This window comes from Passer montanus, unplaced genomic scaffold, assembly GCF_014805655.1.
Source record: "Passer montanus isolate IOZ18808 unplaced genomic scaffold, ASM1480565v1 scaffold16, whole genome shotgun sequence".
Taxonomy (NCBI): Eukaryota; Metazoa; Chordata; class Aves; order Passeriformes; family Passeridae; genus Passer; species Passer montanus.
This window is the reverse complement of record NW_024363160.1, coordinates 9,971,863-10,043,951: the sequence shown is the minus strand read 5'-3', so window position 1 is coordinate 10,043,951 and position 72,089 is coordinate 9,971,863.

Here is a 72,089-nt window from a genome sequence, read left to right as displayed (position 1 = left end):
CATCCTACCAAAGATAGTCTGCTTCCTTCATCCACCAGCATTTTTCCACAGGAAAAAAAAAAAAAAAACAAAAAAAACCCACCAAACAACAACAACAAAAAAAACCAAACAAAAAGACAAAAAAAACCCAAAAAACAAGCTAATGAATAAAGCTGCCATAGCTCAGTCCAGGAAGAAAGATTTTATTCCATCAGATAAAAGGAATGTCTACTATAGTCTGTTTCTCAGGGCCTGCCAACTAACTTTAGATAACAGAGGAATTTTTTATGTGCTACACTACTTTCTCACTAATCTTATTTTAAGAAAAGTAACATAATGAGCATTTATTTGGGGCACTCAGTATATTTTTCTTAAAGCCAGACAAAAAAGGAAATCTGGTACTTGTTTTATTTCTACTTTAGCACTTTATCTGACAGCTTGACATAAGAGCAGACATAAAAGCATATCTCTGTACAAGATATTAATCTTAAATGATCACAAAACAATTTTCTCCAGATTATCTAACACAGTATAATTGGCAAGGGTGGATCCTGTGTATAAAAATAGTTTGGAGATTTTTTTTTTTCTGGAATCTATTTTAAATGCTTTTATTAGTTAGTTATGTGGGCTTTTTCTATTTTTTTTTCCAAGTTGCTTTATAAATCTTTGGAAACTCTGAATTCTCAAGTGCTGTCTCCTGACAATGAATTCTGGAACAGTGACCAACAAAAAGCCGTGCAGCTTGAATGGCACTTGGGCAAACTACTTTCCCAGAAAAATAGAAAGTGCTTGATAAGTGTGTCTCACAGTCTTGTAGCTGGATATTTAGGCAGGCTTTTGAAAAGTAGTGAGTTCACAGTAGCCCAGTGGGTTGCCATGATGGCTCTGCAGGTGTCACACAGTGACCCTTTACCATGAGTTGGATCAGATTACAGGCTGTGTACACTGGCATCAAATGAGAGCAGTCAGACATATGTAAAATATGGGAACAGCCTTTATGAACTCAGTACAACAACTGATGCTTTTTAATTTGGGATCACAACATTCCAAACCTGGTGATGCAAGTACAGTTATCCTGATGCCCTTCTTAATATGTACCAGAAGAAAAGTATCAGGAATAGATATTAAACTACTGGAAGGCCAAGGCAAATGCTAAAGTGTGGGGAATTCATTAAAAAACAACTTTGACATTTTGACAACCGGATAAAGTTAATTGATTGTATTTTTCTGGTTTTGAAATCTCTTAAGTTTTGCATGTTCCAAATGTTGCATAGGTTTCTGAAACCCCAGAGCAAAATTATAAGATGTGATAATCAGGTTCCCTTTTCATCATGTGTTAAGGTCTTTTTCTCAGCAGATCTCAACTAGAGTTACAGATTTCTTTATTTTTTTCTGGAATTGCTACTGTGGTATCTTTCTGTAGTTCTGTATTTTAATACCAAATTTTGTAGTGTTTGTTCTTTTTTATTAACAGATTTATTGAGGGAATATGATGTCTGCAACATCAGGGGTTTTTTTCTGTTGACATCCCAAGTGCTCCTAATGCATCACCTCTTTCTGGTTCCTTGCCCCTGTGCCAGACACCTTGCCCAGTGGCTGCCTGGGCAAGGAGCAGGCTCTCCTGCTCTGTAGCGTGGTCACAGCCACCTTGCTCCTTGCCACCTGCCTTGCCAGCTCACAGCAGCACCACACCTGCCTCTGCAGGAAGGGTTCTGGGAAGGTGTACACAAGTGAGAGGAGTCAGAGAGGCTGGGAGTGCATTAAAGGAAGGGCATATAGACAAATTAATGAGGAGTTGCTATGAGATGCTGTTATGGGGTAAGAAGCTGCACCAGGGAACTGGCTATTTGAAGTGCAAATCTCTAAGCTTTTGTTGTCTCGTCTCTTAGACACCCTAATGACTCCTGCAGTGCTCCAGCCACGGTTCAGGAGCCCTGTGCCTTCCTGCAGGGATTGCCCTTCCTCTGCTTGAGGCTTTGCAGGAGCCTGCTGCAGGCTGGGAGCCCACAGGAGGGTCTGTGGGAGCTGTGCCAAGCACTGTGGAAAACGGGGGCACGGAAAAGTGGTGCAGAGCACTCCGACCTGATCCAGAGCTTCCTGCAGTCAATGGCACTCCCTCCCCTCCTGTGCTTGGCCACACAGCTCTGGGGTGATCCCAATGGGTTACTTGTGTGGAAACAACTCCACCTTGCCCATGTCAGAACTTTCTTTACCTTTTTTCCTTCTGTTGTTACTACATATTAGAGGGAAGGAGTCCAAGAGCCACAAATAGCCTGTCTGGATCTGTACAGCCCAGGACAGTACTGCCTGAATGGCAGTCCCCTCCCTGAGCACAGGCAAGGGAAATGCATGGGTGTTAGCTGCAATTTGGTTTCTCATACAGCAGATGGAGTTTTTTATTTATAATAGCACAGCATTCTGTCAGAGAAAGGAGAGATGGCAAAACCCCAGCCAAAACACTGGAGCCAAGCACCCATGGACATGGGAAAGTTGCCTTCTGGATCCAAGTGTTGGAGGGCTCTGGCAGGCCCACCTACCTCAGGAACAGAGGTGAGTAATTAATATTTGACTCGAGCTAGCTGATCAATCCTAGATAAATTGCTTGAAGGTTAATCACAAGATTCTGAGTCACTTTTATTTTTACTTTTACTTGAATTCTTGTGGGATTTCTGCCACCTGTGAAAGGAATATAAGGATTTTGATGTGCAAAGGAACTACATGGGGGGAATCTCACTGCCACCATGAAGTGTTTGGTGATGGGAATGGTGGTGATTAGGTATCAAAAGGACTCAGCAAGTCTGTGTACAAAAATGTCTGTTCTTGGACAGATTTATAGGGGAAAAATCAAGAACTGAATAATTGTCTTATGCATTCCAGCATGTGAATCAATAATAATGCTGCTAATTGGGCCCCGGCAGATTTATTCAGATGCAAACCTCTCAGTTTATGATTTAGATCTGTCTCATTTCCCTGCAGCTTTCATTCATACCACTATTATCTGAGGTTGCATGAAGCAATGCTGTTAGCTAATAGACAGCTGTTCACCAGTGGCTGAATGTCAACATGCATAAAAAGAAAAATATTATTGCATCCTTCACTCAGTGTAGAAGTGTGGATTCTCTGAAATCACTCCAGCTGCAGTGGAGTTACAAGAGCCAGGTATCTAATCTAGAAAATACACTGGCATAATCTAGATGCAAAGTGCTGCTCAAAGATAATTCATTATCAATACATTGCAGTGCTCCTGGCCAATTGCTTAGTGCTAGATATCTCTAAAAGTAAATTATTACCATAGAATATATAGTAACCACTTCAGTTTATGTTTGCAAATTACAATGAGAGCCTGAAATTCCACTCTAGCTAGAACTTACTTTTTTGTCCTGGGAATTTTTCTTCAGTTGAAGATTACTTCTGTTCTGTTTTAAGCCTTACAATTTCCATAAATCTTACAGATTATTTTTTTATTGGCAGTTGTCAATTACTAGCAAAATCCTGAAATTGGGTACTCGGTTGCAAATATAGTAAATGCAATGATGCCCTAAACCCCACACAGATGAAGGACACTGGGCCTAAGAGTATTATTCTTACTAAGATCTCTTTTTTACTTTTCCTCAGTAATATTTGTTGATCTATCTGTCCTCAGATACCAATAATTTTTCATGTTAAATGGGATTTCATTAAAACCTCCACTGAATGGGTAGTAGATCTGCAAGGTAAAGCACTTGTATGTAGTGCCAAAGGTAAGTTTGCCTGTGTAATTGACAGGTGAAGGACAGTGGGCCTAAGAGTATTATTCTTACTAAGAGCTCTTTTTTTTAACTTTTCCTCAGTAATATTTGCTGATCTATCTGTCCTCAGGTACTAATAATTTTTCATGTTAAATAGGATTTCATCAAAACCTCCACTGAATGGGTAGTAGATCTACAAGGTAAAGCACTTGTATGTAGTGCCAAAGGTAAGTTTGCCTGTGTAATCAAAGATTTACACTTTGCATTTTTGAGGCTGCACCACAGTCTTTCAAATAGTGGCATAATGGCATAATCACACTCTGGCTTTCTCTCAAATCACTCAGTCTTACCAAGAAGGACAAAACTGGTCATGCTCTAAGCTCAAAGTGGTCATTTGCTCAAAGCAATCATTTTTACCCCCTTAGCTTTGAGTCCAGTTACACAGCTCTCAAATTCACAGGTCAAGGAAAATCAGGGAAAAGTGGGGGAAACAGTGAGGGAGATGAATGGGGAGTACAGTTTTATTTATTTAAATATTTATTTATAACATATATAACATATGTATAATATATAATACATTTATATTATATATTTTATTTATTTATTTATCCCATGCTAAGCACAATATGTCCCTGTGAAGTTTCAACCAGGATGAGCCCTCTGCCATGTGTGCTGATGGTGAGGCAGAAGTGCTGATGTACCCATTTCACTCAGCCCACACTGCAGTGTCCTGCCTGAACTGTTGCCCTGGAGAAGCATCCCTTGGGATTTTCGTACAGAAAACAGTGACAATCCACTATTTGTGAACAGGCCACCATTTCTTGTCCTCACAATTGTGACCTGTGCATTGCTGGTGTGCCCAGCCCCTGTACAGAGTGGAGAGAGAAGGGGGCATGTGAGCTTTCTTTGGGAAAGTGCTGCTGCTGGGGCTGTGTGTGCTCCCTTCCTGACATCCCTCATACATTGCTGTCCCTTTTCAGGCTGCACAGGAAGAGTTTGAGGGCTGTCAGTGCAGCATGGGACACAATTTGGGGATCCCATAATTATAGTGTCATGTAGGTGTATGTAATGGTATCTGAAGCCTGCAGTGGTAAAGTAACACCACCCTGCACCTCATAATTGCTGATCCCTACTGGCAATTGCTCTCTCTTTAGAGTGAAGGGATGATAACCCTCACCACAGATGGCTGCAAGTTTAAACCATTCATTTATTCTCCTCTCTGGAGGTATTTGAATCTGACCTCAGATACTCTGACCCTAATGTTCTACATTCTGATTCTGAGTGTTAAGAAGTGTAGGATCCAGACAGACTGTTCAGGTTTAGCAGTTATTTGAATTCAGCAAATTGTATAATCTGAGCAAAACACTTTTGTAGTATTATGTTCTTAAATATAATAATTAATAAATAAATCTATAATAATTAATAAATTAACCTAATAATCTACATTTCCTGCCCTTCATTAACTGCACATGTGATTTTGTTTCTGCTTTGTTTTACTATGTCACATAATTAAATATAACATCTATTTTTCCCAAGCCACTGAGCACATCTGCTGCCAGCACATATTTAGTGGTTGTGTTGTAATGGATTCCCAGTCTGGTGTGCTGTAGTAGACCAAGGCCTGGCTGGTACAACATCACTAAGTGCTTTAGAGAAATCAGACAGGATTGCTTATGCCTGTAAATGTAGAATAACCAGGATGCATTTGCAAGGAGACAATATGTTTTGGTTTTGTTTGCAGGTTGCTGCTTTGCATGTTAGCTCATTCTGTAGAGCATCTAGAAATTGAGAGTTCATCTGGGAGAGCTGCTCACCCAGTCCCTGCATGCTGGGGCAGGATCAGTTATCAATACTGGGAACAGACTGAAGTGAAAGAATATTTTTCTGAGACAAGCAAAATGCAAAATAAAGTAGATTAATTAGAGCAGCTCTGCTTCAAAGGTTCCCTTTTCTTTAATATATTGATCATAGTGTTCAAAGATCTGCATGATGCCTCCTCCCCCCAAAAATGTTCCTAATTGAATATTAGACTATATTCTGATCAGACCTCATGTAAATTGCAAAAGCTGAACTAATTTGTCAGCATTAAGTGAATGTCAGAATTAAAGGCAGCTTCAGTGCTCAGTTAGTGTGCAAGTCTGTGATTTCAACCTTCTTTTTTTCAAAGTGAAGAATAAAGTTGCAGAGATTCACAAGTGTGGTGCATGGTCCATGAAGGAATATGGAGATTTATTCACCACTTACTTCTGCAAAATTGAGTCATTCCTACCCAAGTCAACCCTTCAGAAAGGCTTTGAGATGTTGAGTTCAGGCAGTGAGGAGAGTGGGAAAGGAGCTTGAGGAGCTTAGCACATGTGAGTTAACAAAGAACAATCCCTCAGGTTGTTTGCAGAAGTGGCAGAAGTCTGCTTTGGCAAGCCTCCTCCCCCCTTCTCAGCAGGTTTTTTGGTTTGTTGCCTCCATAAGACAGTCTAGGAAGCTCCTCATCCTGTAGGAGTTGGGAGGTAGACAGTAATTCCACTGGTTAAAATGGGCCAGGTGATGTGATCCAGGGCAGGTGATTTGGCCTGCACGTGCTGCTTTGGGCTCCTCAGCACACAGGGAGAAGGGGCACTATTCATCTGACACTGAGAGAAAATCTTCCTGCAGGTATTGTGGATGTTGAAACGAAGGGCTAGGCAAAATAAAGAATTTTTTTAAAGTCGTTAATTCTTACCCTAACAACTTATTAGCCAAAGCAACCTTATTTTAGCAACTCTGTAGCCAAAACTAGGGGGTTTTATATTCCTACCTTCCACTTACTGATAGCTTTGGTAGGAGAAAGAGGGTTCAAAAGCAGCTGTGTGTGTTTCCCCCCCACCAATGTCTTTTTTCTCACCATGCCTGAGGGTTGCTGTGGCTTCTTGTGCACAGATTTCAGCTGGTGGGCAGTTCCCATTAGCTGGGGTGGCTTCAGCAGCTGGCTCTGAGCTCTTCTGGCCCTCAGGCTCTGTCATGTACTGCTTTTGTCCTGACAAAAAGAAGTGTACATATTGTAGACATATCATAAGCACAATTTTTTTCTGAACCTGAGTCAATAATTTTAGTCAAAAAATGAAAAAAAGGGGAATATACCAAAGAGAAGAAGCATTCATTTAGACATTTTAATAATGAAAAATATCAGTCTATTTATCTTGACATATTCTAGATAAAAAGTTTCTCATTTTCATTTCAAGAGAGCACTGTTTTCATTTAAAATTGATCTGACTCTAAAAGCAACGGTAACAAGAGAACAATAGAACTGAAACATTGATTTTTCTTTTGCCTGAGAAAAACCTTGAAGGCTGACCTAAAAAATGTTTGTCTGGAATTGGGGTTTGCTGTTCTTTTTAGTATGTGGCAATTTAAAAAAGAAAACAAGATACACTGCTGTATTTTTCCTTCATTCAGTAGTGGTCTCTATCTTCCTTCCCACTCCCACCCACAAATCCTGTTGGGGTAGCACATTTCCTTGACCAGATCTTGGTGTAACTGACACACTGTCAAGAAATGAGACAGCCCTTAAGTGATATTTATTCATTATCTGTGCTTTCATTAAATCCTCACAAAGGGCTCAGTCTCTAATAATCTATTTTCCCAACCAATTTCTCGTGCAGTGGCACACAGCACAGTTACATCTGTGGCTAGAAGTGAAAAGCAGAAGTCTACACTTGTGTAATAAATAGCCCATAGATGTAGTTATAAATATCATTAAAAATCTATTTCTTTTCAGAGGCTAGCAAGGTTTTTCCCATTAGGAGGAATGCTGGAGAAGGCAGGTAGTATGTATTCCAGTGAAAACTACCTGTACTTGCCATGTGAAGTATCAGAGTACATAACTCAGATCTGATACTGACCTTTTCATCATGTTACAAAGCAAGGCTTACTTCATCAGCTAAGCATGACCTGAATATATCTCCATTTTATTTCTCTCTGTGTTCCCTTAGGTGAAACTTTCATATAGCTGTAGCTTTAGTGACCATCTAGAGAGTTCAGTTCTCACTGTTCCTTGTGGAAATTTCTTCTTCTTGTCATGGATTACCTTAATAAGGCAGCCTGTACTCTTTGAGCAGCTATTGCTAATCACATGAAACTGAAGAACATTTGAGATTGCATTTCAGTAGTTACAATAATGAGACTACCATAATCACTAAAATCATATCCAGAAACTGCTTTTCTACCTCTGTTGTCCAGAGAAAGAAACCAGCCAGTGTGAATGAGGGAGTGAGACATGACTGTTTGAAGGGAAGATCTTCAGAGCTGTAAATTCCCTTAATAGATCAGAAATATTTATGTCTGTTTGGCTTATTTCAGCAGGGTAACTGTACTGCATTGTGAAATGGACCACAAGCATCTCAGCCTAAGGGTGTTGGCGGGGGCCTTGGGTGACTTGTGCTCTCATCTAAACAAATGCCCTGAAGTCCATAACTGTGGAGACATCCTTTGCCTCACTGATTCAATCTGGTTTCCATGAGCATCTATTTGATGACTTTTGTCTTCTTCCCTTTTTAAGCACTATTCTTCTTCTGAGCTGTCTCCTTTCACTTGTTAGTATTTATCACTTTGTGCTTATGGTGCACAACTTTATTTCTGTCCATGGTGACTTTGGCGAGGAAGGGCTTTTATCTGTAGTTACATAAGTCTCACAGAGAGCATGAACAAGTTTGGGCCAGGAGCTCTATTTGTGAAGGAGAGATGAGACATTATCTGAACACCACCAAATGAATTAATATGAATGTCTAGCATGGTCTGTGGAAAAAAAAATATTCCAGGTGATTATCTTTAACACAAGCTTGCTTTGGAGTCACTCATGCAGTTAAGCAATTTGGAAAATACTATCTAGTTAGCACAGTAGTGCACAGATGCGTGAATTTTCAGAAGTCCACTGCTTCATTAATTACTCACTTAGCAATGAAGCTGTAAACAATGTGAATGTTAACATTCCTCTATTGGCCTCAGCTAAAAAAAACCCTGATCAGCTGTTATATGACTCCTGGATCCCTCTAATTGTTAAAAAAAATTAAAAAAAGGGAATTGGAAAACTTGTCTCTTAGAGGTTCTACCAGACTCCAGTAATGCTTTTTTGTATTCACCCAAGCTGAATTTTGATTATTGTCCAGCTTATTTCCTTTGAACTGCCAGCGCAGGCTTTTTGTCTTTTCAAACATTTAATCTCTGTTTTGCTGATGCCAGAGTTCAGCTTATTTTACCCTGTGTTTGAAATACTGTTTTCTTCAGAAGCTGCAGGTCATGGACTTATCTACAGATTCTCACAGACACTTAAGGTCAATGCCTGCCTCTTTTTCACCAGTATGCTGTTGTCATCTCTCTATTGCAAAGCTCTGTGTACGTGTTCAGTCAAACTGTGCTGTTAAATTTCCATCTCAGTGGACTGAAAGGTTATTTAGTACATTTATATAATGTCCCTGACCATCCTAGGTCTAATAAAGACTGATGCTTAAGCTTGGCATCATACACTGCCCTCTGCCACTACTTTCAAGTGATTAATCAGCCAAGGCATAAAGATCTGCCAAAGCATAAACCTTTGTAGATCCTGTGTCTTTAGGTGACTGGCAACTTGTTTGATGTTATTTACATAGTGTCAGGGTTCATGTAGCTGACATAGCCCAGAGGTATAAGCAAATCAAGAACTGTAGTGAGAAGAAAGAATGTTGTATTTCACCAATGTAGCTAAAAATGCAAGTCCCCTTTTAAAAACAGGACCAGGGTTTGCACATTCAGCAGTCTGTGTGTATGGAGGAGGGTTATTCCAGTTGCATAGATTACCTGTTTCTTCTCCATAAGTTTTCAGTGTGGGGAGAACAACATCCTTTGTGCCCCCAGAATTGCCAGTGAACCTGCCTGCATTATGTTTCTGAACCTTTCATTTCTGAAGAAATTAATCTCCTTATTTCCAGTGCTGAATTTCACATCTTTATCCAAATTTTCTGAGAACTCTGCTAAAAAATGCTAAAAGAAACTTTAAATTTTAAATAAGTGCTGTGAACTACTGCAGCTCTTGGGGTGGAAGATCAGTGCTCCACCACCCACAGAGGATGACCCAGCTGTGCAACCCCCCAACACAGACCCTGGAAACACCCCTGGGAGATGAGGGAAAGGAAACCAGCCATACCTGCACCTGCCCACCTCCTTTTCCCACCTTTGTTTATGCCTGTAAAGTGTGTTTCACCCCAAGTCCTTGTCAGCACAGCAGTGGCACAAATCTATGAGGTTTGTTCACTACCTAACTCCAGTCCTTACTAAAGCCTTAAGGTAGAAGAAAGAAGGAAGTTTTGTTTTCAATGAGGGTGGCAAAATACTGGCACAGATTGCCCAGAGAGGTGGTGGACGCTGCATCCGTGAAAACATCCAAGGCCAGGTTGGGTGGGGCTCTGAGCAACCTGATCGAGTTAAAAATGGTCCTGCTGCTTGCAGGAGGGTTGGACTAGACAGCCTTTAAAAGTCCTTTCTGACCCAAACTATTCTATGATTCTTTGATTATAAAAGTAAAATGTCATGTAAAAATGTTAAAATTGGGACCAGACTCCCATACTAAAAGTGATTTCAGCATTTATTATAATAAAAAGAAAGGTTTAAAACATGGGGGTCCATGGCCGAGCAGGAGCAATCCTGTCGAGGATGCTGCAGCACCGGTGCTGGGTCTTCCTCAGCAGCGATGTCCCCGATGTGGCAGGTGGAGTGGCACAGCTTCCCTGGGTCAGATGCCCCTTTTTATCCTTTTTTTTGTCCCTTTGGATTTTTATTTTTTTTTTGCATTAAGGTTTTAGGCGCTTGATTGGCCCGTTACAGTTCTGTCCAGGTTGTCTCGTTTTGCTTGGGGAGTGATGCACTTAGGTGTCTTATGGTACGTTGAGTACCGTATTTCTTGTAACTACGTTTTTAACCCCTTTCACAATATAGCAACCAAACTAACAGTGCATGCTTAACAATTATCAATTTTACAACAGTTTCTAACTTATTTTTAACCAAAAAAATGTAGGGGGTGAGCACAGGAGACGCCTCCCGCCCGAGCGGGGGTGCGGCGCTGGCGCGGTCCGGCCGCTCCCGCCGGGAGGAGCCCGAGGGATGCTCGGCCCGAGGCTCCGGGCGGTGCCGGCGGTGCTCATCCCGGGGGCACCGGCGTCACAGACAGCTCAAACACGCCTTTTAGACAGCGTATTGCACAAGCAGCCCCGCGCCGCTGAAAAGGTGTGTCCGTGCTTGGTGGAGTAGTAAAATGCGTGCTGTGGTTTGTTAAACATGGCAGTATTAAAACAAAGTCTAATGCAGCATAATAAATATCAAATATAATGCCACAGCAGTTGCATTTTTTGCTTGAAAAAGTTTAAAACCGCTCCATGTGTCTACCTGATTCTTCCTAGCGCTGTTCTTTTAAACAACCATCAGCACAGCATTGTGTAAATGATGGCAGCAGTTCTCCTCCAGTGCATCCGTTTATCCAGCTGACTTTCTTGGCCTTTACTTAGGGTAAAGTCTTTAAAGAAACAGTTATTGCTAGAATTGCGGTGTTCATTTTGTTGTGTGCAGGAAGAGTTTTTGTTAAAGTCCACATGAAACCCATTTTCCTCAGAGCTTTGACTTCAAGTGGATTTTTGTTTGGTGTTCAGGCTGCAATTTCAGAGGGAAAAAGGTTTTTCCTTTTTTCATGTCTGCTACTTTGCTAGACTTAGACCAACTGATTCCAGCAGGGAATGAACATTTCTCCCTAGGCACCCAATAACGTAGTTTACAGTTCAGGCTGCTGCAGGGTTCATTTGTTCAGTGCTGAAATGTCTTGATTTTGAAATGTACCAGTTTGAAAACAGACACCCTGGTCTGGCTTTTGACAAGCAGACTTCTAGGTCTTGCTGCTCTTTTAAAGAAGGTGAATACCAGAAAGGAAGATGGTTGTTTCTTCCTGTGACCACTCTGTATCATCCTGTTTCATGGTCAGTTGCAAGCTCTGGTGGTCCATACACAGTCGCCCTGAAGATGCAGAACTGGGGTGCAGGTTTTTAATGATTCCCAAAACATAATCTTGCAGGCTTATTCTACAATCACTTTATACAAAACTTTTGAAAGCATTAGAAAGAAAATAACCTAGACCTTCATTCTGGTGACTGTGACATTGATTGGGACGTGCACTGAAAAATATACGTCTAAAGCAACCCGAGCTCAGAATCAGACCTGTCAGTTTGCACTGTGGAGGAGGGAGTTGTCTCGTCCGGGATGCTCACTCATGAAAGCATCTGGTCATCTGTGTAATGTAGTAATCACTTCACACAATGGGATTATAAACAATGTTTGTGAATACGGTCTGTTTGTGTGATTTTGAGTCACTGGTTTGATGCTCAAGCCCTAAGCTGAAGCACTCACAGATATAAGTGCATGGCAAATGTTATATTAAGCTGTAATTGTTGTCATCAGATGCTGCCTTCACTTAAATTGCAGGAGGGCATGTGAATTTTTTTTTCACTTCCTGGTCCACCTGACTTTTTGTACCCATACAGAAGCAATCAAACAGAAAAACTAAAACAGGATGCCTATACACTTTACAAAATGACTCAAATAAACTCTGCCAGCCACACTGCAGATTGTAAGGCAGAAGTGCCTTCAGCAAGGCATAAGTGAGCTCTTCATTATTTAACATTTCTAACATGCTATGAAGCCTTTCAAGCCGAGTAGAGCATTCAAAAATGGACCTTCTGGAGCAGCCCCAAGACTCGCATCTGGAAGTTTCCCACCTGATTATGCTAAGTTTGCAGTCATGTAGATCACTTGCAAATCAAGCCTTTTACCCTGTAAAGACAACGGCAGAGTCGCATGCAACAATCAATAAAAATTTGCAAAAAAATCTTCTTCACATCGTGTTTTTAGAGATCTTTGAAAATTCATTTTCAATGTTTACTTGCACAATTTTATTTTCCTAGGGCTGAATTACTGTCAGGAAAAAGAAAAGAGCTTTTTTAATTCATTGCCCAAAAGAAAGACACTCCAAACTGTGTCATCTTGGGTTTATGGCTGGAAGGAGAAAAGGAAGAGAGGTGCAAGACTGACACTAGCCTCCACATAGATTGTGCTATTCAGTCACATGAAGCTAAAACCAGGGCTAGAGATGCTCCCTGTTTGCCCAGTAAAAGAGGGAAGACAGGGGTCTGGAAAACTCCCACCCAGTGCTTGGGTATACTGGGTACAGCACCCACACAGCCTCGTGCCACACACCCTGATCACAGGACCCTTGAAGACTGAGGAGGCAGAAGAGTTGGGGCAATAATTCTTAGTATATGTGAATTTCTGTCAGTACTCATGGGAGGCCCTTGAGCCAAGAGAGGAGACATCAATAAAAAGGAGTGGTTGAAGAGGAAGCAAAGCCATTTGCTCTTTTAGACAAGTTGATAAAAGAAAATCAAAGCTAGGAATAGAAAAGGCAGGATTGAGATGCTCCTGGCAGCGCAGAGTTCAGGTAAGCTTGTGGTGGCAAGCAAGGCTCAAACCACATCATTTCACACAGCAGGCAGCACGCTTCAATATTACTGTTACTGACTGCACTGGCAGACAAAATATCTAATGCACATGAATAAACCTCTTAAACTGATGGGGAAAATCCTGTTCCATGCATTAAAGAAAACTCATTACTCATTTTACAGTTGTAACAGCACCTAGAGGTGCTGAGGAGCACGCAGGTTTGGATTCCTGGGGTCAGGTATTGAGTCTGTTTTTCTGTAGTGCTCTGCATTACAGCTCTGGGTTGGCCTAAAACCACCTACTAAAGAGGCTTCTGACCTGCAGTGCTTTAGAAAAAAACTGCCTGTGTAGTGGAAACTTGGCTCAATCCACCTTGCAATTCTGATTGTCATCCTCAGCCAAATGTGGCATCAAGGGAAGGTCCAAGATGCTAACAGAGGTTATCAGTTCCCCTTTGGTTTTCTCCTTTGGCAATAATGCTCAAACTATTTATGAAAACAAATATCTATCATCTTGTAATTTAGGAACTGACTTTGAATCTCAGTTTTCCTCTTGTGCATGAATATTTGAATTCATCTTGGAAACTGGTTCAATGACGTCGTTCAGCTGGCACTGATGGCTTCTGAAGTTCTTTGTGAGGCTTGACAAAAACAGCATCAAGAAGATTAAATCAGTCTTGGAAGTGTAAATGACTGTAACATGATGACCTTAATGTTGGAGATAACTTTTGTGTGTGCATGTATATACATACATATGTAATATTCATACATACACATCACATATGTACAGTAGAGACTAATTTTCAAGGCCATAGTACATCTCTTGACACTATTCTTCTACATACAAGTTTTGCTGATTCGTTCCACAAGAAAAAAATTCTCCCATACATGAGCTTAGAATTCTTATTGAATGTAAAATGCTGAATTAAAATTGACATTTCTGTGCCACCTGCAGTGCAAAGATTTCTGGCAGGAGCTGTTAACCAATTTAATGCCATACAGATTTATCCACAGGAAGGAAAAAAAAATTGAAGCTTTATATCATAAAATTCAATGCTGCATTTAGAGGAGAGGAAAAGTTAGTTACTTGCCCCAGGGGGTCTTTTAAATGCTCTCCTGGAGAAAAAAAAAAAAAAAAAGCCCATCTTTTCTTCAGACCCTGGTCAATTTATTTGTTTAAGAGCACTTTGTAGGATTTTTTTTTTCCCTGTGCCTTTTTCAGTTTGGAGCACTATCCAGGGAAGCCTGTTCCTCTGTCTGTGGCAGTGGGTGCCAGAGCCTCTCTGGCTCTGGGAATGCTTGATGCTGAGAGAAGGACTGGAAAAGCAGTGTGAATGGTTTTGGATGGACACTGCTGCCATCACTGCTCCTGCCATGTGGGGAGCACCTCCAAGCACTGCTCCACCTCTGGGGCTGGGTGACAACCAACTTCCCTGTCATTACAGAGACTTGCACAAGACACTTGACTTTGGTTTTCATTCATGTTTCTAGTTAAGTCCCTCGAGAGGGCAGCCTTAGAAATAAAACACAGCTGAAAGCTATTCCTTTTCTCTTAAATAAAGTCACCATTCCTCCCAGCTGTGGTCTGACTGGTTTTTGGTGGAAGTGAGGATGGTGTGAAAAGCTTCGGGGATTTTTTTATTCTCAGGCATAAGAGCTGTCACCAAGTCCTCTCTCACACAGCTCCTGACACCTGATGACACCACTCATGTGACTTCTGTCCAGAAGGAGGGGAGCTGTAGCTGCATGAACCTGACGGGGCTGGCTGAGCCGGCAGAGCTGTGCAATCATCCCAGAGCACTGCCCCTGGCGACAGCTTTCAGTAAATCATGTGGTACTTCTAGGTCAGCTGGCATAAACCAGGTGTAATATTACAGCCCTGATAGACACAGTATCATTTGCAAGAATTGTCCAGGATGTCAGAAATCTCCTGTCTACCAACCACCACACCTTCTATTCACTTGAACTTTAAATGTTCCCTTTAAACTTCATTGTTTTCCACTTGTAAGTCCTCACTCCTGTCCCCCCTAAATGTGGTGCAAAAGGTGTCATGGTATGTTTGGATTGGATCTGAGAGAATTCTCATTATATCTCCTCTGAGATCTTTACTGTTGTGGCCATCATGAACAGATATCCAATCTACTCCTTAGGGAACAGTGACATACTGCCAAAACAAAAAAAAAATAATATGCTAAGGATTGAGACATCCATATGTTAGTGAAATGGAGACGAGAAATTTTTCCTTTTTCCTCTTTGATGAGCCTGAGGTATCCAGTGACAGAATTAAAGGGAAAGGCCTGAAGTTTGTGTCAGAGGAAGTTTGGGTTGGATATTAGGAAAAGATTCTTCACCCAGAGGGTGACCGGACACTGGAATGGGCTTCCCAGGCAAGTGGTCATGGCCCCAAGCTTGACAGAGTTCAAGAAGCATTTAGACAATGCTCTCAGGCACATGGTGTGGCTCTTGGTGGATGGTGCTGTGCAGGGCCAGGAGTTGCATTCAGTGATCCTTGTAGGACACTTCCAAATCTGCATAATCTGTGATTCTGTGATATGATTTCCTTGTCACATCCTTTAACATAGTTATATGCTTTGCTCCTCAGGCTTTCAAATCCTAATTTCTCTGAAACCTCCAGTTCACAGTCTTCCTGCAGATTGGGCTGAAATACAACATGGCAGAGCAATGGACCAAGACAAATGGAAAAAGAAAATTGTATTTTTCAGGCTTTAACATGGTGCCTGGAAAAGCTATTTGACACCATGGGCTGCAGAGCTGCTGGAGAAAAGTTCTCTTGTGCCCAGAGAAATATTCCCAAACTGCTGCTGGCCACTGTTTAAACTGATTGGACCTTTGGCTCTGAGTAGAGTGAATATTTGGTGACAAGTGTTGCTGACAGCTTTTAGGTGTTACAGCCTTAGAGGGAGAAGTAGTTCTGAGTAAATGCTTAATCCACAGGCTAGATCCATCTTGTTAGAAAACTGGAAGTCAAGGGGATTTAGAAGGAAAAATGTTATGAGTCTGGATGCCTTGTGGAGGTGAAGGGTGATCTTTTCTGTGAGCCTTTTGGGTTCTGTCCCCGACTGTGAGGACTTCACTATTTGCTAGTTTCTTAAATATTGTTTTAATGAGAATAACTTTCTGTCTTACTTATGGTACGGTTATGCTGTAATTACTGTCTTAGTTTTTGTTTCTGTCCAGAGACAAAAGGAGTGGGTTTGGCTGGTATTTTTGCTGCTTAGAGGAGGATCACGGAACTATGAAACCTAGATTCTGACCACAGTTTCATTCTGCAACAAAATAAAATACAAAGTTCATCAGTGACTAAGCAGAGAATATTTCAAATAATGTTCTCTTCCTTTAACTGCACTCATTTTTGATGAGAAATTTTTTCCCCATCATTATGGTTTCTGAGTTGCCCAGTCAGAGAAGTATTTAGCTGTATTTTACCAAACTTGTAATAGACACTGAAACCTTCAGCCAAGAGTGCCTAGCCTTTGTGGCCATGCATATACTCAGCTTCTGAGTACAGAACCATAAACCCACAAAATGTTCCGTTTCCAAGGAAACTGAAAACTCTGCTTTTTGACAAATGCACACAATTTATTACTCATTTCTACTACCACACTACTTAAGAACTATTTTCCCCAGCTAGAAGAATATGTGTTTTCTAACACAAAGTGAATAGAGGAGCTGGCAGTTGCTGTAGGACAGAGCTTTTTCCAGGATCACCATGGCTTCACTCTAACAGTACACAACACTCACATACCTCCCCAGAAAAGGCCCCTGGTGGTTCAGAGGTGACCCCAGAGGAAGTCTGCCAGCTTGGTGGCTCCATGACCTTGGGCCACATTTTAAAGGGTAGGCAGATAAGGGTTCACAGAGACTTTCAAAAGCTCTTAGACACCTCTTTCACCTTGAAATCCACTCATTACCACAGCTGCAGCCTGTCAAGAAAGTGAAGTGAGAGCTAACAGAAAAATCCCTTCCTCTGTTATACCAATGTGCAGCAGAGAAAATTATGGCACTTGTTCTTCTCACCTCTCACCACACAAGTGCTTGATGCTTCAGAAAGTCCGCAGCTGGGTGGCTTGAGGACCACTCTCTGCTAATATTATCATCTGTGCTGAGATCTTCTGCTGAGCTTACCATGTCTGTGTGCTCCTGCTCAGGAGGGCAAGGCAAAGAGAGAGCATGAGATCTTGTCTGCTGGCTCAGTGATGGTGTGGGTGCTTCTCAGCGGTCAGACTCACCCGCAGAATCCAGGTTGGGTGATGTACAGTGTCCCCAAGGCAAACACCTGCACACAGGGTGGCATTTTAATGCCTGGTGTGTGGACAGTCAGGACTAACTGCATCTGTAGCTAGTGAAAGGCATCAGTATAAGCACAAAGATGCTTTTTGCCCCACTCTGAAACCCTGACTTTTAGATTTTTGACTGAAAGAAATGCTTCAGGGTGAAGTGAGATTTACTTCTATCCCCTGTGACAGTACAACACAACACTTTTTGAATAAGGAGACTTACATATTTCCCACATGCAGTGGGAAAGGGGAAACCATTAGCTGTCACATGCTGCATCCTTGTTGGAGCCTCAAAAACCTGCAGGACTGCATTAAGCGCAGACAGAGCAAAGCTGTGTTTGTAAAATTCAGAGTGAATGCTGCAGGATGTGCTTACCCTGAAGGATTGAATGGCAAATGCCTAACACACATTTTAACCAACATCATTGCTGCAAGTCGAGGAAGTTAGAATTTGTATTTCAGGAGTGTATAGAATACCGAAAGATATGGAAGAGAGCTAAAGCTTCAGATAGATTAGTCACACAGGCATTTGGCTTTAAGCTGAGGACAAATGAGAATTAAAATTGGAAATTCAGGTTTTAAATTAGATTTCCGATACCCCAGAAGTAAGCCTGGTAACTTCTCAGAGCACAGTGCCAGAAATTAAATATTTATGTTGTTGTGACTTTGCAAGATTGCCCAATTTGGCCAATCAGTTTGGTCAGTTCTGACCAAAGTAGGAAAGGGGGCACCTCCTAGAAACCCCCCAAGTTCCAAATGAGAACAAGTTCATAGTTCAGATCCCCATGCTCTACAAAAATGAACTTGGGAGGAATCTGTCTTTTGCTTCTGGTCCATTCCTAGTCAGCATGCATTTGAATAGTATCAGGACTTACATAAACTGAATTCATGCTATCAGAAGTTTTCAAAGTGCTGCATTTCTGATGTAATTTTCTCCTTTCATTCTCATTCTGTAAGCATCATTCAAGCTGTTTTCCCAAGAAACACCGCTCAGCTGCATCTTATTTTTTGGCTGATTCTGGACAGCATAGAAAAAAAGTAGCTTAAGTTTTCACCTCAGGCCCCAGACAGCATAGGATCTGCCATCACTGCCAGTAAAGAAATGGCAATTGGCATCAGCACAAAATTATTTCAGAGGCGGCAGCCCTTAAAGAGCACCTCTTTTAATATATATTGATGGTTTAATTTTTTTGGCATAATTTGCTGGGTTTGAGGTTCTTTTAGTTTGTTAGAATCTTAGTGTGTTAGAATCTGATTTTTCAATTAGATTAATTTTTATTTTTCTTTAAACTTATACAGAGTATTTAATCAATGTAGAACACAATAAACCCATGAGTGACCTGGCCTGATTAAATTAATAACTGACACTGCTTGAGGAGGAAAATTGACTAGGGGACCTTCAGTGGTCCTGGATTTTTCCATAATGTAAATGAATCTAGGAAAGTTATGATGAGAAGTCTGAAATCTGAACTCCCACATCCCACTAATGTCACCTCAGTGAAAAATTCTTGCATTCTCTTGTGGCATTGTTATCTTGCAGGAAAGAAAATAAGTTTAAATGGCATGATGTCTGGTTTATTGTTTCAGTTTATATTAACATCATTACTTTTAGCTGGGTTTCCTAATATCTTGTATGATGACTGCACCCAGTTCAACTCAAGGCAATTGCCTCATGTGAATGTGGTTTTATAGTAATAAAAGAGTACCTTTTGGACACTCACACATAACAATCTCTAGTTATTCTGAAGGCAAATCAAAGTGTTCATGTGGTTGGTGAAAATAATTTTGAGTTAGCCACATCATTAGCTGTTCCAGGGACAGGGGAAATGTGAATTCTGGTGGTTTAAATGATTTGGCTGTGTGCAAATATTTGCTCAGGTTCAAAACTCTTGGCTTATCTCAGTCTATGACTTTGTTTCTATAGCTTTATTTGCCTATCAGGATACTGATTGGCATTACTAAACCATGTTTAAAAAACCTCTTTTTCAGCAAAATCAGCATATTAAGGTTTGGAGCTGTCTGAGACATAAGCAAAATTTAGAAATGGCTGGAAATGTATATCTTTTTCAAGGGCAGAAATCACTAGTGACATAGCTTTATTTTTCTTAGAGAGTGTTCAACCAATTCTGTGCAAAACCACATGGTATCTAGTCTTCTTTCTTTTCCATCACTGCCTTTCAAATTCAAAGCAGATTCAGTGTGAAACTGTTTGTTTATTTTTGGAAAACAGCTAGACTAGGAGAAATGTGCTGCTATCATATGCATATTTGTGGGGGAAAAAAGTCAGTAGGATTGATTCTTTTTTATTTTACAAAATGCTCAATATTAACATTCTATTCAGTCCTGCTCAGTACAGAAAATTTACCTTAGGAGGATATCTTTAACTGATTTAGATGATCTCCTAATTTCAACAGCTGCTGGAGGAATATAATTTGTGACCTAAGTAAAATACAATCCTCTTTAGTGACTGTAAGGAAGCTGAGACTTTCCAACAGACCTGCAAACTGGATTTTTCTGGAAGAAACAAAACGTCCTCATACTTCAACATACCTATGTAACCCTGAGTTGTGAAAAATGCAAAAATTAGCTGTAAAAGTATCAGTGGAGTAAAAAATTCTGTAAGAAAAAAAATTATAAAAAGGCAGTTGCTTCAACAAAATGTTTAAAAAATGCATTTAAACATCTGCTTTGAGTTTGGACTATTTTTTAAGTACTAGCACCTGAGTTTTGTCATAGGAACAGTAGCTCAGGTTCTTCATGCCCCTTCCACTCTTGATGGACCAAGCAATCTAGACTTTTTGATTTCCAGTTTTGAGAAATCACCCTTTTTGAGAAAAGGGGATCTGGACTGCTGTCCCTGTCATGTACCACAGCAGCCCATGCAGGTGCATGCTATTTTTAATTGATCCAAACCACAATGCTGAGCACAAATGGACAATTAGGGACTAAATACCTTCTTAGTGGTAGATCAAAAAGATACAGAAAAATTAGTATTACATCTCTCCAGTCATTTTCAGAAAGACATTTTCTCTTCAGAGACACTTCTACAAAAAAACCTGCTGACTAGGTCTCTAGAGCAGTGGAATCTGGCAAAACTTTTTACTGACAGTTTTTACTCTTGTGCCAGCAACTGGAGTCACACAGATTTATTCGTTCTGGTCCCATGCCACCATGGCATTATAGATGTTAGAAGGCTAAATAAATACTTTGTAACAACCCCATCCTGTCATCTGAATAAAGTGGAGTTTATGAGTGCATTTTGAATAATGAAATTAGCCAGAGCTGTGTTGTTTGACCTCTGCTGAAGAAGTCAGCTAGAATTAACACAGATGGGAATAACTGCTGAAACAAGCAGGGGAACAGAGATGGCATTTCTGATTTTTTCCTTTATTTTTTTGGATGAGGAAAAGGGAGGATGTTCTCCAGCTGCATGGAAATTGAGTTCAAATCACACTCATTACCCTATTTTACACAAACCACTGGATTCTTTGGTTAGGATTCAGATAATTAATGAAGAGCAAAGGGAAATTCCCAATTTTACTGAGGAAATACTTCATTTTGCTAGATGGAGTTAGTTTATATTACTGGGAAATGTGGCATATTCTATTTATTCCTGTAAAGCAGGGAAGATTAAATGCTTTGAAGCATTACAAGCTGAACTTTTAGTGGGGGGTAACTCTTAAACTCCCTTGGGAAAAAAACAAACAAACAAAAAAAAAAACCCCAAAAACAAAACAAACAAACAAAAAAAAAAAACCAACAGAGAAAGAGTTATGACAATTGGAATGTTTCTGATGAGTTCTGGTTGACACTACAAAATTGATGTGCCAAGAATGGGTGTTTGAGGCTGCCATCTGATCTTGAGGCTGCATACTATGTAGGATTGTTGCATCTCCACATTTTCATTTTTGATGAATGTTCATTTCTGATTTTTGAAACTGAGGGACATTGGCCTGAAAATACATGAATTTGGAGAATGTGTTCCTCTTCCAGGAGAAAAAAGAGGCATGAATAGTGCCCTGCTCTGTGGTAACAAAGTTTGGAGGATCAGGGACTGGGAGCAAATCAGCCAGTGGAATCACAGGCAAGCACCAATTTGCAGAGTAGGCACCTTTTTGGAATGGAATGGAATGGAACTATTTCAGTAGGAAGGGACCTACAGTGATCATGTAGACCTTCCCCATGGGAGAGCCAGAGGTGTTCACCCATCCCCAGCCTGCAGTGATGGGTGAAAAGTTGCACCAGGCCAGTCTTGTTCAGTATCCCATCATTTAGAAAGGCCTCAGAAAAAAATGCAAAATCATTGTAAGGATATAATACTTTCCCACACTACTTTGAGTTCCAGAAGTAACCTGCATTGCCTCAGGGCAATTCCCTCCTCTGGAAATCAGCTCTGCTCTGATGCATCTTGGGCACACACACAGGCTGCTTATTTTTTATTTAGGTATACATTTTATTTAGGTATGCAGACTCACTGTGTAAAGTCATGGTCCCTGACCCATGGCAAGTTATTTCTGTGGCCTCTGACATTGCTTGCAGAGACAGGAAGTAAAAAATGGAATTCTGAAATTTGCAAAGGATTTCGCAGGGGAACTCGTAGGGGAAGGAGGTGCCTGCAGCATGTTATGTGGTCAGCACAAAACATGTTACTCAAGAGCTGTGGGAGTCTGAAAAGAGACCTGGTCAGCAGTATCTGCCACAGCTAGGCATAAACATGTTTCCAAACTTCCCCAGAGCTGCTCAGTTTGTTTTCTTTCACCATGCTGCTCTACAGAGATGACTGGAAGTGGAGCTCCAATAAGGGATTTCCTCAGGCTGCTGAGTGGTCCATGAGGTCAGCACCAGGGCTAGGAATAGGATGGTCTTTGGCTGGCAATCTGCAAAAAGGTACCAGGATGTTCACAAAGTATCAAAATGTTCACATTAAAAGAGCAGGTCAGAGTTACAGCAACTCAGACCAAGAAAATGTGCTCTCACTGTGCTGGGGTGTAATCACAGCCGCCAGTGAAGTGAGAGAATATTTAATTGTCTGTCCATTCAGGTAATTGGAAGGTAGTGGAAAGCATTCAAATGTTTTCAGAGCACTTAGACAAAGATTTGTGCACAGTGATCAAAGTAGTCATTTTCAAGGTACTACCAATTACATAATCTTTGGAGGAGGCTGTGGCATTTCTGTGAAGCAGATTTCTGCCCTGCACTGCTTTGGCTGTGTCTGACCAGTAGATCAGACTTTATGCATAGTCTCATGAACTGCAGTTTCTTGCCCATATGAAGATTTGAGAAAGGTTGAGTGTTATTAAAATTCAGAGTGCACTGGGCTTTATCAAGAGTTAAAATATTTATCAAGCCACAGCTCATCAATAACCACAGCAGGCAGTGCTGTGGACTTTAGCTCAGTTTCAGATAATAGCAATATTGCCACCATATTAAGTTGGAAGATAGATGGAAATGGGAATATGATTAATCATTGTTAGCCTTGCTTGGCTGATGTGTGTTTGCCTTTTAGGTAATGTATATGCATGACTTTTTTCAACGCACAAATATCTATTATGCATGTACTGCCGCACAATTTCTTTCAGATTTAGTTAAATAGAGTGAATCATTTGGAGAGGAGTCAGGCAGTTTGAATACCTTGCACTGCCGTCACAGACGAAGAAAACTCAGCAGTATCCCCACACATCATGTGCATGCAATTTTTAGCAGCATTCATTTCTACCATCCAAAGTACATTACAGGTGTTTTAAATCACTGACATATTATGAAGACTCCTTGTACTTTTCCTTATGTCTAATCCCATAGCCTTTTCAGGGAAGTGAATGTGAAAGGAAGGCAAGGGTAGTATTTAGTAATGCCTTGATTCTTCAGGATAAATACCATTGTTCTGATAAAGATCTACACAATTGCTGTGGCTTAACCTCAGCTGGCAACTAAGTTCCATACAGCCACTGGCTCACTCCCTGTTTATGGGATGGGGGAGAAAATCAGAAGGGTAAAAGTGAGAGAACTCCTGAGTTGAGATGAATATGGAAAGCAAAATCCTTGCACACCAACTAAATTGAACAAGGAGTGCATTCACCATTTCCCCTGGGCATGCAGGTGTTCAGCCATCCCCAGGAAACCTCTGCTCCATCACATGTACAGGCAGCTTGGGAAGAGAAGTGCCAGCACTCCCCTCTTCACCCTTCTTTGTCCAGCTCTGTATGCTGAGCATGGTGCCACATGGTCTGGGATATCCCTGGTCATGTGGGGTCACCTGTCCCAGCTGTGTCCCCCTCCAGGTCCTTGTGCAGCCCCAGCCCCCTTGCTGGTAGGGCGGGGTGAGGATCTGGAAAGCCTTGGCTGTGTGCAAGCCCTGCTCAGCAATAGCAAACATCCCTCTGTTACATGAGCACAAACCCAAAGTACAGCCCCATACAGCCACTGCGAAGAAAGTTAACTCTACCCCAGACAAAACCAGAACATCAATGGCAAAAAAAAGAGAAAGCTGCTTTTTCATCCTTGCAACAGACTGGCAATGAATTCAAACTTGTGTGATTTTCCATTTCTTTTGGAGTCCTCACATTACCCTTGGCAGGGTAGGTGTATAAATATGTATTGGAAAGTAAATGTTTCCATGGGGCTGCAGCATATGAGAGTTTTGAACACAAGAAAATTTTGTAGAGGTGAAAGATATGAAATCTGCTTCAGGCGATGTGGCTTCCACTTATACAGCCTGGAGATTTTTTTCCAGCTGTCTGGATTTGATGTGTATCTCCCCTTTTGAATATGATTGTAGGCAAACTGGCTCTGTAGGCAAACTGGCTCTGATCTTTATATTACTAGTTAGCAAAAGTCTTTGAACAGTTCCAAGGTGCTGTGTAGCTGATCATCCAGCCTTCTGGTGCAAAGATAAAAGATTTTGATGGGGCTTATCAGAGTTCTGTTTCAGATACCTAAAAGCTCACTCTACCTCCCACAGAACAAAATTTTAGAAGAAAAATTATTTGATGCAACACTGTCTTGTTTAGAGGGAAAAGGAGCATATGTTTCCAGAGAAACTCACAGGATGTCTGAGAAACATATTCCAACTGAAGATTTAGACTCATCTAGGCAAATAAAAGCTTGAATTACTGAAACTGCCATTTTCTTTAATTAAAGTTCATTTTCTATTGGAATTTGCAAGTTTTAAGATTTTGTTTATTGGATGAAAAAGTGACGTTTTCTGTGAAAAAAAACCCCCACAAAACTAAAAAGCTTTATTTGTTTTATTGGAAACACAGGTTTGTGTTGTTCAGGGACTAATTTTTTATCTGATACATCTGAGCCTTACATTTGTTTTAATCCCTCATGCCCAAACCAATCTTTTCAAAGTGGGGCCCAGCCTTTGGCTTTCTCAGGTACAGCCATACCACCAGCTCCTGCAGTCACAGCGGTAAGACTGAAGATGTGAACACTAGAGACAGCTATGTTCTCTCATTTTTCTCTCTGAGAACACTCTACTTCCTTGGCAACAACCCTAAGGCTTTGAAACTTATTGCTGCCTTCCTGAGCTTCAGCTGGGATACTCATGAGCAGAACCTCAGCATAACCAGCGAGACTGGAACTCAGAAATGCTGAGCTGTTTCATCAGCCCGGAGTCTTTATTGCAATCCAACAGTTTCTCCCCACCCAAGTTATAAAATTCTTTCCTAATCCTCTCTTCCACGAGATGGAGAATTAAAAATTGTCTGGAGTTCCTGACATGATCAGTTAGGATTTTTAATATCCTTGTTCTGCTAAATTTCCGCTTTCTGGGTGGAGGTGTGAAGAGTGTATATTCTTGTGTAAGTGTATATGCATGTTACAGTTCTTCAGGCTGTATAGTTGTGTGTTTCCATATGGGCTTACCTTCCCCTGCTGTTAATGGAAGCTATGTGGAAGTGTCCTTGTGGAAGAATGTTTTAGAGAAGGGAATGTTCAGCTAGGCGGGGTCTTCCTGTTAAAGCTTTTATTGCATTTCTAGAAGAAACATTTCTTACTGTGAGAAGAAATGAGAAAATCAGCTTACTTGCTGACCTAGTCCAAAACCAGTTATGGAGTGTGTGCTCACCGGATAGGACCAGAAATACCTCAGCTTTCTAAATCCATAGGACCCATTTGTTTTACTCACACTGTATTTAACAGAGCTACTCTTAAAAGGGAGCATGCCCAGCAGAGCTCAACATCAGGCACTGGATCTAGTCAGTGACATCCATAGACATGGTGATGGATGGAAACCCACCACCTTCAGAAATGAATGATTGTATTAAATGGCAGGGACTTAAATTTCAGGTTCACTGCTGCAATTTAATATTGACAGTAAATCCATTCTCTTCCATTTGCTTTTTTTTTTTTTTGTTAATTGCAATTCATTATTTGATTCAACCAGTAGCAAATACTATACAGAGAGGCAAAATGTATTTCAGTCATAATTTCTTGAATTGAGTGTATAGTTGTTTCTACCACTGGTGCTTTAAAATTTTTCTTTTTTGGCCAGTATTGTTTTCTCCATGTTTAAATTGAAAAGACTAGGATCTGGAGACTGAGAAAAAAGGAGACACAGGCTATCAGGGAGTTGTGTCATCAGGAAGCTGTGAAATGGAACAGGTTTTTGTGAACACTCAGTGGTCAATATGAAATAATAGGACATCAGCTGTGGTTTTTAAGAGACTAAAATCTTTAAATTAAGCAGTTAAAAGAATGTGAGCTAGGAGAGCACTTACTTCATAACTGTATTGTCAACAGAAACACAATTTTCTGTACTTATTTGAAATTACAGGCCATAATAATTACATGCCAGAGAGAACTGAAGGCTGGCTGGCTCAGCAGCAGCATCGCTGTAGAGGTGGAGCTCTGACAACAGGAAAATCCATCATGATGGAGCACCTGAAACTCTCCAGGAAGCAGAGGCAGAAGTGGTGGGATTGTCCCCCCATGCTACTGCCAGTACAGGCTGTGGTGTGGGCAAGTTTTTCAGGCAGCACAACAGCAGCTTTACCTCAGCACACCAGTGTGAGGTGGTGCTGCTCATTATTCTTGCTTCCTCACAAGCATATGGAGCTCAGCTGCTCATCATTCCTGCTTCCTCACAAGCACATGGAGCTCAGCTGCTCATCATTCCTGCTTCCTCACAAGCATATGGAGCTCAGCAAGTAGGCTGTGAAGCACTGTTGTGGTCTTTGATTAACCTGTGCCATGTGCAGACTTTGGCATCAGGACATACCCTGTAGCTTTCACTCAGATCTAAGACTCCATCCCATCTCCTGTCTTTGGCAATCTACATCCACTTCATACTCCACTTCTACTGCTGCCATAGTGTGGTGGAGGCCATCAGTGCATGAGGCTTTCATGCAAACAACAAGCATCAGACTTGGCTGCTTCCCTGCTCCCCTGTCAGGATCTGGCACTGGCTTCCAAAGGCTCATCAGCTGGGATCCTGACTCCTGTAATGAAGCTTGCTTTGGTTAGCCTTCTACCCCAGAATAGGGTGGGATTTGTTGTATGCTGAGGTCTTGTATTGTGGGGAACAGTAACCATTTAGGGAGCCATGGCTCTGCTCCTCCACCCTACAAAGCAAAGCAAGCCCTGGTAGATCTGTCCCTCACTTTGTCGTGTCAGCTGTGTGTACAAAACAATATTCCCTGTTCATTGTTTACTCTTCAACTCCACTTTCAGAACTTCTTTTCTTTCATTTCTTCTTTGCCTGAATCCATACACTTTTGTTAGTCACTTCTGTTTTTCACTTCACTTCTTATTCAGTGAATTCCTTTTTCTCACAGTTACCACTTTTTAAATTGTAGCTTTTCCTTCTTTCTGTACTTTTTATTTTCTTTTCTTTTTTGAATTAATATTTATCTTTTAATTAAATCACCAGGAGGCATATTTAGAACCCCCAGGGTTCACTTTGAACTATGTTCACAAAGTGAACTATGAAAAGGAAAAGGCTTACTCTGTGCTATAAACAAAATGTTAATCTGAATTAATTGAAGGAAATGCTCTGCCTGAGATAGACTTGCTCCTGAAGTGCTTTGCCTATGATAGACTTGTTTCTAAATAATTAATAATTTCAGCCAGAAAAGAAAACACTATGGCCCTGAATTTTGCTTCTGGTCCTACCAGTGTCAGCTTAGAGCAGCTCTGCAGATATGAGCTGAATAGATCTTATTTGATATTGGTTCAGTCAAAAGTAATATTTGGACTGAAAGCACCATGGGAAAAATGCATTTTGGTCTGTGTTGTGTCCAAACATTTTATAGCACTTTAAGTGCTCTCCCCCACCTCTAGTGCCTCGTTTTTTAGAGGAATGGTTTCCATCATAGCTGAAACATGGTGATAACTGGAGTGAGGAGTAGCTGGGATTCAGGAGCCTCTTGGCTGAGAAGTGGGGGGAAAAGACTGATGGCTAGTAAGATCTCATCTGGAACAGGTGAGGAAGTGTCCCTGGGCCAGGAGAAGCCTGTGGGGAGGGAAGGGGTAGGGGCATGTACCAATGCCTCTAAAGTCCCTTGGCTCCCTAAAATATTGACATAAGGAAATTCTGATAGTTGTGTCTCTGGTTTGTGGTCCAACCTCCCTGCTGCACTTTGAAATAGGAGGGACAAATAACTTCTGCTTTTTATCCTTCCTTCTCATGAATGTTGAATCCTTGGTATAAAGATCCTCATGATCATGATGTGGAAGAGGGGAAAAAAGAGTGCATAATGCTGAGAGAGAAGAAGAAAACAGTCCTTGGAAGAACTGCTTTCTGAAAGGTAAGGACTCTTCCAAGCCTCATTATACCTCTCTTCTCCTCTGCTCTGCATCTCTTTTGACACTTGTTGGTGATCTGTTTGTTCTTCCCTTATATGAGTAGCCTTGTATAAGAGGGCCAATCACACACACCTTTATATTGTCTGCTAATCCAAAATGGAAGCAAATGTTACAGAGCTAAAAATTACATTTGATCATTTTATGTAAGAGTCACAAACAGGGAAGGCATAACAATACAGAGCTAGAGATATGTGGAGTTATTGCAGATATATAACAAATATTATCTTTCATGATATTATTATTATTTACTATTTCCCACAATGCATGATAAAAAGCTACTCCCCACTGGAGATCAGTTTATTCAAAGGTTGATGAAATTAGTCACGTTAATAGGGGGGCTCTTAAAGAGACATTTCCAGGTTCCTGTTGAATGCACATACTGAAGATGCATGACAGGCCATTTCAGTCACCCTCGTAGTCCTTCCAAAAGTTCCTGCTGAGAATTTTCAAGAGGCACTTGGCAAAACAGCCCTTTGGTTTAACCCATCACCAATGCATGATCTGGCTCAGCATTGTCTATTTCCCATGACAACATGAATCCTCAGATTTAGTTTGCTGCATTACATCACACGATTTCTTGGCAGCACAAGGCAAAGGAGAAAAAAAAAATATTTCAAGTAGTTTCTTGATAATTAAAAGGAATAAATTGTTTTGCCTTTGGTCCTTTCCCAAGAGTCTGAGACTTAACATATTTACCAGTTCTGTTTCCAGTCTATACAGCTTCTTATCATGTATAGCATCCTGTCCTTTCCAATAACATTTTTCATAAGTTCCATGAGGATCAAATTACTCTTGGGCAGTGTCTACCTTCAAGCCATGCTTTCTGGTATAAAAATAGCATTAAAAAAACCCCAAAACGGGAGTCCTACAGTGCAAATGTGCCAACAAAGTGATCAGCAGGTTAAAAATGACCATTAATTTTACATGTAACAAAAGTGGAAAAATGCATAGGTGTTAGAGTGTGTAGAAAATTTTGAGCAAAATTGCTTGTTTCCACCAAAATAGAATTGCAGTGATGAGGTTTTAGATTTTCTATTATATAGAGTAATTTCAAGATAAGGAAGTCTTAAATATTATTCAGTTCTAATAGAGGAAAAACTACTTAAGCCTATCAGTCTTTACAAGGCACTTATTTTTTCTGTACGTGAGGTGATTCTTAACAGGGATTTGAAGAAGTGTTATTAGAGTCTTCTCTCCCTGGAATTAGAAAACTTTGGGGTCTAAAAAGAAATACCTGACTTAAAATTTTGATCACAGATTCAGAAAATTATTAGAAAACTAGATTTGTGGAATAGTGTTATTAATATTGAAATCAGTAATACCTCTAAAGAGTTATAATTCCTCTCTGCTAACAGAACTCTTAGAGAGATTTATTTTCTCCCTCTGAATAATATGAGTCTCAAATCTAAAGAGTGATTATTTTGGCAGTGAATTTCTAAAGTGTAGCAGTCAGGAGCAAGTACCTGCTTTTATGGAATTGCCCTTTGAAATATAAAGTTCCACGCTGCATTAATGAATCTGTGCACACTTTTGCCAGTGAATGCTACTGGTGTTTTGTAGTGTCTTAGAAAAATAATATATTTTTATTTATTTGACAGTTTGGGAGGGCTTTTTTATGCTACATTCTTCTTTTTAATTACAAAAAAATATATATGCCAGAGAGGAGGTGTCTTTCATGCTGTGCAGAGAGCTACTGACATGCTGATGTCTCGTTATTCCTCCAGGAAAAGCACCTGAAGCCTCCAATCATTGACATTGAGAACCCAGTGAGATACCCAACATTGTGGCTAGCTCCCAGGAAGCTCTACAATGTGGTGAAAAACACTCAGGAGCAGAAATCCCACCAAGAAATTAACCTTGAATGGTCAACACAGAAGATCTGGCAAAGGCTTCCATGGTGAAATAAGTGCCTATGGAGGCAGGAGTCTTTTCCTGTGAACTGTGTTGATCTGGTTTAGAGATGGGACTTTCCCAACCTTGAACCTTGAACCTGACTCTTCTGCTGTACAGCTGAATATCTGACCTGGTGCCTAGAACTGCTATTGATCTGCATCAATCACAGACAAAAATCTTGCCTCAGTTTGTGTCTCAAAACATATTTCCAGTGTGCAGCTTTTCCCTGGACTGAAATTTCTAATGATTATTTCCAGATTTTTTTTTTTTACTCTTCACTGATTTGGCTTCTCAAAGCCCCATCCAACCTCTTATTTGTTTCTTTCAGTAACTGCCTCCTACATTTATGCCACATGGATTTGAAGAATGTTCCTTAGTTCCCTTTTTTCCCTTTATAATCCTCACCTTTCTTCCTCTGTCTTTTCTCTCTCCCCCTCTCTTTTTAGCTCACTAGCTCTCAAGCTGATTATCTCTTCCAAAAACCTCAGACTTCAAATCTCTCTCCCACACCTTCCTTATCCTATGTCAGAGCATTATAGGTTAGATTGGCCCAGTGACTGATTGAAGCTGTTGCATGTTTGGAAAATTAACACTGCTTTGCTGTACTTAATTAAGATGTCCCCAAACCCTTATCTGAATATTGACAGCTGGACTTGTTTTGAAACACAGTAAATGAGTTTATTTGTGTGATTGCAGTAAGAAACCTCTGTAACATGACAGAAAGGATGTGGGCAGGTACTGCTCGTTCATGCTGATGTTCCTGAGGTACCTTTTTGGCTGATGATGTGCCAAAATGTCCTGCCTTTATCTTAGTTTCCCAAACCCATTTTCTGTCTTAAGTTCAGCTCCACTAATGATCAGCACAGTTTCAGTGCCAAGCCAGATACAGTTGGCTACTTATTTTAACCACAGGGCTGTCTAAATATTGCTCTGAGCAACTCAGCATACAGCAGAGGTTCTTCAGATCTGCTCTCATCCATGCAGGTGCAGAAGGCAGCTAACTATTACCATCTGGTCTCTGGAACTACGTTTGCAGGGGCAGCCAGAAAACAGACACCTGTTTGGAACAGGATTGTAAAATAAATCATAGAGAAATTATGGTGCAAGAAGGGTATGAGGGGACCAAAAACTGAAAGAGGAAATGGACAACTCATTCCTTACCTGAAGAGGGAAAAACCCAACAATTAAAAAACCCTAAAAAAACAAGTAGGGTAAGAGAAACAAAGCTGTTGGGGTTGTAAATTACATGTATAGTGAGGAAATGGGAAACCCATTTGTAAATTTAGTTCAAGGAAAGGCAGATGCTGCTGCTGCACTTTCTGTCAGATCCTTTGCCAGTTTGTTATCTGTCAGGGATGGGCTGTTTGTTCAACTCTGGCTGAACCGTGGGTAAATCTACATCAGGCTATTATCTTTTCATAGAGAACTGTGTCTGGGTTTGTTCCTGATTTTGGGTTCATATAATCATGGAAGGGTTTGCATTTGAAGGGACTTTAAAGATCATCTAGTTCAAAGATCATCTAGTTCCAATGCCCCTGCCATGGACAGGGACACCTTCCACTAGACCAGGTTATTCAGAGGCCCTTGAACAATTCCAGGGATGGGGTACTCACAACTCGTCTGCACAACCTGTTCCAGTGTCTCACCACCCTCACAGTAAAGGATTTCTTTCTAATATCTATCTAAACCTGCCTTCTTTGAGTTTAAGCCTTACCCCTTCATCTTAACACTGTATGCTTGTGTAAAAAGCCTCTCTCCTTTTTACAGGAGGTACTGGAAGGCTGCTACAGAGTGTTCCCAGCCCCAGCAGTCTCAGCCTGCCCTCACAGCAGAGCTGTTCCAGCCCGCAGTTTGCTTTCATGGCCCTCCTCTGGACCCACTCTAACCGGGTTCCCAATCTGCTGCCATTGTCACTGCTGCTGAGTGACTTCTGCCACCTTTTCCACTCTTGCAGGAACACGTCCCTTACAACTGCTAAGTGCTCTCATAACCCCACTGCTGACTTCAAACTGCACAACAGCAAAAATGGACTTTTGCAATTAGAAACCAGAAATTCTTGCAGTTTATTTCTGGCTGCTATGTGAAGGTGAACTAAAATTACTTATAATTAAGACCCCACCATTTACTTATAATTAGGACTCCTGGCATCTTGATTGCAAACTTTATCAAAATTTAAATATCTGTAATATACCCCTTGTTTTTCAGCTTTTATCTACTCAGATTCCAAACACCACATAAACATTTATTTACTTTTAAATACATTTTCACAACAGCAAGTTTGTGAAAGTGGATCATGGGCTTCAGGCAAAGTATTGTCCTAATACTGCCTTAGAAACAATGTCTTCTTTCCTATCTTTGTCTTATAAATCATGCTACATATTTTCAACCATCATTACTTCTTTTATTGTCTAAAATTAAAGTGAAACAGTTGTTTCTCCAAGACATTGTGTCATTATGTTCTGCAAAGTGTATAGAGCAGATGTTTTCTTCTATCTGTGTGACCCTGTTTTTGCATTTGACTTCTGCTTGTTGACTTAGATTTTAATTGCAGATCCTTCTCCCATCAAACAGCAAAAAATCTTCAAAGGAATGCAACAGTGGCTCTAAATTACAATGCATGGGTGTGTGTTTGACACCTCAGGTTACCCACTAGCTCAGGATAGTAGGTGATTCAGGAGAGGAAGTCTCTAACAAACAGCAAGGTTATTTTGAGTAAGTTTCCTTGCATGTGCTGTTCCTTTTTGTTTGGAAGGTACAACATTATGCAGTAATTTAGGCTTGATTTCATAAATAACAGCCTTGGCTTCCAGTCTGATTCAGTCTTCCTTTGCTTCACATTTTCCGGGCATTTCCTGCCAAGATACATTTTCCTTAGCAGATTGCTCTCTGCTATCTCCTGGTTTCTCTTACATTAAGTCCCTTTAGGCACCATATCACATCTTTTGAGCTGTACTTTCCTGTGAACTGTGGAGGAGCTGAATGGAAACCGCAGTTCAAGGAACTGGTAATTTGGCAGGACCTTGCTCATGCCATAAATCAAACTGACAATAAATCACTAACTATTATTTGGTATGGCTAGAACTGAAATGAATATTGCATTTGGAAGAGTCCTTTTTTCCTTCTGTCTTGAGAAGCCACAAGTTTCTATTTTTCTGTCCAAAAATGAGGACCAGCAATGTTATTATTCCTGGGTATAGGAAATTAAAACAACTTTTCATCTGTGTTATAAATATTATTTGCTTAAGCTAATGTTTTCATAATGCTTTTTTTGTTGTCTCACAACCTAATAGCTACCTAGAGGGGTGTTTCAGTTAGTTCATTCTAGTATATTAATCCTTCAAAAGAGAAAAAGTTGGAAGAGAAAAAGTGATTGTCTTTCTCATTAACAATATAACACTGGCATTTAGCTTTTTGGGGTTTTTGTAAGACTTACTACAAAGCTGCCTATGGTTTGATGATAATATATAAAAATTGTGTTTATGGATGTATTACTACTATCTACTTCTAATAATGAGATGCTGTAAAGCCCACGTGCAAGATTTGCTAACTCATAAATAAAAAAATAAAACCAGACCAAACAAGTTGGGCCAAGCTTCTACATCTTAAAGGTAAAGCAGGAATGACTGGATTCAGAAGCCCTGTTGTGTAAGCAAATGGAGTGTGTCCATCTGCGAGGGCTAGGAAAGGAGGAAAAAAATCCAAGGTTCCTATTCAGAGTCTGTTTTCAAGCCTGCTGCCTTCCTGATGCTGTGGGTTAGTTCTGGGAGTCTGAGCCAGCTGAGATTTAAACTTGACCCTGGAAAATGGAAAAAAAAAAAAAAAAAAAAGCTGTTGAGCTGCAAATCCAGGTTTGCTGTGCTGCTGAGATGTCTCTCTGTTATCAGTCTTGGACCTCAGGGAGGCTGCCTATCCAGAGAACATGGTGTCTGGGTCAGCAGCCGGCTGGCATCCAGGTCAGGAAATGAAGTAATTCCACATATTAAAGCTCTCTGAGAACCCTGGTAGCCTGTAGTGGCCCATCCTAAGGGATTGCCCACATTTCACCAATCAAATAGCACAGTAGATCAGCAGTGACTTCTGGCTTGGCACCGGCTGATCATACCAAACAGAAAGAGAATTGTACAGCAAGACTTGGCTCCAAGGTTGGGAAACATTCAAAACCACATCTGGATTGTCAGGAGCATGGTGTACAAATGTGTTGTCCTCATGGCTGGTTGTGTGAATGTTATTTTTGGTGATTGGTATCATCATTTTTGGCATTGTGGAACATTAGGTGTGTGGATGCTGCCAAGTGATAAAGTGGCAGTGTTATCAGTTTGTGTTAGCTCAGCACTTAGGAAGTCATGATCTTAACAGCACTGGTGCAATGTGTTCAAGTGCTCATTTGTCCCACAAACTCTGCCACAACACCCCTCTTTCACATCCCTGGGAGAAATGATGATTTGAGTTGCACAGGTGTTTGGATATGGAGAAGTGAACATTCAGGTGCTACAAATTGAATATTGCTCCTTGTGCTCAGGAGACAGTTTGAATCTACACACAAAAGCTGTATTGAAAAGAGACAGGAGAATTATTAAACTTTGCAAGGAAAGACTTACAGGCTGTCTGAAATTAGGTTTTTGGCACCAGTTTAATTTCAAATGTCGTCTTTAGTTCTATTCCAGAAACATACTTGGTAAAGTCAATTCTGTATTTCCAGCGAAGCCAAGTAGAGTCACTGGAGAATTTCTTTAGATTTCTCTTCACTCTGTAAAAAATAAATGAGTTCTATTTGCAAAGATTGCATGTACCTCAAACTCCCTGCTGTAGAATATTAATAAACTATTTTTACACAAAAAGCTCTCAGGTAAACTGGGCTTTTGTGAGAAAACCTTCAAGATTTTTTTCTTTTATTTCTGGCTTTATATGATCCAAATCCAATCTGGCCTCATTAGTTCCTGTTGCACAGCAATGGCAAAATGCTTGAGAGCATTGAGTCTGAGCAATCATTTCACTGAGGTCTTTCACTAGGCTAAGATGATGTGTGATGCTCCCAGTTTACAGCAAAGCCCCTGGGGTTTACTGGTGTGACACGGACTTTTCCCAGTCAGCCTTTTTCCCAGTCTGCCCATGGCAGCTGTCTTTGCCAGTAGTACCAGACCTTGTGCAGGATTTGCTGTGGTGTCACCCTCATGTGAGCAAGGGAAAGGTTTAATTGAAGTTTCTTTTATTCACCCCTGTACTATGAGATGTAAGTCAAATTTTAGGTGTTCTCTAGTTTTTCTGAGAAAGGCATTTTCTGTCTCTACTAGTCATATTTATTTTTTGCCTTTCTAAGCCCCAAGGTCTGTAAATCTAGCCCAGCTTCTTTATGCAAATGTAATAAAAACATTCAAATAATGTCCCCTGAAACACAAATAGCTAAGTTGTATTAGAATGGATTCTTGTACTCAAACAAAATTCTCACTTAAATGCAGCAACTGGGACAAACATTTACTCTGCACTAAGTTTTCCTTTTTAAACAAGGGAATTGAAGTAGTTCTTTGAAGAATATCTGAATATAGACTTAACCAAGAGCCCAGGATGGTTTTAGGAGAAGAAACTGGTTTTGGAAAGTAAAATATATTTATAGCTGTCTAAAATACATAATGAAATATTTTGGTGTACTTGGAAAGTATGTATCATACGCTTGGGGTTTTTTAGAGTGAGAAAAATAAAATATTCACTTTTAGCTAACTTGAGAAAAGTCAAGCCCTTAATCCTTGTTTCCTGCTGGCAGTTCTTTGTCATGCTGTGCTATGAACGAATGCAAAATGGCAATTTAGATTTTGTAACTGAGGGATGAGAAAAATGGGAATTATGTTTTTAGAAAAAGGGAAAACTGATACCTAGAGACCATTTGAAACAAACCTGCTTTCAAAAATACTGTCTGTAGAAAAAATGAAGGGAGCACAGATTCTGTATGTCAGGCCTACAAAACTGAGTCTGAGAGGAAGTTTTCTTATCCTGATGTAGATCAGCCTGCAAAAAAACTTCTTGCCTCCCAAGACTGTTAAAAATTGTCCTCTCTCATCAAGATGCATAGTTTATTTGACCTGGATTGTCTGGATAAGGTTGTGATCTGGGATATTTAGCTGTTCACCCTCATTGAAAAACAAAAAGGCTTATTAAGTTTTGCAGGATGAAAATTATTGGTACAGTTAAAAGTTGTTAGACACTAATACCATAAAGCTTACAAAAAATATAGATATAAATAAAATTCCTAAACAATTGACATAAGTACAATAAATATATGGGATAAATTAATTTTTCTGTATATCAGGCCATGTTTTGCAGTTAATGATTTTTGTTTATTAAATGAATTCTACTGCTGTTCAGTAAGCTGAGGCCTTTCCTCCCATTTGCCATAGTATTCAGAATTCTAGTTAGTGTATCTCATCTTCCAGTATCTTGTTTTCATTGATAGATAGGGAGAGGAAAACAAATTGTCTTTGCCCTTTTTTTCCGGATGTCATATGATGTAGCTATAGCACCAGTCTAGACTAAATAACTGAACCAAAGACAACTGTTGGAAAGGAAAGCTGGTGTTGAAAAACACTTTGTCACCTTAATATGCTTTGGTTTCAGGTTCTAAGCTTGGCTCTTCACCAGTTTGATGCCTTCAGAAATTTTGACTGAAGGTTTGGATATTCTCAATATAATTTTTCTCAAAGTATATGCAATCTGTCATAGACAGCTCACGTGTAATAGCAAAACTAATTTGCATTAAATCCGTGTTAAAGGAAAAAGCGATGTTTTGTTTTCCCTGAGTTTTTTAATTGAAAACATATTTTAATTTATTTTGCCTAGGTATTAACAGTATGGAGAACTTAAAAACTGTGGTGCATATTGGAGAGAGCTGTGGAATGCTCCAGACTAATTTAAGTCCATCTCCATCCAAACCCCCCAGCTGTGTCGCACACGAGTCTCAAGCAAGAACTGGACAACTTGATCAACAATTGTTACCTCTTGGCACCTTCCATGCTGTCCCCTCTCAGAGCAACATGCAAAGTGCAAGGTTTTGTTCTGAACTCTTTCTGTTCTTCATGTTTTTGCATAAATCTGCACAGATAGATATATCCACATTCTTCAACATGCCTAAGGCTGGGAAAGACACTGATTTACATGGTTACATATTGCTTTAGACTCGTAGCTTTGGGCTGCCTTTTTAAGTCACTGACAGGTGATATAAACCCGTGAACACCTTTAAGTAGCTACATAATGCCTCTGGACCTGTGTGCAATCTGATTTACACTGGCTGTTAAACTGACATTACTCACTACTGTTTTTCCTCATATTCCTGCTATTCAGAAATCCATGCAGTACATAAATAAAATTCCAAAGATTAAATTAAACTTTTGCATTTCTGTGCACTCTCATACCTCTTGTTTTTACTTCTTGACCCTAAGAAGACCTTGTATAGTATTTCCCAGTGAGCTGAAACAATCCTTAAAAGGGTTGGAAAGCAGGAATTTTGTAGGACAAAGTGGAGAATTGCCCAGACAGTCACTGCAGGGGAGGTATGAATTGCTACTACTGTGGAGCCTTTGCTTCCAGTTATCTGGTTTGTGTTTATTTATGATGCATGAATTATACACACAGGCAGGCTCTTTCAATTACTTAATAAAATACAAATATGTAAATACAGGTACCATCCCCAACACACTGCTTTCAATTCTTATCTACTGCAGCACATTTTCTGGATTTTACTCCTTCCAGCTCTGCTGGTAGTAAGTGTTGATTTGATAAAGAAAACAGGAAATAATTCTTCATTTCAATAATTCATGGAAAATGAACAGAAACTATGATGTCTGTGACACATGAGAGCACACATCTCAGACTGGGGTATTAGTATTCAGTGCTGGGACTGTAGTCCTGGAACATATGCTTAAAACATTTCTAAGCCCCTTCAGAATACCATTTCAATAGAAATTCAGTAATCTGTTGAAATAAGTCAACACAGAAAATTATGATATAATTGGAGCTCTTTAATTGCCAGTTATGTCCTTTGATTGATCCCCTGAAACAATGTTATTAGTATTTAATGTAAAATTTATGCAGTAAAAAAGGTGAATTTATGGGGTGAAAGGACAATCTTCCATTTTGTGAAATATAACTGGCAGATGGAAACATGAAATAAAGTGCCTCCTGCCAGCTTTTACTGTACCTGCTAATAAACTTTCCTGCCTTGAGACATTAGAAAGAGTTTCTTTGGGACAATTAGCACTTACTGAAGGATCTGCTCTTCCTCCACCTTCACAACAGTGCAGCTTTTTTTATAATTTGTAATATATTATGCAGCACTTCAGTTAAATGGGTGGTTGAGTGGAGTAGTGTGACTCTCATTGTTAACATGAGAACATGCCAAAGCATGACAGAGGCTGCTGTGGAGTTTAGGTCCCTTAAAGGATAATATTTTACATGGGATTTAAGAGTGAAAAAGGTTTACAGCTGCCTGAGTGGAGCCTGTTTACCCCAGCTTATTTTACTGACTCCTTCCCCAGAATTTTAAATCTATATTGTTTTGGTTTAACTGCAGTCAGCAACTAAGCCCTTCACACCTGCTTGCTCAGCTCCCCACCCACCCCCCAGTGGGATTTGGAGAAGAATCAGAAAGAGGTTAAAACCATGGATTGAGACAAGAATAGTTTAATAATTGCAATAAAGTTGGTAATAATAATCCTAGTAATAATAGTAATAATAACGATTACTTAGAATAAGCACTTAAGCCATCAGTGTGATATCAGCATAATTCTCATACTGAATCCAAAAGCACAGCACTATGCCAACTACTAGGAAGAAAACTAAATCTATCTCAGTTGAAGACAGGACATTTGCCCCATCACCAAGCTGAGACGTCTTCATTTGGCTCCTAATCGTGGAGCTTTGAAAGGGCGGACACAAGTTCCTGCAAAAAGGTGTGGCTGTGCTACAAAAAGACATTCTCCAAACACAGCAGATTTCAGAGCCATTTCATTTACAGCAATTTCCTTATAATGACATGCTTTTAACATCATGTTTTTATCTTGGATTTTACACTACTGCCTTTTCTCTTAGCACACCAGTCCATGAATTTATCTTATTGGCAGGTAATCTAGTTTTGTGAGCAAGTGCAGCTGCAGATGAATGAATACAGGTTTTTTCCCTCCAAACAGGAAACCTTTTTCTCCTCCACCACTCCATAATACTCCTCTCCAAGGACAACAGCACGTTACATTCAGTCCCAGATCCCAAAAGCTTTCTTCTGCAGAAAAATATTTTACAGTTTGAAAGTCTATTGTTCAGATCTTGGAAGCCACTGCTGTACCCATGTGAATGCTACTTTGAGTTCAGTTATCTGTGAACTTTAGCAAATCATCATGTCCCACAGAACCAGACTGATGCCATTGCATGATGGCCAGAGGCTCCTATGCTGCTCCTCCTCATCAGCAAAGGTTTGTAAGAAAGGTTCCCAATATTATTTCAATGGACTTGACATTATTTCAAAGGGGTTGTTAGGTTATTTAAATGTGGAAGGGTTTCAGTAATGTATACAAATTTGCAGGAAACTTAGTGGGAATTTTTTTGTGAATTTTAGCACCATTCCTTTGGTTTCTTCTGAGTGACACTGTTAAAATGTTAATCAGAGGTTCAGTCTGAGTGTGCACTCTTAGAAAAAACAGACTTCTGTAGGTATTTTGGCTTCATATTACCTGATACATTATGTACAAGTTATACATTATATAAAAGTTAGTGGAGGTTGTTTGGCTTTCATTGCTGTAATATTGGAATGGCTGATGCAAGCTGAATGTTTTTTATCATCTCATTAAAAATCAACATTCCAGAGTGTCCTTATATTTTTGTTGGTAATTAAGGAGTAAAGGATGTATAATCTAATAAAACTTTTAATTTCCTGTGCTTTTGTGTGAAGATATGAAATAAAGGTACAACATCATTAGCAGATGCATTTATTAAGACTATGAAAATTCTATGAAAAACAACAAGGGTTTTAAAACCAAACAAAACTGCAATATAAGTTTCTCATGAGACAGCATCAGATGTTGTGAGGTCTGCCTTCCAACACTCCCCAAAACACCTTACAGCCATCAGGGAACAGCTGCTGACTGGCTGAAGTCCCGTGCACTCCAACTGGCCCCACCAAGCCCTCTGCACTCACTCGCTCAGCAAATCACTTTGCCTTTTCCACCACAGGGCTTTTAAGGCAGATGTAGAGCAGAGAAGGTCAGCAAGACCTTCTAGACTGAATGTTGGTGGGAGTCTGCAGTCCAAGAGGGACCTCAGAAACTCCATGCAGAAATCCTCCTGAGTGCCCACTTAACTGCATAGCATAGTGAGAGCACATGACAAGCAGAAAATCCATGTCCAGCTTCCAGTTCATCCAGAAACTTAGCCAAAGTGCCTCTGTTGAATATGTAAGAGGGTTTAAGACCTTCAGACTCCTTGGCCATACTTGATTGTCAAATTTTGCATATTTATAATAGCTAGGAATCAGTGCATGTCTTGAACACTTTGTACTTTATGCAGTTATGTTTATTTTTAAAACATGGTGTGAGGAGGGAATGTTTCAGCACAAGTGAGGCACTTTAGTTAATAATTGACATGTTTAACATGCCTTTTCTATAGCAACTAAGAGCATTCAGTTATATATATACATTGACCTTGATGTCAAAGATTACCTCCTCCCCCTGTGAAATTACTTGAAGTCCTGCTTTTACTGTGTTCAGTGAATGTTTGGGAAGCTGGACTGTAACCAGAAAATCAATGGGACAGCAAAACACAGCATTTGGGCAGAAGAGGGTGGCCACAAATAAGGGCAATGGCAAGAACTTGTAAGTTTAAAGTGGCCCTTACCATCTCAGTGAGTGAGATCAGACAGCTGACACAAAGATATGTCTTGAGATAGGTCAATTGTATACAGGAACTCCTTAGGACAATAAGGAAATTGACAGGAGAAACCAGAGATTACAAATTATTAAATGTATTATTAAAATAAAATCCATGAGGAAACTGGTAAATGTTTTTGCTAGTCAAGCATTCTCCTTGAAGTAGGTTTACCTCCATTCCTCATTCCTTCCAGAATATAATCATTCAGTGGGTTAGTTTGTTTCTTCTTTTTTTCTTTAATCTCACTTTTCTTTTGTTTTTGTTTTGTTGTTTTGTTGTTGTTGTTGTTGTTGTTGTTTATTTTAATCCTGTGTGCTACTGTTTTATGTTGATAACACAGATATCACCACTGAGTCCATATTGAGTAGGTTGGACAAATGACATTCACAACTCCTGGACTGCTTTTTGGGATAAGAATGTTGTTAACCTCCCAGGCTCTCTGTAGTGCTTATAAAATGAATATGGTTCTGCATATATCTGTACATATAGATATGAACACATGCACCACACACAAGCACAAAAACAGATTTATTTTTATGATACTTTTATCCTCCATCTAAAGTGTAGCCTTTTCTTTTGCTCAATTTGATACTTTCTCTACATCTAAGTCCTGCTTGACTCGTTTTAAAACTCCTATAAGCTGTTTATAGTCTCATGGGAAAAAGAGAAGTTAAAGAAAATGCCCTGTGAACCTGAAAGACACACAGCAATTTCCTGAATTCTGGTTTTTAAGAAATGGATGAACAAGCACCTAAAGCATCTGTGCTGTGTGCATCCCTCCCATACTAGAGATGTACAGAAGCATCTTAACAATGGCTCCTTTGCCCTCCTCCCCACCCAGCCAGGTATTTCCCTCTTGAAAACATTTTCCTCCCTTCTAACTCTTATTCCCTCTTAATCTTTTGAACTCCCTTAAGCAGAGTGACATGATTTGTTGTTAAAGCACTGCCCCTGTCAGGATGGTCACTGGAGGCCCTCAGGTGTTTGTCACAAGAAAGGAAGAACAGCAGCCCTGGGGCAAGAGGTGACCTGTCCTCTCTTGTTTCTGCTTGGTTCCTGCTGGGAAAAGCAGTGGGATGAAGTGGTTTTACAGAGAAAACTCCTAGGATTCTATTTACAGCTCAGGCTTTGGTGAGTCTCTCTCTCTCTGGTGTATAGCTTTGGACCAAAATCAGAGTTAAAGGATATACTCATGTGCCATTCTGAGAGTCAGGCTTTCTGATGCCAGGCACAGCTCATGCCTTTCCATTTTTCTGTGGAACAGTGATACAACCCACATGCTGTCACCCTGGGATGGGCTGTACTCTGTTTAGAAAGAGTTCGTGTGCCTGATGGGAGACTCTTTTTCTTCCAGTCTATGGGTTATTGTCAGCATCTTCAAAGCAAAGGATTCTATTTACAGCTCAGGCTTTGGTGAGTCTCTCTCTCTCTGGTGTATAGCTTTGGACCAAAATCAGAGTTAAAGGATATACTCATGTGCCATTCTGAGAGTCAGGCTTTCTGATGCCAGGCACAGCTCATGCCTTTCCATTTTTCTGTGGAACAGTGATATAATCCACATGCTGTCACCCTGGGATGGGCTGTACTCTGTTTAGAAAGGAGTTCATGTGCCTGACAGGAGACTCTTTTTCTTCCAGTCTATGGGTTATTGTCAGCATCTTCAAAGCAAGCAAGGCAAATCTGATTGAAATTTGAGAGGAAAAAAAATATGGAAAAAAGAGTAAAACAATTGTAGAACACCAGTCAGTTTACTTCAAAAAACAAGGCAAAAGAAAACTCTACTAATGGTGTACTATGCCTTTTGCAAAAGAAATTATGCTTTTTATGATGATCCTGAGGGAAGTGAGATTCTTAAGCAAATTAATGCCACTCAATCATACCTGTTTTAGGTATTAAATACTATTATTTAATAGTAATATATTATACTGTTTTAGTGGATATATTGTGAAAAGTAGCACTCCTAAATCAGCTGGTGTCCTGAATATATATTTACATGGATGAGATGTATCTATCTATTGTTATCTATCTTACCAATACTGTTTAATTTGGGGAAGATTTCCACAGCTAACTGCCAGGTGATTGATGCTTCACATTTGTTCTTGAAATACATCTGGAAAAGCCACAGACTGAGAGCTAAAACTGTAACCATACAAATAGAGGATATATGAGGTATATATGAGGTAATGAAGTTGGAATTTTTTTTCCTTTTTTCAAAGAACTAGTAACGTGAAAAGGTAAGTTCCTATTTGTTCTTCTGAAATAACATAATGAATGACTTTTTGTTCCAGATTCTTGTTTGGGACTTAACATTCAAAATACATTGATTGGGTTTTTGGTTTGTATGGCTGCACTGCTATGTACAGGGGGCTTTGTGACTCTGAGTTGCTCAGGTACTAATTTGGTGTTGAATGAATTCTCATTCTGAACAGAGAATACAATACAAAGTAAAATAGATTTCTGAAGGCATTTTGTGCACAGAATATGATTAAGAGGCAATCAAGCACAGGAAACTCATTCAGTCTCCTACCTTGTTACTGGGTAGCTGGGTCATGCTGTAGGGGATGGATTTAAAGCAATTCATTATTTTACAGAAAGATAAGCTTGAAGCTGTGTGGGCACATGGATAGCTCCCCCTCCCCAACAGCTTCCTGGAGTTTATTAAAGCCACACAGTAGAAAAAGACAGAAAGAACTGAATTATTTTTCTTTCATTAGAGGAGAGCTTTGCATTTTGATACTTCTGCAGTTAATCAGTTTCCTTCAATTTTTCTCATGGCATCTTTTGTAAACTCACGTATATTGAGATTTCATTTACTTTTCCAGATATGCAATTTTCATTCTGGTAATACATGGTGGACAGGAATTCTTGAGTCTAGACAGTGACAGCAGAGGATTAGATAGCCCAGACATTTGCTCCTCAGTTGCTGGATTTTTTTCCAATTAACTTTGAATAGGTTGAATCAGAACTTTCAAATTCTAGTGTTGTAAAACTTCTTGTATACCCTGCATCCTTTATCAAAGGAATTAATAGGCCTGCAGTAATTCTGAAAGTGCTGTGTTAGGATTATGGGTGTCACTAGCTTGCACTGTGCTACAAAAGAGAAGCTCATGATAAGCATCAAGGAAACTTGTTGCCTGGGGTAAATTTCCAGAGGACAAACAGATAAACTTCCATTCCAGCAATGCCTCTTCTTTATAAAGGCAAGCTGAAATAGTCCATTACCTTTATTAGAAAGTCCTTTCCCAGAAAGGGTGTTATTCCTCTATGTAACAAGGTGCCATGCATCAGAGAGCAAAGATTGTTTCTTCCCTAGATTGCCAGTCTTCTGCTGCCCTCTCAGACCCTCTGTTTCATATAGGCTGGCACTTGGAATGCTATTGGCTGGGTGATTAGAGGTAGAAAACCAAGCACCGACTTGGTATTTTACTTGGATAATTCAATCAGCTAGGAATAAGATTTCTTTTCCATGGCAAAGCTCTGATGTCCCTGTCGGCTACTCAGACTTTGCAGTGGGAAATGAATTTTGTTCATAGATGGGGGAACAGGCATGGGTAGCAGATGCAAAACTCAGAAGAGTAGGATGATATGACACATATTAGAGCAGGCCACTGCTTTTAATGGGAATGCCAAGGTCTTTGTAGGGATAGGCATTCCAGTTTATTCTCTGTTCAGTCTTCATCACTGTTTTATTCATCACTGTTGTCTGATTCATCAATACTGTAGGAAAACAGGGTGCTACAGAAAAATCCAGGGTTGCTTTCCTCTGAGGTGAAATAAAAGGAAATGGCAAAATCATGAAGCAACTAATTTTGATTTACTAATAAGCACTGAATACTGTGCTGGGGAAAAGTATCAGGAAGTCTCTGCCTCCTTTTTCTGAGTTTGCAGAAAAAAACACATTGACCTGAAAAGTTCTTTCTTTGAAAAAAATATATTTATTGCTGATGGCTTCATATATCAAAATAGCTGCTATGGAGATGTTTCCACACAGAACAAAAATGCTATTTGGAGGTGTTTGTTTTCATTGCCTTTCAGGGATTTGTTCTGTGCAATGTGTGAAAAATAGACTCCTGTGTTTACAGTCATACAAATTACACCAGCCTCTGTGTGCTGCTGCTCTCACAGGCATTGCTTTATCTCTTAGCCTCCTTTTCAGCAGGTCTGGAATGCAGATCTGAGAGTTGTGGGGGGACTGCAGAGATGAGCAACTTTGGCTGTACAGTCCCTGTGAAGCTGCAGAGCACTGGCACTGCAGAACCTTGTTTTATGTAAAAGAGGGTGGACACGCTGGAGGAAAGGACACAATGTGCTGACCAGGGTGGCAGGAGGTCAGACTCACTGGGTAGGATAACAAGAGGCTTTTGGGGGCTGAAGTGATTTCTAAATATGAGCTGAAGAGCTCACATGAGTCCTCCCTTTCTCAAGCGCTGACACACATTGCTTTAATGGCCGTTGCTAGGGCTTTAGCTTTCTGAAAGGGAGTTACAAGAAACAGCTTAGCCAAAATGTGACTAATAGCCAGACCCGGGGAGAGCAAAATGTCCTCATGAAAGGAATATGGTCCAGCACTTTACACTCATGATAAATTTAGGAATCGTTGGCAAAATTACCCTGTTGGCAAAGATATTGGTATATAGTAATAGTATAAGTACCAAAAAGCTCTGCTTTTATCCCTTTACCCATACCTCACCACTTACGAGGTCAAGAGACTTTGATTGATTTAGTTTGGGGTTATTTTGGTAGTTGCTCTTTGTTGTCCTTTTATTCAAGCGTTAGCAGATCAGACAGACTTCAAATCCTTCTCTGCTTGGACTCTGCACTGTCCTGTGCCATCAATGGATGCCGCGCCCTAGAGCTGTCCTGTGGAAAACACCCATGGAGGCCTGGGGTGAGGACAGAGCAGAATTGTGCTGGTGAGTCTTCTCCTCACTAACATTCCCCTCCTTTAAGGAATTTCCTCTTTCCCAGATAGCACAAAGTTTTTTGATTGTGCGTCTCGCCTTCCTGAAAGAAGAAACTTAAATGTGTAAATTTGCAATTAAAAGCCAAGGCTACTTGCCATTCCTTTGGAGGGATCAGTTGGAGCCATATCTTTTGCTGTCCATTGTGGAAGACCAGGAACAGTCACACTGAAATCCCAATTGAAGCTTGTCTGAAAGCTGAGAATCCACCTCCTTTTCCCACCAGAATAATTGCCATCAAAACTGACTCAGAAATCTATTCTTCTATTATTTCCCTCAATACTTTAAATGTTAATTACTTAATCATTGAACAAACCTTTTTTGTTCTCTTCTATAATATAGTTATTATTTAGAAATCCAGGAATTAATTGTCATAAGAACAGACATTCTCTTCTGCAAGGGAAAGTATAGGTTCCATTTGTCACCCTGACTGTACGATTTCCTTGCTCTCCAGTGTTGCAGCTGTCACAATACTCACGACTGTTTTCTTAGAATGACATGCACTTGGAACCCTGTACAACTGTGGCTGTCATTTCCCTACTCACCCAGACACCTGGGGTACAAGTTTCCCTTCAAGCGTTTAATCCCCAAGATAATATGCAACCACTGTGCAAAATGCCTCTTTTTCTGTAGCTAACACTCTTCCCTCAGCTGTGTAAGAACAGTTTCACGTTTTTTCAGGATTATAACTGTGGCAGATATGCAAAAGCAGTAGCTGGAAACATGAGCAGAGTAAAGCCCTGTGCTCTTGTCATTATCCTGACCTTTCACAGTATAGCTGCAGAAACTCCCAACTGAAAGAAATGCAAAGACAATTCCATACTAAAAGAGTCATTTTTAACAGCAGTTTAATTCAGTTTTCATGGTCTTTTTTGTTTCCCAGGTACTGTACCAATCAAGTACATTCTTGATTGATTGCTCTACTTAACTGTAGAACTCTGACCTCAGCGGAGACAGCAGTTTTACATTTCCTGAAGGTGAGCTCTGCCCATGCTGAGTAACAGCACAACAGCTAGGAAACACCTCCTGGATGATCCTAAGTTTTTTGGTTTTGGTTTTTTTGTTTGTTTGGGTTTTTTTGTTTGTTTGTTTGTTTGTTTTGTTCTAAAACACTTCTGTCACCCTTTCCCCAGTAAAATTCACATTATTAAGATGCTCTCCTGGGCCATGGCACTGCTCAACATAGTCAGGGGCAGAAAGGGGAAGGGAAAGGTCTTGGAGAAGCCTTGGAGTTCTTTCTGCCAGCCTGTCTGGGTAGGGACACCTAATGAAAACCGTCAATGTGAGACAAGAATAAGCACAAGTTGTAGCTTGGGGTCCTCCTGGACCCTTTCCATTCAGATTGCATCCCAGAGATTATGTGAGGTGCACTCCTTGCACAGATAGCTGGGATGGCCTTATCTGCAAGTTTTCTTGATTTGACACTTCAAAATAATCTTTCAAGCATGAGTTTTTTCATTTGTCTCTTTTTTTTTCCTGAGTAATTTTGTCTGTAAAAATATTGACTTAGCAAATCGAGAAGTAACACCTAGATTTCTCCATTCAAATTAATATTGAACTTGGGATTGAGGACTCAAAACTCTGTTAATGCTGCATTTTATTGCTTTTACCAATGATCAAACATTATCACACATCATGCATTTAAAGGGGAGTTTGAGGAGCTAGCTCCCTCTGGGAGATGAATTTTAATTCATGGTTATTTATTCTTTCCTTTCTTTTTATAAAGATTTTGTTGTTGAGTTTGGGGGTTTTTTCTCTGTAGGAATAAACGCTTATACTCTGTTGCAGCCATACCTGCCTAACAGCTACTTGCCCATAAATCTGCATTCCAACACCAACTCATTATTTCAGAGACTGAGAAAAACAAAGTTGTTTCAATGATTTTTTGTCTATTTTAGAGCCTGACTGAAACCCGTTCCTAACACAAGCTGAAAAGCAGCACAGCCTTGATCACTGATTTGCATTAGAGAATTTTGGTCAAATGCTTGCAGGGAGTCTGCTGTTCCCATTTGCACAGTCATTTAAGACTCTGGAAATCTCAGCCTAAAACTATGAAGGAGTTGGGGGGAAACTGTAGTTACATCATGAGCTGCCTTCACTGGAGACTGCTCTTTAAATTGTCCAAATAGTTCTCACTGTATCAGTGTCAGTGTTGGCTGGAGTTGGAGGTTTGCTGAGTTTTTGGTAGTGATGATGTATGCTGTACAAGGCCTTTTGTCTTTAGCCTTAAAAGGATAAAAAATGGAATTTCATCTTTTTGAATGTATTTGAATACAGAAAGGAATATCCCTCTACCAGGCACCTATTTACTGCCCTTTCTCTTGCCTACAGTAACACTAAAATAGCATTTGGGAGAAAAAATCCATTAAGGTCTCACATGAATGCTAATGAGCTTTTTATTTACTACCTGTTTATGACACATGGCATTAGGAATGTGGCTTAGCCTATCAAGGCTCAGAGGCATTTTATGGTACAGAAGCTCATGTTTCTAATCAAAGCAACTGTCATCTTGATTCTGAAGTAGCAAACACCTATAATGAATTGCTGATGAATGATTTGTGCGTAAAAATCATTAATTGAATTTTTTTTTTTTGAATCAATATGTGTGTGGAATTTGCTACTAGGAAAAAAATGAAATGAGATGTATATCAGTAATTAAATGAGTTACTAAAAAATTCCAGTTAGGAACAAAATTCATGTAATTAAACAGAAACTCTCATTAAAAATTCAGCTCAGGACTTTATTTTTCTAATAGAATTATGTCTTAAAATAATAGGACATTCAACCTCACAAAGAACACAATTTTAAGCTGGCCTCTGAGACATGAGGATTTCAACTGAAGTGTTAATGATGCATCAAACACTGTGCGCTATTAAAATTATGACATCCAGTCCTACATACATGTACCATCAAGACTTTCAGCATTGTTACAGTAATTATGTACTTGCTATTCAGCACCAGTGAGTAGAGGGTGGTCCATTTGTACAAGTTTATTTATAAAATAAAATAAAATCTGACTAAACAATTTCTTCTGCAGCTGTACAACTGTGAAGATGGAGAGCACGCAGTTAGACCAAGGAGAAATAGGACTGAAGCCAGTGCAGAAGAATTCAGCTGACTTACTCATAACAAGTACACCAGCATTACCACAGATGTCATTTTCTATAATTTATAGAGCAGTTTGCAGTTCTGTTAGGTTGAATCAGTCATAACTGGAGAACAGACTATAAAGTTACAAGAGCATATCACTTTTAACTTGTAGGATAGCAAAACAAAATGATTTATATGTGTTAACAAGGCTAAATGCCCCTCAGATACTTAGAGGAAGAGATGGAATGGCTGGGTTTGAGCTGTCTGGGCTGGCAGAATGAGAATCAGGATTACTATTCTACATGAGGGTTTCACAATCCCTACTTTATTTAGCAAATCAGGCAGGTTAGCTTTCAGTGGAATACCATCACAGCCTTCACCCAAAAGTTTGCTGCCTGTGTCAGTGTATCTTTGCACGAACACAGGCAATATTGCTGATGACCGAGCTGCAGGCAGCCTCCAGCAGGGAAACTGGATGATCCAGAAAAGTACTGATAAAGAGTTATGATGCCATTATCTGTCATGAACACCACTCAGACGGAGCTTTGCAATTTATGCAAAGCCAAAGTCAAGTGGTAGGCCTGAAGGAGACCTTGAAAACTTCCATAGAATAATATCTCGTGCATTTTATATGGGAATTTTCTTCACAATTTGGAGTTTGATGTGCTGGTAAGCTGTCAGAAGGACTCTGCACAGAGATAGTTTTATTGCAAATATTCTTGCCAAGGGAATAAAAAAAGCAATCACCACTTCATGTTTGATTTATAATTAACAGGAATAAAAATGTAATCGCAAATGTAGCTGCCACATCTAGGTATGGTATAAATATTTTATGCAGTGCTTCAAAGTTGCATATAATGTGCACTGTAAAATTTGAGTATCATAGTAAATGAAGTTATTAAACCTTTAAACAAGAAATTCTGGACTCTCACAATTATGGAAACCCAGGTGTGTTGAACAATGATCCTGTAAATTACAGCACGTAACAAGAAATCCTTATCTCTCTGCAGAATGTGCAGGAATATAAATGTCTTGTAAAACTGGTAAAAATTAAAAGCTGAAGGTTGAAAGGACTTTGGATGAACTTTATGAATTCTGGTCTCAAATATATTCATAAATTATATTTATTGTTTTAAGGCATTGGTAATTCTTTAAGAGGGGATGTCACACAGGTCATTCGCAGGTCAAGCTGAAGGTTTAGAAACTTCAAATAGCCTATTTGTCCTGTTTGCAGAGACCTCTTCTGCACCTCACTTATGGAAACAGAGACCTGTTCCAAAAATGCCATTATACCTGTTTGTATTTCTGTCAGTGGCATATCTGAGCAGCAGCAGATACTGTCGGAGGACACTTCCACTGCAAAAGCTTGGAAAGCTTCTGGGAAGCCAGGTCACTCCTCTGAGGCTGACAAGAAGCCCAAAACACCATACGGCAGCTACTGCAGCAAGCCCCAGGGTTTTGCTGTGCTCAGGGGAAGTGTTGGGTGTTGAGCAGCCTGACTTCCAGAGACACGAGTGATGCGTGTGCTTCAGCCCGCGCCGGGGAAAGCGCCCTTCCTGCCCTGCAACCTGTGCAGCTGCCAGGGGCATCTGTGACTGCTGCTGACTAGTGCACGGTGTGAAAGGCATCTACCCGAGACTGAGGCAGACATCTACACTAACACCACAGAGAGGATATTTCCATGTCTGTGACATCCCAAAAGTGATGATGCTGTGTATGATTGGCAGCTAGAGACTCCGCCCAAAAAGCTGTTGAGTGTCCATTTCTCCTCCCTTCCTTCTTCCTTCCCAAGACCAAATAGATGCTGCAAAACAGCATCATAACTTTTTTATAAAAAAGATACTGCTGCCAATAATGATATAAAAGTTGGCATCTCTATAAACCCTGAAGGCCACTCAATTATTATTGCCTATAATGCATTTATAATGTATTATTGTATGTAGAGTGTATATAATGTATTAATAAATATGCACACACTGTAGTAAATGGGGTTTTCTGATTCAGTTCTTGTTAATGATGTTATAGGACAGGAAGATAAAAGATCCGACATCAAGACAGGCATGTTAAAAAAAGGTAGTCAAATGGGGAAAGATGTAGCAGAGGAGAAAATAAATTCCAATATTAGCATATATTTTTTTCTTAGCTTAGAACTAAATAATAATTATGAGCTTTCTTCTCCTCTGCCATCCCAGGGTTAAATAATAAATGATTTTTTTTCACTGTGAGTACAGTTGATTTCTAATCTGAAAAACCTCCTCTTCTGCAACAGAATCTCATGTAAATATAGATCAATTCTTACAGGAGTCCTTCTGCCCTTCATAATTATTTCATGACTGCTGTGGCCAGGCTGGAAATGTCAGGATGGGAAAGGGGGATTGTAAGTCAGAGTCCACCTTGCAGGGTTTTTAAGCCCTCGTAAAGGCTCTATAGGATATTTGTGTTGCCATACTGCACTGAGGCTTGTATCTTTTGCCTCTTTTGTGCAACAAACTTCAGAAGCATTACCTTGTCATTAATACATAGAAATATCATGATGTGATGTGATGTGACCCTCACAGCAGGAAAATTGGGGTGCATGAATGCCAAATGAGTGCAGCACAGTGTACAGTGCCCTGCTGCAGAAGGGCCACAGTGAGGGGATCAAGCCCAGCCTCACAGAGCAGAGAGCCAGGCTGGAGGCAGAACTGCAGGTCAAGAGATAATGGTACCATTTGTAGAACAAAGAAATCAAGTCAAATTTGGGGTTAATTATTTATCCAGATTAAGATAATTTTCAGGCTTTTAATGTGAGGCTTAGTATTCTTCCTGATGGGGTTTAGAGCACCAAAGTATCATCCCTAAACACCAGAGCACTGTCAAGAACTCAGTATTAATGTGGTTTAGCTAGTCAGTCTTGTATTAACTAGTAGAGGGGTAGCAAAGAGGAAGGTGATGGCCTTTTTTATGTGCCATATCTGTACCCAAAAGTAGGCATGTCATATTGGCTCACAACACAATCAGACACAGAGCTACAGCTACTTCTCTCCTGTGAACACTGAATCACATATTTATTAGTCCAAAGATGTAAAGCCATCAAGCAATCATGATAATAGAGCTCCTGAACTAAAGAAAGCTTTGAGTCACTAGTTTGTGTGCATTCATGGAAAGTCTGTGATATTTTATCAGGAAAACATTTGCAGCAAAGAGCAAAGTCCTAAAGTAACCCATAGTTCAAACATTTCCAGAGAGAGTGGTTTCTGGTCTTTAAGCTGGAAATGGACAGATTTCTGGGAACTTGGCTGTAGCAACATGCAAGAAAGATGCATCTGATCCTTTAAATACTCTGTAAAGTGCTCATGTCCCACCCACTCTTGCTACCACAGAGTGTAATCTGAGAAGCATCATACAAAATATGATGCTGAAAACAGATGTCTGGATCTAGACTGACCTTGAATGAGTAAAGGAAAGGAAAAAGTCTGTTTTGCACAGCAGATTGGAAAAGAAATTATATTTCTGTTCCCTTAGGAGAGTACAATCTGATAGAAGGTATTGATAAAAACATGAATAAACCTGTTTACAAGCAAACTGAGACTTACTTTACAAAGTGGATTCTTAAAAGGAGGGAAAAATCAACAAAACTACACCAATTCTCAATGTGAGCAGGAGGCCCTAGTGGAACAGTCTTGGTTCAGCCAGTAACAGAGAACAGTAGAAGACAGTGCAATTCATTTTTAAAAACAGATTTTTAAAACAGAGAAATAGAGAATATAATACAAAGAGAAGTTTTGTATTACACCTAAAGATAAATATAATGAGAATTCTTGCCTTTCTTGTGCCCCATGGGAAGGGAAGAAAAAACAGGGTTGGGTTTTTTCCTCCCCCTACTTATCCCATTTCCATTTTTGTTTCTGAAATGGATTACTGCAGAAACCCTGCCACAAAAAAGACACTAAATTATTACTTTTTTCCTCATATATGAAGGGTGTACTTCATAACAGAGGCTGTGTCAAAGTTATCAGGCAGCATACTCCACTAATTGCTGTCCATAATTGTCATCTCAGGCTTGAACAGTCCCACCATCCAGAGAGTATAAAGCACTTTTCTCCTCATATATGAAGAGTGTACTTCATAACAGAGGCTGTGTCAAAGTTATCAGGCAGCATACTCCACTAATTGCTGTCCATAATTGTCATCTCAGGCTTGAACAGTCCCACCATCCACAGAGTATAAAGCATAAGAAATTAAATAATCAGGAAGCTTTTGGGCCATTGATTTACCTTTTTTTCAGTTTAATCAGTATGTAATTCCACAATAACTTTATGTATTGTCTCTCAGGCCCACTATCAATGCATCCATTCCCGGGGCACGGCCATTGATTTACCTTTTTCAGTTCAATCTGTATGTAATTCCAAATAACTTTATGTATTGTCTCTCAGGCCCACTATCAATGCATCCATTCCCAGGGCTCTGCTTCCTTCAAAATCGAGATGTGAGCCTCAGAAAACTGACAACACACAAAAAAATTTTTTTGCAAAAATTTAATTCTGCTTTACATTGTCTGAAGAATGGCATCGGTCATGTATAAACAGCATGTATTGCAGACAGTAAAACTGAGAAGGGCTGCCCACAGAATTAAGCCCAGAGCCTCTGATGCTACATGCTGCCACAAATGGTGAATGCCCAAATTACCAAAGAGCTAGGATGCCCTTAGACTATCAGGGGAGTTTAGTGAGAACAAAACAGTGAGCTAAAATGCCAATCTGATTATACCTTAAATAACATTAATGTAACAATCTTCACTGCTAGAAACTTGGTTTTGTCAGCATTTGCAAATTGGTGGATTTTTGAGCAATGCCAGTCAGTTTGTGGCTGCTTATAGAAACCACATGAGCCCTGCAGGAATATCAGAAGAAAACCACTGTGCACATCTGGCTGTCTGTTCAGTGTCCTCCCCTGAGGTAGCACATGTATACAACAGAGTGAATGAGGCCTCAGGTGGGCACCTCATAAGCAGAGTTTTTCTAAATGAAAGTACCCATCTTACTAACTTGTGACAAAAGTTAGTACGTGAGTTTTTTTATTTTTACATTTTCACAGTTTTGCTGAGCATTGCAAATACCTTGGAAGAACTAATATAGGCTTGGTCTAATATAGTGACACTAAAACTGCCAAAGGAAAGAAGATTCAGAGGAGCAAAGACTTGAAGGACTAAAAGATGGGACCAGAAAAGTCAGGCTAGAGCCAGAAAATATGTCAGGCAAAACCTGGAACCTGCATATCCTTGCAACATAAGCTGATGGACTTAGGTTCCCAAGGGATCACATCTGTGACAATGTCTTCTCTTCTTCTCCTTTGTGGGGTGTTTTTCATTCTTACTGATTCATCCCTGCCCCTTCCTGCATAAGGATATAACACTTTTTAATCCTTTTGTGAGAGCTCAAAGGCTCCTCATACTGATATTGTTTCTAAATATTGAATTTTGAACAAATGGCAGCCTGGAAAGATGCTTCCTGACATCAGGACTGCATTAAAGGATAATTCTTGTAGGAACTTGCAGTGACTCGAGTTCACACAGGCAAACTGTTTAATAGGAAAAGCCAAGTCAGAGCTTATTAAGCACTGTTTATATGGAGTTCAGGACAAATAGCACAAGTCCCTCATCTCAGTACAGAAATATGTATCGCTTACGTAGATTCACCCCAGTTTGACTTTATAAATTGTTAATAAATACTGCCAAGGCCTACCAAAATACTGAGCCGGCTTAATGATAAACTAAAAGCTTTCCATTTCCTTGCCTTGAAATAACAACTCCCATGTGTTTTATACAGTTATTACCTTCGGGGAATTTAGACTTTCATGAGTGCTCTGGCTATTTACTTTATTTGCTAATGGAGTTAGCTGGGCTGTAATGTGAGAAAAGTTGAAAGGGCAAAAACTGGTTTGTGTTTAGAAGTGCCTACCAATTTGCAAAGGAAACTGTAAAAGTAAATTTTAAAAAAATCCAAAGTAGTCTGTTACTTCTAATAATGCAGAGAGATGCATTCCCTCTATTTTAGCTGCCAGCCTTAACACGGTCACAGAGAATTTTTAGCTGAGCAACCCAGACTGCTGAGTATAATTGTTTAAATTCCCCCTAGGGCAAGACAGGTATGCCTGCAAGCCCGCAAAGTCACCTTGTCCAGTTTGTTGCTTCCCTTGTTTATTCAGACAATTTTCTGGTCCTGGGAAGACAGCCCCCCATTCCTGGTGACAGACCCAGATAGACCCCACCAGGGCTCATCCCTGGAGGTACAGCCATGAGGGCACCTGACCCTGTGTCCCAAGGGCTGCTGGGTGCCTGGGCACAGGTGCTCTGTGCTGCTGAGGTTCTGGCAGCTGGGAAGTTGAAACACAGAAGCAGTCAAGAAGGCAAGACCCAGGAGATCACTCAGAGAGTTTCAGGGGGAGAGTGACCCTGTTATTATGGGTCTGGAGGACTGGGAAGAAGACCCTGACTTTAGCTGGCTTGAACAATACCCCTTTCATATGAAATCTGCCTAGGATAAAACCTACAAGAAGCCCTGTGAGGAGGGAGCAAAGCCCTACATGACTGATTGAAGTGTTTCTCACAGCTGGTCTGATATCCCAGGGGGACGCTTGTGTGAACTGGACTTTGATGCATCTATTAACATTTCCTTCCTTTCGTCTTGGCGGGATGACAGAGATTCATTAGATTTTGGACAGAGGCAAGCTGACTCTTTCTGGGCTCAAAGCTAACTCAAGACCTCTCTCAGGCCCCTCCATGGGCTGCCCCAGAACCTTGGGAGTGTGTAACACACCACAGAGCCCCACAGCTCATAAACCCCGTCCCCAGGATTTACACTCTGGCCCAGCACTGTGCTGATGTCTTGATGCAACTTCCCTTTCTCTCCCTCGCCTCCATCTCAAATGCCTGCCCTTGATGTACAACATCAGCACACTCCTGCACACTGTGCTGATAGTATTTCACTTGTGTGAGAGACAAACAGCAATCTGCCTTATTTTTTTAGTGGCATTACCAGCACCCTAGATGCCATCCAAGGGCAGAGACTGAGCCTTAGTGCAGAATTATGGATATTCATTATTTTAAAAGCCCTCTTACAATCCCATCTGCTGTTTGTTTGCTGCAGTGTTGTCAGATTTCAAACTGTAGGAGAGGAAAATAGAAACTACTGCACCAAGTAAGGCTGTATTCATTATTGAATGGCTGAATTTCATTATTGCAGAGATTTTTTTAATGGGTTTAACAAAGACTTTTTAGGTATTATTATCAAATCAACTATTTAAACAGGCGTAAGATTCTAGATATCAAATGAGGCAAGCATCTAAATCCTCAGAAAATACACTGTTAAAATAGCTCACTTTCTTTTGCTGTTTTGCTTCTGCTGCCAACACTTGAATGTGTGCATGCAAGCAAGTTGTACCATTAAAATTAGTGTATGGGCTAGAAAGAAAAACTCATCTGAGAGAGCTCATACAAGTACCAGCCCTGTTTCTGTCTTCTGATAGACCTGAGCTTGCAGACCAGCTCTGGGACATGTCTGTCCCTGTAGTCATTCAAACATTGTCAGGAAGATGTTGGCAGCAGGAAACAGGCCAGCCTGGCAAGCATCACCGTTTTCCAGCATAATTGAATTGCAAGAACTCAAAATAAGGGAAAGTGCTTTGTCTTTTCAGCAAAACAATGCACAACTTTAAACAAAGTAAGTAAAAAATGCACTGTTATCCAACTCCTCTATTTACTTTAAATCCTTCAGAGGTCACAGTGGTGACCTAAGTGGACAGGAGTTTATTTAATATTGGGGTGAATCATTCTTTTCAATTGCCTTCAGCGAAAGGGATTGGAGTTGCAGGAAAGGATGTTGGCGTGGCCAGCCTGTGAGAACCTAGAAGTGAATAGGAACATGGACTGTAAACCAAAACATGTTAATCTTGAAAATCTTTAAAAACCCCATTCAGAGGAAACTAGAAGAGCTGAGTGAATGCCAGAAACAGGCTGGGGTGCAGCTGAAGCAGCAAAGCTCTGTTCCCTGCCTCTCCCATCCACTAGTCCCAGGGACTTTTCCTGTTTGGAGGCCTGTGAACCCCCCTAATGAGGAGGTTCAGTGCACGCTGTGGGCTCAAAGAGAACACGACTGAATTTCCCTTTTACTGCTCCTCTGCTGTTGCTGTGCAGTGACCTGTGGAGCTAATAAACTTTAATGCCCATTATTGTTCCTCATTACAATAGACATTATCAGCGTCCTCCCGCTCCTCTTCAGAAGATTCAATAACTTTATCTTGGTATTACATTAGTAAAATAGTACAATAACTGAGACGTTTTACACATTCAACTGTCTGAAAGACAGACTACTTGCCTGTTTCTAAAGGCTTGAGTATAAAGTTGTTAAACACAGATGCCGTGCAGGGCTCACAAGTTGTGTAATTATTTCCACAAGCTGTTTTCTCTTGTAAGTAAAAACTTTAATTCTTTTTTTTTTTCCTCACCACCCTCCTCAGAGGGCAAGAATTCTCATAAACGCAACCTTCAAATAATCATGTTTTTACTACCATTATATAATTTAATTTAAAAGGAAAGGAGGGGGAAGTTTATAGGGTTCTTATTATCCAACTGTTACATTTCATGATTAAATTCATTAAAGCAATAATTCAGAGCAAAGGGGTGGTGCTGAGGGCAGGAAAGTTTACAGTGTAAATACTTAGTGAGCCATGCTGTATAGCCAGGCCTCTTATCTTGTGAAAATGATTTATAGAAAACAACTTGATTACATTTTCAGCCCTACTACCGCTGGGTGATTAGATGAGAGCTCTTTGTTGTTATGACTGTCTACTTTAACTAAACTTAACTCCATCTGCTTTTCATTTAGCAGCCACCACATCTCTCTGGCAGGCAGCTGCCAGGTAAAGAGCAATTTGGAGACTGATGCTGCTGGGGGTTTGCAGCCCTCAGTTCCCTGACCTCCCACAGGCTTCCTGCCAGAAAGTCTGACATCCCTTAATCCCTCAGCAAGGTCTCTTGAAATAGCTCCTCCATCTTTGCTTGTTTAGACTAAAAATTTCTCAGGCAGGGTCTCTTTACTAGGCTGAAACTGCTGCATGTTTGGGCATTAATGGAGTGTGAATACTACAGACAGGAAGACTTAGCATCATTATGCTTATGTTGTCTGATAGTGCAATTGAAAACAGTATTAGGGTTGTGCCTGGAGGACCTGAGCGTCACTTAGGTTTCACCACTATTGTAAGTGGAGGAGAAAAATAAATAATCTAACATCTTCTGATTTATCTGACTTCAGCTTGTGCCAGGCTTTTTACAGCAAGGACTTCACTATGTGCAATTGTGTTTAGAAATGGCATGTGTGGAGGAAATGAGAACAACCTCTTCTGACCACTTTCCAATGCACGAATGATTGCTGCCTCTGCATTCTCATGTACACATATGTAATTTCTCTGAATTTTTATGTTTCCCAATTACAAGGAAAATTATGTCAACCCCTTTGGACCTAATGTTGCTACCAGAAAAACTCACATACATCCTGTGGGATATTCATACTGTGCTTGCTGATATGTATGAAGAAAAAATCTTCCATATTGTATCTGTAAATGGATGTATATGTCCACCACAGAGGGTGGAGCTCTTCTGCAAGGGGGAAGAAACTTTCTAACTGGTCATCTTGAGAGTTTGAGTATTTGCATATGACATGGAGGAGACAATAAGAGCACCCTTGGCTTTGCATGGGGCTCAGAATTAATGAGAATGCTTCCTGTGAGGTACACAGCAAATAACAGAGACAGAGATGGGACCAAAAACTATATGAACCAGAGGAATTTCTTTCTATAAATGTCTGTACTTTATTCTGGGATAGAGATGTGCTTACCACCACTAAGGGTTCTCTGCTTAGAACTCAGACCCAAACTAAAGGCTTAGATTTATTTTTTGTTTCAAGGAAAAAAAATATTTCCCATCACTTCAAAAGGCAAGGAGAGGGTTTTTGCCCATGTTTAGCATAAGTAGTGCTCTTGCATAGAACCCCAGCAATCCACGCTCCATCCTCTGGCAATAGTCTTAAGCTCCATGAAGGATCTGCATCCTCAGGTGCAATCTCAGCACTCTGCACACAAGTAATGAGAAAAAATATTCTCTACAGAGGAAAGAGCAATCTTTTGGCTTATAAATTGGAGGCATCACCTGAATCTCAGGAAAGCTGGATTCTAGTTCTTTCCTTGAATGATTAACATAACATGGTATAACTGTGCAATGGGTCTGGGTAGCACATAATTTACACTTCAGAGCAGTTTCTCAGCAGGCAGGTAGGTGGGGGGTTAATCTTTCAGCTTTATCCCAAGAGCCTCACTCAGGAAATCCACTGTAATAGGGATGTTGTACTTTGTTCGCTTTTGAAGGGTGGACCAGGAAGATTCCCATCTCTCTTTTTCCCTGGAGGCAGCGTGTTGCTCACCCTGCTCCTTCCTTTGGTTACAAGAACTCATCCCTCCCCTGGCTAGGAAGTGTTGCTCTATAGCCTGTCCTATAGCAAGCCACAGGGAGTGAAGGTTACAAATGTTAGCTAAACAAATCAAATTATGGTCTTCTATGTCCAGCCTAAATGAAGAGAGGGTTATATGTGCGTTCAGGGAAGCTATTAAAAGTGAAGTTTTTGTGGCTAAATCAAAGGAAATGTGTGCTTGGGAAACCTATTTCCCTGTTTAGTCTGTTTTCAACTAGCTCCCTAAGGTTTCTGGTTTCATCCAGGGCTATATCCTCAGGCCAGGATATTAAAGTTTCTAGAAACAGTGAGAAAAGATGGAGACACACAGGCACTGCAAATATGCTTAAAATTAACAAAAAAATGGGATACAGCACAGGACAGACAAAAAAACCCTTCCTGCTCAGAACAATTCATGCCTCAGTTTCCTTCTTTGCCACCAACATGTACTAGCTTTTTTCTAAAGATTGTGACAGCTACTTTACCTAAAAATGTAACATACATGATTGTATCATGCATATTTGTGGTGTGCTCAGACAACATATTGAAATTTTACAATAGCAGTTATGAAGTATAATTATGCCCATTTTAAAGAGTGGCAGAGTTTTGTGACTTGCCTGCTGCAATTCTGGGCCAAGAAACATTAGACCATATTGGGCTCAGATCCTGTTCTGGATTATGCTGATTACCTGGATTATCCTTCCTCTACTCAGGATCGCAGAAGTTGCAATGGGACCTAAGTGACTGTTCCCATTTCACAAAATATTGCCTCTATTGCTGGAAAGCCCTCTAATAGTAACTGGTTAAGGTGCATGGACTGGGATATATCACATCTGCCTTGTTCCATCTCTAAAAATAAATAAATAAATAAATAAATATACATATATATATAAGCCAGGCTTTCTGAATAAGGTGAAACTGTTTCAGAAAAAATGGTGATTTTTCTATTTGGCATCTTCCCCACTCTTATGCAGTAACTGTGTTTCTCTGTACCCATGCAGAGCTGGCTGTAGATGATGTTTCATTCTCCAGGTGGTAAAGGCACAGGCTTGAAGGAAGATGTCCAGAACCATTCCTTATTTTACTGAAGTGGCCATGTGGACTTCATTTAGCTGCTGCACACTGTAATGATGATGATGAGATCACCTCAACTGCCCATTGAAATCACTTTTGGCAGGGTAATGAGCAAGGTCAGCATAGAATGGTTTGGATTTAAAGAGGTTTTCAAGGTTATCTAGTTAGAATCATAGAATCACAGAATATCCTGAGTTGGAATGCACCCACAAGGATCACAGACATCCATCTTCTGGCCCTGTACAGGATATACTACAGAGTCACACCATATGCCTGAGAGTGTCGCCCAAACTCTTCTTGAACTCTGTCAGGCTTGGAGCTGTGACTGCTTCCCTGGGGTGCCTGTTCCAGTGCCCAGCCTCTCTCTGAATGAAGAATCTTTTCTGGATATCTGATATAAACCTACCCTGATACAGCTCCAGGCCTTTCCCTTGAGTCCTGTCAGTGGTCATCAGAAAGAAGAGATGGGTGCCTGCCCCTCTGCTTCCCCTCATGAAGAATTTGTAGACTGCAATGAAGTCTCCCCATCTCCTCTCCTCCAAGCTGAATAGACCAAGTGACCCCAGGCATTCCTTATAAGGTTCCCCCTCAAGGATCTTTGCCATTTTTGTAGCCCTCCTTTGGACACTGTAGCTTTGTAAAGCTATTAGAGAATAGCTTCAAAACCTTCTAATATTGCAATATCTGAAATTGCACACAGCACCCAAGGTGAGGCCACCCCAGTGCAGAGGAGAGCAGGAGAGCCACTTCCCTTGCTGGCAATGCTGTGACTGATACACCCCAGAACAGTGTTGGCCCTCCTGATTGCCACAGCACACTTCTGACCCTCTCATGGGCAGGGACACCATCCACTAGACCAGTTACTCCGGGCCCTATTCAACCTGGCCTTGGATACCTGCAAAGGTTGGGCATTCAAAACTTTTCTGGGCCTCCTGTCTCACTGCCCTTGTGGTAATGCTGTGAGATGCTCATGTGTCTGCCAAGGAAACTATGGCTGAGACTGCTCTCACTTTACTGTCAGTCATTCTGAAGTTGAGGTGACTTGACATGCTTAGAAAGAACTTAATGTTGATTCTTGAACCACAATTAATGTGATTTTCTTTAATAAGGATTTATTTTAAGGATAAATAATCAAGAGCACCCATTTGAGCTCATTTGTGCCAGGTACTGCACGGATCTCCTGCACTGCAAAATAATAAATTTTAATTCTGTCATTATATACTGCCCACTCACAGTTAGAATAACCATTTGTTTCTGATGTTCACAGCAAGCTGTGAAGCCAGGAGAAAAGGGGAAAAGGAAAGTCTATTCTCAAGCAGTGGTGCACAACAGGAGAGTTTGTTAAAAAAAACCTCAAAACCTCCATGTGGTGCTAGTAAAATCAATTCTAATAAATAGAGGAAAGATACACCAACACAGGGCCTCTTGTTTTTCAGCAAGAAACCTTTCATATGTACATAGGAAAAGCAAGGTATATCAGAAAGGTGTCAAAATCTTGTTCTGCATTAAAACATTTCTTGCTGATATTTTTTCTGAAGTAAAACATCTGAGCATTGAGAGCTTCCCAGGCATCAGTCTGGAAAAAACAATATGAAACAGTGACTAGAGCAACTGACGCTAGAAGAAAAGAAGAGGTAAAGTCTTTGACATGAATAAGAAACACTTACGTTCTTCATGAAGCACTCTGCCTCATCCATCATGTGTCAAACTTTATCCTTGGACAACTGAAAAATCTGGTGAGCAATTGTGGAATTGCTAACAATTGAAGGAATAGTGAGGCTCCTCTTTTTAGAATTCTTCCAAATTCCCTTGAGGCAATTCCCAGGTGTTTCCCTGTTCCTTCCTAATGCCTCAGCAACCCCTGATTTCTCTAGAGTGCTTGGAATTCCATCCCTTTCCCCTGCTAAGTCTAGTTTTAAGCTCTGTTTAAGAGCCATCTCTTGAAGTTGAGCCATCTTGTTGCCCCCAGCACTCACAGGAAACTATGTCACGAAAGAAGACAAAAATCTCTCATTTACCAAGAATCCCTGGCTTTGCTTGACCCTTCTAACATAGCATCACTTGTAGATCAGATATAGGATTCTGGAGAGAAAAAAATGTTTAGAAAAAACTTGTTGTGAACAATTATGAAACCTTTTGCCCAAAAGGAAACTTTCTTCCCTACTCCCAACCTTCAAATTGCATTTGGCAGGAGTTAGCTCAGGCTGCATGACCCAACCATTTCCACAGTGACTCAGCGTTTCATTGCCTGCAGTTCTTTGCAAAACAGCCATAAGGTGAAGTCTGCTTTCTTTTCTGTGGAAACAGGGACAGCAGATGGCTTGTGGAAGAAACAAAGCTACATTTCAAGTCCTCCTGGGGCTTATTTAACTCAACCTTCCACATAAATAGTCAGATTGTGCTTACTCGCCAATGTAGAAAAGTCTATTTTTAAGTTCTTTTATTTTCAGAAGACATAAATGTCAGCAGAGGTTGAGATAATGTTCAAGCAGTTTTAGTAAATTATTTAAATGAAATTTAAATTGTAGAAGGAGGATAATCATATCATCACTTCTATTGTGAAAGCCTAAAATAAAGGCAGAAAACCTATTTCACAAACTTTCTGAGATTTTACAATAATAATTCTTAGACTGCCATATACAGATCTGAGCTGGTAATGAGCATTCAGACCTTTAGTTTCAGGCTCTCTGATCAATTTTTTAGTCTTTGTGTGACTGTCACATTTTTAAATTTATTTGCTTTGACAATTCTAAGACTTATTTCCTAAAAAATCATCTATACAGATTTTGTATATCTTCCTAATAGTAAACTGAGCTTGTTAAAGTAAAAGAAAGTTGTGATTTCCTTGCTTACTTGTAGTCTACAATTAAGGCAGAAAAAATAGCCCATCATTTGCAATGCAAGCTGATAAGAATTATCCATTTTCTCAATCAATAAACTAGGTTTATACATACTTTCATTTATTGCTCATGTTACAAATTTGTCTGACACAGGCCTGTCAGGTTGAATTATCTTCCAAAAGTTCATTCAAAGACATGTATAAACAAGCATCCCAAAGGAGATGAGAATATCTGAAAAAGTTCTACCTCCCATAATTTAAGGTTTGTGCAACTCTTGTCATTGAAACTTTGAAATTTTACTAAAAGATCTTGTAAGTTGGGAATCATGATAATTTTCTTGTTTCCTATTTCTTCTACACCTTTTTATTTTTTAATGAACTTTTAAAAATGCTTCCTAACAGATATAGAGCTATGAAGTCCATAACATGGAAAAACAACCTAATCAAATAATTTGGAATAACATTATTGAAAAAGAAGATAAAAATAGGGAGTTCTGTGAAAGATGGAGCCTGCTTCCCTCCAGAAAAAAAAAACAAAAAAACAAAACCCAAACCCCCATGTTGTATAACCCGAGTTAAATGTCTATCCAGTCTGTCCTGTGGCAATTGAAAAGAAGTGTCCTGGGATATCCAGAGCTGCTCTCCTCCCTGCTGGTGTGGTAGGATGCAAGTTCTGGGGAGCATTTACTGACTTCCTCAACAGCAATCTCAAGAACACTCTTGTAACATCTCTCTGTACTGAAACAGCCTCCACACACCCAGTAACTCCCATCCTTGCTAGAAAAAAAGACTTATGGCACCATTCCCCCTGCCCCTGGTTCCTGGGTCTTGAATAACAAACTAATGAGATATCACTTGGTGCCAGATTTTACTTCATAATACAACCCTGGTACAGGAGTGCTGTTAATCAGGTAATCAGGGCACAAGCTTTGAGAAATGCTTTATTAGGTTATTAGCTCACTGCTAATTCTATTTACATGACACTTCTTTCTATTGCTTAGTGAAATATACCCTTAATGGATGGGATGACATTCCAGAAAGAAAATGTTTCTCATAGTTGTTGGGAGAAACTTCAGACTTCATTTTGTTTCTGGGGAAAAAGATGCTAGATAAATTGGTGCTGCTCTGTTTGGCCTCTGGGGATATAATGTCCTCCAATAAGTAATATAGGACCTAGATAACAGCAAACAATTCTTCTGGAGAGAAAATACAGAAGTATTATGTCATAAATCAAAGACAAGAGTGTGAAAGAGAAAGGTGTTTTCAGTTTGAGAAAATTGAAAGGAGGGCAAGATACCAATGAAAACACTATCTAGGAATGGATAGCAGAGCTGAATGAAATAATGCTGTGTTCAAACAGTCCTGTCTGGAAACCAAAGAGAATGTAAATACAAAGAAGGTGAATAAGCCTTTAAAGTGATCATTGGAGACAATATCTGAGAAAAGCTTTCTAAGATGAAAAAGAAATATTTTAGAAATTGAATTTATCAGAGTATATGGTAACCTGAGATGTTTTTGTCTTGAGACTTCTGCTTGAATTCCTTCCTAGATAAATCTCACCTTTCATAAGAACTCATGGCAAGAAAATACTTCTACATAGGAAGTGAGAGGAGCATGGCACAGTGGAACTGGGGTGCAGGCCAGGGAGACTGTTCTAAGGAGACTGCCTGGAACTGAGAAAGATGGGCTTTTCAGAGCATCCAGATTTCTGCTTCTACCTCCAGTGGTTATCTCTAGGTGAATCCCCAATATTTCATCCCTCATCAGTATTCCCATTCTAGAGCTCTTGGTTGTCTTCATATGTTCTCTTTTGCCCTCTCTTTTAATGTCTAAAGGGAGTTTTAGTATAACTTTTGTAAATTGTTGGTGTGACAGTCAGCTCTTTGGCTTCTGGGAGCAGGTGGTTTCTTCAGAGCTGTCAACAAGATTTTAGGAGTATTTCCACACCTGTTACTTACAATTTTTGAAGCCACATGTATCTCATCCCCTGAGATGAGGCTGTATACACTTATGCTCTAAGTTATGTTTAAAAATTAATATGCAACTTGATACGTATAAGAATGTTGACCTTGGAACTTGCTGCTGTGTGAGTTTTCCTTATGAGGAAAGAAGTATGATCACCTCTTTTCAGGAAAAATCATCCCAGTTACCTGAGGGATATTTCCCATGTGCCAGATTTGTAAAAGAAAGAAAGTTAAAGAACATCTTATTTCAAGTGGGAAACAGTGAGTCATGGTGGTGACAAAGAGAAATATGATTCATATCACATTTTCAGGTGTTTCAGTTCCTCAAATATCGTAGATAATGACTCACCAATTCTGATTCTTTACAGATTTCCAAGTACCTCTGAGGTTTTGTTCTAACAGCTGTTTTTTAACCCTTTTTTTAACCCTAGCCCTAAAGCTGATGGTTTTAGGAGTCTAACTCCACAAAATAGCGAAGCCTTAAAAGCGTGCACTGAAGAGTTCTACAGAGAGTACAGGCCCATTGCCTCTGCAAGCAACTTCACAAACAAAATTACTGACATTCTGGCCTAGACATCTGAAATGTACCTTGCAGTGCAGACCAGAAGGTAAAGTGATCTGAGGAGCAGAGGGAAAAACTGACTGAGAAGTGAAAATTGAACACAGAAGCTGTACGTGCACTAGGAAGGGCAGTCATCCTAGCTTTTACAAGCAAGGCAAACTTTTGCTGGATATAGGTACTATTTACTTTTTTTACTGCCTCATAAGAATTATTTTAAACTGCTCACTGATGTTTTTGGAGGCAGGAGAGGTCTCCACAGCACCTGGTTTTCCATTCTCATTTCCTCTTTGCTTCAGGCTTTTTATGGAGCGATCCTTTCCCCCTGTAAACTTGCAGTGAGTCTAAATATAAAATGAACCAGGCAGAATGCAGCATTCAGCCCCCCATGACTACTCACTGCTGAGAACTTCCCTCTGTTCTCGGAGATTTAATAGCAAAGTTATTGCTCATGTAGCAACTACAACAATAGGAATCATGGCAATAGCAATCTCATTGCTAACTTCATTTTTGCGACTATGGATGAACCCCTATCTTGCAGCATTCACTATTCCAGTAGAAATGAGGCTGTTCCTTCTGAATGTATAAAATATATTTTATGAAGCATTTCCCTTTCTTTTTTATCCTTGCGTGGAATTGTGCTCTCATTTGCTGAATTTAGCAATTCATAAATCTAGTGTTTCTGCGTAAAATTATGTTTCCATATATTTAAATCACAATTTTATCATTTATTGCCTTTTAATATCTAGTTCTGTGGACTATTTTAGTACAGATTAACAATTTTCCTGCCACCTTCCCAACCCTGAATTTCAGTAGGCATTGTGGCTTCAGTTGGAATGCTCAACATGGAAATGTCCCATTTTCCATACGCAACAGTCCTAGCTCCTCACTTTCCAGCTATGTGTGTTCTGACTCCCTTCTCTGTTTCCACATAGTGCATTTATTCATGTTCACATTTGGTTTTGCTTTCATCTTTATTCCTCTGACATTTTCATCCTCTTTTGCAAGGTTTGCCTGTCAATCCACCCTGGTCTCTTAGCACACACCCATGTAACACCCTGCAGCCTTGAGGGGCTGGTTCCTCCTGCTTTTCACTGCAAAAAGCATGGCAAGATACTGCAGTGCAGGAGAGTGTAGGATCACGTTCTTTTACAGCATTGTCCCACACCTTATTTTTCTCCAAGGTCAAGAAGCAATTTGAAGAGCTGTCCAAAGACTGCACTTTTGCTGTTCTAAGGAATGACTTCCTCAAGAGCTGGATGAGGGATGGGATGCCACTCATGGGTTGTGTGTGGATGGAGCCCACTCACTGCCAGAGGGGTGCTCCTGCCAGATACTTCAGTACCTAATGAGGAGATGTAAACTGAGGGGCTTAGAAAGTGATTATTTGCTGAATTCAAAGGATTTCTAACAGGCAGTAATGTAAGCCCTCAGTCAGCTAGGCTGATCACCTGCAGCACATGCTACTCTACTGGATCCGACATCTTTGTGCTTCAATAGCACATCTTCAAAGCAAATGGTGCTGCTCTGATTTAAGGATGAGGAGATTTCAGGAGATGATGGATTTTCTAAGCAGTTTACTTCAGGAAATAATCTTTTGGAGTGTTACTGTGTTTAGTACTTTATTTGCATTAGAATTTATCTGATTCAATTTCTTAAATTTTCTTACATCTTTCTCACTAAATAAAAGGCTACTTACTCCCTCCTGTTTCCTCCTTGTGAAGACATTATACTCTGTAATCAAATCACTCCTCAATCTTCCCTTTTAATAAGCTAACCAGATTTAAGCATTAAGCTTTTAACAGCAAGGTGTTTTCTCCAGAAAATAAAATAAGTACTGTGGTTATCATCGGAGCTCTCTTGAGACTTCTAAACCCCACTATAAATGCAGCTACAAAAACTGCATGCTGTATTTCTGTATTAGCCTCACCTGTGTTTCACACAGGGATAAAATTACTTTTACTTCATGGATTACAGGGTCCAAATAGTCCTTTTTCACTAATACATGTCACTGAGAGGCATTAATTAGGTTGTTTCCCCTGCGGTGAGTTTTAATTCCTTACAGAGCCTTTGCTTTCCAGGGTACAGTTCTGCATTGTGTTCTATCCCATCTATTAAGAAAGCTTTTGTTGTGCAGCTTCCCTGTCTACATTATTGTTTACCAGTGTCTCGAAGACCCTACATTTTAGCAGAAGCACTTTTTTTTCCTTTGCTTTGTAATTTCCCATCTTAAACATCATGGGAGAGTAATGGGGCCCCACACATATCCTTCAGGAAAGGTTTTCTTGACTGATGACATTAATAACATGATTTCTTTTTCATATACTACTGGGAAGTGCTTGTTGAGCAACTTGCTCTGGTTTGTAACTTACAGAACATTCCACAGGTTTTGTTACTGAACCAAAAGTGATCTGTGAATGCTCAATGTCCCATATCCTCCATATTGCTAATAACTCTGGGGCAAACAACAGTGTGTTGAAGGCTCCACATAACATTGTTCTGCCTTTCTGTCCTCTCTGTCCTTCCTAAAAAAGTTAAGTTTTACTTTTATTTTGAGCATAGAGTTTTTCCAAAAGTTTTAGTACTGGGGCTTAATGGGCTGGGGTTTTTTCCCCAAGAAGGTAAATTTTCATCACTTCCTTCCATCTCTTACCTGTCTAAGAGATTTCTGCTGAGTAAAATGACTCCTTGTTCCAACAGGACAACAACAGGAAAAGTCATATCTCTGCTAGTACTCTACAAGATAACTTGTCATTTATCTTCCCTTGCCCATGAGCTCAGAAGGAGCAGAGAGGCAGCATTGTTCTGAAAGTAAAACCAGTGAGAGATTCCAAGTCAGAAATACAATTTATTAGGATAAGGAAAAAAAAATCAAAATACATGCAATGATACAAAAAAAAAAAAAAAAAGATGTAGTTCTGCTGGACCAGTGATCCTGTAGAAAGGGTGTAGTCTTCCTCTGAAGATCCAATGGAAAAAACAGCTCTTCCTCCAGAAATCCAGTGGAAAGACTGACTGCTCTCTCCCAAACCTCAGATTATATCCAGGTGGGGATGCTTAGCTCCTCCCCCTTGGGCAGAGCATCTCACAATGGGCTGTTGTCATTCTGTGAGTCATGCGGTGGGTCCTTGATTGTCCATTAAACAGAAATGGCTCCTGGAGGGAGTTATCTCTGAGTCATGTAGCAAGACATTGATGATGGGTCCATTAACAGGAGGTAAGGAAAAACAATGCCCCTCCTGGTTTCAGCAGCTCTTGAGGATGGGAATAGAATACATCTTCATATTGTAACCTAGGACAAGCATCCACCTGGTCTGCCTTCCAAAGCCTAGTGCACCCCACAGAGTCCCTTGTGATGCCCCATCTTTGGTACAGACAATGGCACGTGGCTATTTTCCCATCCATTTCATGTTGTTGTGACAGGATCAGCTCACCATTCTGAGGCAATGAGAAGGACCTTGTCTGCAACGTATTAATGACTAGATGCTGATTTTTATTACCTCAGAATGTAGGGAAGGATCATCGCTGGTGGCTTCTTGTATACTGAAAAGTTTCCTATAATTTTTATGTGTTTTAATAAAAAACAAGATTAACACAAAGCATAGCACAACCCATAGCACAGAGAGAGACCTGTGTATAATTGAAATTAGAAGGAAGGACCAGACAGCTGTGTCTGTTTGGGCTGTCAACAGCATATGAAACACATACCAAATAAACTGTGCCTTAGTATGATGCTATTAAATCTGCATTTATTTACAATACACAACCTTCTCCTAGCCAATTAATTTACTCTTGTTAATAAAAAGTTTTGGAGAATCTTGAAATTTTCGACATCTAAAATGGGATAGGACAACTGGTGCCGATTGTTTTTGTGTTTCCAAAGGGGAAAACTGTCCCACATCATTATCACTTAAATATTTAGCATACATACAATTTAAGGAAGAGGAATAAGAAGAACTATGAATTATTCTGTCTTTAAGGCCAAGGTGTTTGCATTTTATTCTTATAAGTATGAGGAACATTTTTAAAGGAACACAGTTTCTGCTTCCATTTTCTGCAGGAGAGTAATTTCTGGACCATTATTATAATTTTATAATTTTCAATTTTAATTTTTTCTATCATACACAAGAAATATGCTCTCACTTAGGTACTTAAAGGACTATGATGTAATATGTTTACATGGTAATTAATGTATCATGTCTTGATGAGACACAATATACAAATTCCCCATTTTTGTTAATTGACTAAATAATTTCAGCCATCATACATCACTGGATGGCCTTGAAATAGGTTCTTTCTTACTGAAGCCAGAAAAAATTTTGCTATTAATTTCAACTGGGTTGAAAGATGTGCTGATCTTCAACCAAGTGGTTGATCTTTTCCTTGCACACAAAGAATATTTATGAAAATAAAGTGATTTTTTACACAGGAAAAGAGTCTCCTATCTCTTCAATCAAACCCAGACTGACACTTTCTTCTGTTCATTGTAGGTGGATTTGTTTGGGCATCTCTTCATTATTAACTGCTTTCTTGAGATGTCAAAATAAATGAATTTATAAAATTGTTTAAGCCCTAGGATCCTCATCATAGGTGGAAAAAAATGTGCTGTAAATCGACCTTTTTTAAGAACACTTGCTGTCTCAGAAAATCTCCTTGTATAAATATTTAAACTTAGAACATACTTTATTATTACATTTTGACATGAGCTGCCAGGTAGTGAATCTATTTATATTTTAGTTTGTTTTAATTTCATTTGATTTATTCATTTGTTGATTAAATTTCATATGAAGAATTCAAGAAAGTGCAGACAATAATAGTAAATATCAATTATGTAACCTCTCAAATGAGCCCGTTCAAGACAATTTTTCAGAACCCATCTATTTTCTCTATGCCAAATAGTAATTTCTTTTAAATATTATGCTACACATGAATAAATTCCATTAGTTCTTTAACAGAGCTGTAACTTCAAAGACAAAACTAAAGAGATTGTGGAGAAAATGGACTGGCAGTTCTAGATCAATTGTGAAAGGAATAAATGGAAATTAATTTTAACTTTACATCACAAATGCATCTGCTACTGAAGTTCAACAATAAAACACCAAACTCATATAAATTAGAACTCTGAATTTTAATTCAGTTCTGACTCTGAAATACTGTCCTGTCAACAACATTAATATCCAAGGGATGTGGAACAGTATTTTCCTGTATGATTTCAGAACAAAGCTTTAAAAAACTGCCCAGACCATCAGATAATAAAACAGGAAAACCTAAAATGAGCTTTTCAAGGTCTGTTCTCAAGAGGGGGAATATGCAAAGATTCAGCCCTATACAGCCTTTTAAATGAAATTTAGAAAATGATCTCGGAAAATTGTGCAAACAATTCAAAATACTGTACCATACACAGAAGACAGCCATTCAACTCGGTCATCCTGGTTTCCAGACATTTTCCTCATTGTCTTTTTGTAAGATTGCAGAAGTATGACATTAATGCGAAGCAACCTAAATACAATTACTTCACTTTCCTAACATGGTGGAGTGTTTTTTAAAACACTAAGTGTCGAATACAGAATGTATGCATGAACTAATATATATAGGATATAAAAGGATGCCTAAGCTCTTGATGAATGGAAAAATAAGCAGAAAAGGCAAGTGCAACAGTTTGGATCTGAAGTGGCTTGTTGTACAGAGCCTGCCTCATTGCTCTGTCTCGACAGGAATCACACCCTCAGCACAGTGATTTCTGCTTCTACTTCACACTGCCATCAGCCCTGACTGTCTACAGCTTTATTCCCATTGCACAGGTTGCCAAAGGTTCAAACCCAAACTCAATATGTTAGACAGGCTTTTTTTACCCCTAAACTTCTGTTAAAGTATCAAATAACTAAGAATATTTTCATATGAAAGGACTCCCCTGACAGATTTTTGTGAACATCACAAATGGTTAAAAGGTTGGAGACGTACTGACAACTGTCAAGTCTTAACATTACAATAAAAAAACATATCCAACAAGGTGAGTAGGATGAAAATATCAAT